The 70068-nt window shown below is 44.6% G+C and overlaps 5 protein-coding genes and 1 long non-coding RNA gene across 9 annotated transcripts in view; 3 read left to right on the forward strand and 3 right to left on the reverse strand.

Annotated features, from left to right (window-relative positions):
- The first annotated feature begins 27715 nt into the window (after nucleotides 1–27715).
- Nucleotides 27716–46392, forward strand: LOC120669863 (chaperone protein dnaJ 1, mitochondrial). 3 transcript variants are annotated; one of them, XM_039949738.1, is made up of 19 exons: nucleotides 27716–27911; nucleotides 34825–34917; nucleotides 35005–35096; nucleotides 39362–39445; nucleotides 39542–39580; nucleotides 39709–39858; nucleotides 39946–39987; nucleotides 40083–40170; nucleotides 40712–40776; nucleotides 40861–40923; nucleotides 40995–41067; nucleotides 41560–41651; nucleotides 42939–43010; nucleotides 43095–43154; nucleotides 43529–43585; nucleotides 43904–43952; nucleotides 44015–44078; nucleotides 45267–45356; nucleotides 45835–46392. In XM_039949738.1, exons 1-19 carry the CDS (start codon nucleotides 27791–27793, stop codon nucleotides 45860–45862), a joined length of 1422 nt encoding a protein of 473 aa, XP_039805672.1. In that variant the 5' UTR covers nucleotides 27716–27790; the 3' UTR covers nucleotides 45863–46392. The 3 variants fall into 3 exon arrangements, with proteins under 3 accessions (XP_039805672.1, XP_039805670.1, XP_039805671.1); XM_039949736.1 differs by having other exon boundaries at nucleotides 27719–27911; nucleotides 45872–46392; XM_039949737.1 differs by lacking the exon at nucleotides 43095–43154 and having other exon boundaries at nucleotides 27722–27911; nucleotides 45872–46392.
- Nucleotides 46393–48040: 1648 nt separating this feature from the next.
- LOC120670279 (GEM-like protein 1) lies at nucleotides 48041–51279 on the reverse strand. The gene is made up of 4 exons (XM_039950364.1): nucleotides 50913–51279; nucleotides 50702–50803; nucleotides 49067–49338; nucleotides 48041–48563 (listed from the first exon to the last, which is right to left on the reverse strand). Exons 1-4 carry the CDS (start codon nucleotides 51217–51219, stop codon nucleotides 48375–48377), a joined length of 870 nt encoding a protein of 289 aa, XP_039806298.1. The 5' UTR covers nucleotides 51220–51279; the 3' UTR covers nucleotides 48041–48374.
- A 5499-nt stretch (nucleotides 51280–56778) lies between these two features.
- Nucleotides 56779–57664, reverse strand: LOC120670985. Its single transcript, XR_005673461.1, has 2 exons — nucleotides 57354–57664; nucleotides 56779–57117 (listed from the first exon to the last, which is right to left on the reverse strand). It is a non-coding gene; the product is annotated as an uncharacterized LOC120670985 (long non-coding RNA).
- Nucleotides 57665–57979: 315 nt separating this feature from the next.
- On the reverse strand, nucleotides 57980–60152 carry LOC120670984 (cyclin-D3-1-like). Its single transcript, XM_039951174.1, has 6 exons — nucleotides 59672–60152; nucleotides 59401–59487; nucleotides 59205–59303; nucleotides 58923–59124; nucleotides 58704–58825; nucleotides 57980–58517 (listed from the first exon to the last, which is right to left on the reverse strand). The coding sequence occupies exons 1-6, from the start codon at nucleotides 59978–59980 to the stop codon at nucleotides 58293–58295; spliced, it is 1044 nt and encodes a 347-aa protein (XP_039807108.1). The 5' UTR covers nucleotides 59981–60152; the 3' UTR covers nucleotides 57980–58292.
- Nucleotides 60153–65171: 5019 nt separating this feature from the next.
- Nucleotides 65172–69103, forward strand: LOC120670954. Of its 2 annotated transcripts, none has more exons than XM_039951147.1 (5): nucleotides 65172–65354; nucleotides 65463–65734; nucleotides 67841–67945; nucleotides 68029–68100; nucleotides 68826–69103. In XM_039951147.1, the coding sequence occupies exons 1-5, from the start codon at nucleotides 65222–65224 to the stop codon at nucleotides 68868–68870; spliced, it is 627 nt and encodes a 208-aa protein (XP_039807081.1). In that variant the 5' UTR covers nucleotides 65172–65221; the 3' UTR covers nucleotides 68871–69103. The 2 variants fall into 2 exon arrangements, with proteins under 2 accessions (XP_039807081.1, XP_039807080.1); XM_039951146.1 differs by having other exon boundaries at nucleotides 68559–68867.
- A 203-nt stretch (nucleotides 69104–69306) lies between these two features.
- The window catches only part of LOC120670133 (pentatricopeptide repeat-containing protein At5g18475-like), a 2425-nt gene continuing 1663 nt past the window's right edge, over nucleotides 69307–70068 (forward strand). The window contains exon 1 of the mRNA XM_039950139.1: nucleotides 69307–70068. This exon is cut by the window's right edge and continues 1663 nt beyond it. Coding sequence (XP_039806073.1) covers nucleotides 69388–70068 — 681 coding nt within the window. The 5' untranslated portion in view covers nucleotides 69307–69387.

The raw sequence follows: 70068 nt of genomic DNA on the forward strand, positions 1-70068 counted from the left end.
CTCGGGGGCTTCTCCATCGCTGTCTTGGGGGCTGAGTCATCTTCAGTTTCCCCACTCACCCCCAGGAGTGTATCATGGAAAAGACAAATTAGCTACTCGATATAAAGGCAAATCCTACAATTACAAGTTTCAAGGAACTTACGTAGGAGCTCTTTTCAGAGCAAGCGCCTTGACGCCAAATTTGCTGGCAGGCATCGTAATCACGGCCTGATTACTCACATCGCCAGCTTTATCTACATTAGAACTGCTCGCCGGACGAGTAGTCCCAGTCCCCTTTGACAGGTCCACTATGGTGGAAGGGACGGTCTGTCCCACCATAGCATCATCCCCAGATGCTGAGGTCCGTGGCACTTTAGTCGCCAGACTTAAAAAGAAAGATTCAATTCAAAACTAGCAAATCGACGACAAAAGTACTCAATTGCAATCAATTAGCCACTTACCGATCGCTAATAGTCTGGGAGGAGACGAAACACTTCCTCGCCACTGACCGAGTACCCCTTGGATGCCCGGTTTGGGTATCAGTACTCGGAGTAGGGCTGAGCTCCCTGTCACTCCTCTCCCCAGGCGCCTCCTCATATGCATAACCAAGGCTGGACATCAGCATTGTTTATATAAAAATCCATATGAACATACTAGAATCTGGTTGACGGATTGAAAAGCGCATGGACAAATAAAAGGGCGAATAAATGCCTAGCGGTGAAGGACTACTCTTAAAACGCTCCACGTCCTCCTACAGAAAGCAGATTCTATCAGATTCACACTAAGTTAAAGTACTCGATTTCTACATATCGACTACTCTTATCAGGTACCTGCTTCGGAGGACTTGCAGCAGAAAACATATCAGGAACAACTGGGATTTTCTTTACATCCCTTAGCAGTCATTGTACTCGACTGAACACCTCCTCATCCGAGATCTCTTCTTTCAAGTACCTTGATGAGTCAGTTGTTCCCTAATATTGGAAACCAAACGTTTCCCGAGACTGCAACGGCTGGATCCTTCTCTTCATCCAGTCGAATACGTCTGCCTCTCCAGTCAAGTTATTTTGCCTAAGAATGGCAATTCGCTCGAGTAGCTCAGAATCTGACTTTCGCCGATTGGTTTCTTATTCTACTCAGGCCATTGGATAGGAGGGCCTGGAGTAATCATCGGGAAGCTTTCCCACTAGTTCTCGACATAGAACCACTTGGGTTTCCATTCGATTACTTTACTGCTAAGACTATAGGGAATATACACTCTATCCTTCCTCTGCCTAAGTTGAAGACCTGTACCACCTACTGCATCTAAAACGTAGGAGTCTGGCTATGGTTACAAGTGGAAAAAGAATCGAAAGAGTTCAAAATGGGGCTCGATGCCCAGAAACGCTTCACACAAATGCACGAAGATTGAAATATGAACCAAGGAATTTGGGGTTAAATGGTGGAGCTGGATCCTGTAATAGCGCAGGAGCCCTGAGAAAAAAAAGAACATGGAAACCCCAATCCCCGTTCCATATAAGGTGCAAAAGCAACAATTTCCCCCATATTTTCATACGGATGATCCTTGCCCAAGGCAGGATGCCATTGGACAATAGATCTGGGAACAAAAAGACTAGCCGAAACTAAAGTTTCTAGGTCAGATGTGGAGCACTTACTTGTGTTCCATCCTTCTCCATGGGTCGGCTCTGCAATCACACCCTTCCCCTTGCTTGCTTTCTTGGGGGCCATTCGAAAATCCACAGAGCGCTTCACGCGCATACACTGACGGAAATCCTAAGGCGGAGTTGAGAAGCAAGGAGGAGCAGGAAATTTTAGATCTGGGGGCTTGAAGGCAAGAACAGATCTAAGCAGTAAAAGTGCATGGCAGCTGGTGGGGTTAAACCTAGATACCGTTTCATTTTATAATGGCGGTGGCAATATTGTAAAACACCCAAAAAGCCAACAATCTGTTGCCAAATCGCGTAGAATATGGGATTTTCTGAGACATTTACTTTTTCTAAAGATTACATCCTCGAAAAAGAAAACACTCACATCCCTAGTCAACTACTCGACTCATCTTTCCTTGACTGGGATTACATTCCAGAATAAGAAAATTATTCGACACAGTACAACTACTCGATATTACAACTCGAGTACTTCTTCCTAACTAACTTTACAGCGACTCGGGTCTGCATGCACACTTCTTGGCTTCCTGAGAAGCCTGCTGCAGCTAGATCGTCCCGAGGCCGTGATAAAGTACAAACTTGTTATTCCCATCAAGGGAATAATGATACTCGTATTCTGGGAGAAAAGTTTCAAGAGTATGGAGGCAGATTACAATAATCACCTCGCAAGTCCTCTTATAGCATCTTGCGGAGAAATTTCTCCTTCTCTCTGAATACGTTGTGACAAGATTAAGTCTCCTTACCAGAGATGTTGGTTCCGGGGCACCCAAAAATAGGCAACCCCAAGGATGTGACACAACAAGACTCAACCAGTCCATAGAGAACCTGCCTCATTGGAAGATGCAAGGACATGATGTCCAGAATGGATCCAATGAGAGCATGGGAGTGGCAGGATGAGGTAGCAGGGACTTTTCTTGTCACTCGCAAGTTCTCTTCTAGCATCTTTTGCTAGAAAGGGCTACACAGACTTTAGGAGGACAAGAGCAAGAACATCAAATGTAAGTCATGGCTGCTACACATTGTTGCTTCTGGCAAAGGCCTCTCTTCCACCTTTTATAGCCGCAAGGGACCTTACTGGAGGACAACCCATGATGATACAGTGACAACACTCACGAACGCATTCATGGACGCATTCAAAGGTGCAATAATGCAGATTCTCCATACAGTAACATCCCATGTGAGCATACAGTAAAGAGCCGGACATCCCGGGTTTTATTTCTGAAGTTATTTCGGGTGCAATCAGTGTGGCGTATCTATTTGTATTATTTTTCTGAGATTTTTTACCCGAAAAAGAGGTCTTTTTGGATATCTGATCTGATGAATCCTGCAAATATTCTGAAGAATAAAATCTGATGCCACGTCTTAGATCCTTAATTCCAAATTATCGCTTGGGGGCAACCCGCAGTATAAGGGATTTTGATTTAAGGCCCGGGGGCTGCGGGATATGTGCATCAGAGAATTATTTTTCAATTATTTTGGAAATAATGAAGGAAAAAGACTGAAGTGACCCTCAGCCTGATTCTGCGATTCAACCTAAGGCTTGGGGGCTACTCCATATGGAGCGCGAGTACTTCGCGCACCATATATGATCAAGATTTCGGGGCTTGAGCACATCGCAGCCTCAAAGCAACTGGAAGTACTTGAAGAACTACTCGACGTATCTGAAGGAAGGGCCAGAAGCAACCAGAAAGACGTTCTGACTACTTGAAGTACTCGAAGACGCCCACCAAGTACTCGATGCCTGCAGGACTCGGCTATGAAGAGCTTGGGGGCTTGTCAGACCCAGGGCAGCGGGACTGCTAATAGGCATAGAATGTTCTAGAGTAAGGGATAGATCATGGATGTACCTTACCTCTCTTGTAACTACCCGACTAGGCATAGAACTAGCTGCAATACAAAGGAAACTACCCGATTGTGTTGTAGTAGGACTCCAACTGTACTCGGCTAGGACTTTTCATGTAACCCTGTCTCCCTGGATATATAAGGGCGGGCAGGGACCCCCTCCAAACAAACATCAACACCTAAGGCAATACAAACCACCACATAGGACGTAGGGCATTACGCAACTCGCAGCCCAAACCTATCTAAATCTTTGTGTTCCTTGCACCTCGAGTTCCAAAGCCGTCGATCCCTACCTACAAACCTTAATACTAAGGGTATTCCTGAGCAGGCTTGGCGGTAAACACCGACATAAGCTCCTGGTTCTCCAAGTACTCGATGCGAGTCTCCCGTTTGCTTTGACCACCGAGAGTGTTACACTAAGGATTTGCTGCCCCGAGTAGTTGACAGGAATCTTTTCCGCTCGCTTGGGCCACCAAGTTCATATGGTGTTTCATTTTCTCTTGGTACCTCGAGTAGTTGATGAGAGTCCCCCGTTTGCTTGGACAACCAAACTAATAAGAGCACAGCTCTAAACCAAACATTTTCCTTCAAAGGAAATCTTTATCAGGCTACGGCCTAACTGCCCTCTTGGGAAGTGTTTTTCCCACTTGGTCAATCCTATGTGATTCAATAGTAACCGGTCAGCATTAAGGTTCTGAATAGAACAAAACTACTCGACCCAACTCAAGTACATTTCGCCTCTTAAAGCAAATGACATGGATACAATACCTTGTATCTACCATAAAGATCGAGTAGGCGCGATGCCGCCAGAACTTACGAAGATCTATCTATGATACTTCCTAAGTATTACTACTCGACAGATCAGATGGTCTTACAACCCTTCCAAAATAAACAAACTACTCGACGATACACAAATTTAAACATTTGTATAAACAGAGGATGTTAGACCCGGGGCAGCGGGACTGCTTATAGGCATAGAATGTTCTAGAGTAAGGGATAGCTCATGGATGTACCTTACCTCTTTTTGTAAGTACCCGAATAGGCGTAGAACTAGCTACAGTATAAGAAAACTACCCGATCGTGTTGTAGTAGGACTCCAACTGTACTCGGCTAGGACTTTCCATGTAATCTTGTCCCCTCGGATATATAAGGGCGGGCAGGGACCCCCTCAAAACAATCATCTACACCTAAGGCAATACAAACCACCACACAGGACGTAGGGTATTACGCAACTCGCGGCCCGAACCTGTCTAAATCTTCGTGTTCCTTGCGCCATCGAGTTCCAGAGCCGTCGATACCTACCTACAAACCCTACTGCTAACGGGATCCCTGAGCAGGCTTGGAAGTAAACAAAGAACAGCTGGCGCGCCAGGTAGGGGACTCGGCGAGTTCATCGGCGAGTTCGATGGCCACTTTCGCTTTCAGCACCATGACGCCTCCCAGAGGCGCCAACTTCATCTTCGGCTCGTGGGTCTAGGTCGCTGATGGTTCAGGCGGCTTCGATAGCCACTTAACCAACTCTCCCACGCCGAAGAGCTCCACGTCGGAAGACTCTAACAAGCTTGCCAGATCTCATGATCATGGCATTATGTTGCTTCCCGACCTTGCCAAGGAGATCGAGTCAAAACTCGAAATCAACTCGAGTTCTACTCGGACTCAGATTGATCTCAAACCGAAACTCACTCGGATTGGGACTCTTATCGCGCAACCCGTCTTTGGTTTGCGCAATTCATCATCTGTTTACAAACAGATGATTAGATCCTCCTATGAAAATAACTTGGATCACCTACTTCACGTCGAAAACCAATCAGCCACCGCTAGCCGGGAGGACCCATTTTTGACGTCTATCCAGATCCAGTCGAGTCACCTCAAGACAACCTGGATTTCATCACCAAGGCGCTGGCTAAGATGCAACTCAAATCTTGCCGAGATCATACTCTCGCAGAGCTACTCGACAACCTGTGAGAAGTCGCCAGCATTGATGATCTCCCGTTTCAACACGGCGTTCCTCTCGAAACCGAGAGGGAAACTGGCTCCGGTGGAACTGTCCTAGCTGATTACGAATCAGACCTAGAAAGCTTCTCTCATGAGCGTTTGGTTCCGGTAATCATCCAGCCCGGAGGTGCTCCAAGCCACCATGATCCAAACGAAGCTTTGGATCAGATCTCAGCAGACAACCTGACCCAAGACGCTCCAGCTGATGAAGACGAAGTCACTCGTACAGCCTGCAGGGAAAGGAATCAACGCAAAGAAGTACGCAGGACTCGTGCGGCCGAACGTGCTCATCTCCCACCACGCAACCTCAACAACGAATTCAATAATGTTGCGGATCCCATCTTCAGAACACCAATCGCCGCAATGACAGAAGCAACCCTGCGACTCATGACAATGCCCCAGAATCCCGAGTTGGAACTAGTCAAAAATCTTACCAAAAACGCTGTTGAACAACTCAAGAGACAGAACCCCCTGTCCTCACTTCACGGTACGCGATCAAGGGCTACCGCAACAGCAATACCGAAAGCAAGTCGTACCCCCGGAGGCCACCAGTGTCAGCAGCAGCAAGAACAGCAGAATTGAAGAAACCTAGAGGATCAGGAAGCTGCGAGTAGTCACCACCCCAGAGGTGGCCAACCACAAGCAAATCAAGCTCCTAGCCCTCAGCCAAACTGCAACAACAACAACCGTGGGAACAACAGGAAAGAGGTAGCCGATTCCATTATAGACGCACGGGACATCATCAACGCAAGACGCAGAGCACAGCTTGCAGATAACTCCGATCGTTTCCCCGCCCTCAGCAGTGTCTTCCACAACGTCGAGTACCCAAAGGATTTCAAGCCGACAAACATCCAGAAGTACGACGGTAAGCAAGATCCTGCTCAATGGTTATGTTTATATTCGACCGCTGTTAGTGTTGTAGGGGCAGACACCAACACCAAGGTCCTCTACTTCCCGATGGCTCTGGAGCCCGCACCCCTCACGTGGTTCAAAAGCTTGGCGCGCGAGTCCATTCACTCATGGGATGACCTCAAGAAGGCCTTCATCGACAACTTCCAAGGGTCGCTACACCGTGTAGCTACTCGACACACCCTGTCCATGTGCAAGCAAGAACAAGGCGAGTCGATCAGATCCTACGTCAAAAGCTTCTTCGACACAAGAGCCACCATTCCCAACATCACCGACGACGACATCATCGACTACTTCCAGAGCGGCATCACCGTCCAATCACTATACCGCGACTTTGGGCGTAATCGGCCCAAAATAGTGGTAGATCTACGTGACATGATGCAGCGCTGGGCAGATGAAGAAGAGCAAGAACGCAGTCGCTTTCCCCGCCGCAACAACGACAACAACGGGAAGCGCCACAACGACTGCGGAGGGCCCAGCAACCAGTGGGATCCTATGCATCAGCGCAAGCCTGATGACACTATCGGCACCATGGATCGCACACCGCGTGGTAAGAAGGGCGACAAACCGCAGGACCAGTTCGATAAGATACTTCACAACAAAAGATGTCCAATCCACCCCAAGAGCAACCACTCGATGTGGGAGTGCACGATCCTGCGCAAATCCTTCCAGCTGGCACCTGCAACTACTCCAAAGAAAGAACAAGACAAAGAAGATGAAGACGACAAGAAAGACCGTGATGGTTTCCAATAGCAGCAAAACGTCGTCAACGTCATATTCGGAGGAGATTCTAACTTCTCCAAGCGAGCTCAGAAGCTCCTACTCAGAGAAATCCTCTCAGTCGAACCAGCAATTCAGAGGCCACTCAAATATAGCGAGGTCCCCATTACCTTCTCCAGGGAAGATCAGTGGACTAGCTTCTCTGAACCTGGAAAGTTCCCGCTAGTACTTGATCCAGTCGTTCAGGGCTCCAAGCTTACTCGAGTACTCATCGACGGCGGAAGTGGGCTCAACCTAATCTTTGCAAGCACACTGGTAAAGATGGGCCTCAACTATATGAGTCTGCTTACTCCAAGCAAGGCTCCGTTCTACGGCATCGTCCCCGGAAATTCCTCTACTCCAATTGGCTCGGTTACCCTCCCAGTCACATTTGGTACAGAACAGAACTTCCGGACATAGTACATCAAATTCGAAGTAGCCGACTTCGAGTCCTCTTATCATGCTATCTTGGGAAGACCTGGACTAGCCAAATTCATGGCAGTGCCACACTATGTCTACCTGCTCCTCAAGATGCCAGGCAACACAGGAGTCCTTTCACTATGGGGAGACCTCCTCAAATCCTTCGAGTGCGACAAGGAAGCAATAGATCATGCTTCTACTATCTGGGTTCCCAGCTCTGTCAGCGAAATACTTGCCGCTGCTAAAGAACTCTCACTCAAGGAGTCGATGCCTTCCAAGAAGCCAAACCAATCATCGGTTAAACCAACCAATGGTGTGGGCACTAAGACTATCCAGCTGCAAGAGGGAGACGACTCCAAAACAGCCATCATCGGAGCAGGACTGGTTGACAAATAGGAACTCGAGCTCGTCAACTTCCTTAGGGCCAACCGAGACGTATTCGTGTGGAAACCAGCTGATATGCCAGGGGTGCCCAAGGAGTTGATCAAGCATGCCTTCAAGTTCGACCCTAAAGCAACACCAAAAAAGCAACGCTTACTGCGGTTTTCACCGGACAAGCGAGAAGCCATCAAGAAAGAGCTGGCAAAACTACTCGCAGCTGGTTTCATCAAGGAAGTCTACCACCCTAATTGGTTGGCCAACCCTGTGCTCGTCCAGAAGAAGAACAACAACGAGTGGAGGATGTGCGTCGACTACACTGATCTAAACAAGCATTGCCCGAAGGATCCTTTCGGGCTACCACGTATTGATCAAGTAATCGACTCGACAGCAGGATGCATCCTGTTATCCTTCCTCGACTGCTACTCAAGGTATCATCAGATCGCCCTAAAAGAGGAAGACCAAATCAAGACGGCCTTCATCACCCCTTACGGGGCATACGCCTACAAGACCATGTCCTTTGGGTTGAAGAACGTCGGCACTACTTACCAGCGTGCGATACAGCTGTGCTTCTCCGACCAGCTACATCGCAATGTTGAAGCCTATGTCAACGACATCGTTGTCAAAACGAAGACCCAGGATCAATTCATTACTGACCTAGAAGAGACCTTCAACAGCCTCCGAAAATTCTGCTGGAAGCTCAACCCAACAAAGTGCGTCTTTGGTGTACCCTCTGGAAAACTACTCGGATTCATCGTCAGTAACCGAGGAATTGAGGCTAATCCAAAGAAGATCAATGCCATCATGGCCATGGACACCCCAACTACCATCAAAGACGTCCAGATGCTTACAGGCTGCATGGCAGCCTTAAATCAATTCTTGTCCAGGCTTGGCGAACGGGGATTACCCTTCTTCAAACTCCTAAAGCGACAAGACAAATTCGAGTGGACTACAGAAGCCGCGGGAGCACTCGAGAATCTCAAACAACATCTCCAGTCACCGCCGATTCTAACAGCTCCACTACCCGGTGAGGAATTACTTCTATACATCGCTGCGACTACCCATGTAGTTAGTACGGCAATAGTAGTCGAACGCTCGGAGGAAGGCCACGCTTACGGTGTTCAGAGACCAGTCTACTTCATCAGCGAAGTACTCTCTGAATCAAAGGTTAGATACCCATCAATTCAGAAACTTCTGTATGGAATTCTAATCACCTCCAGAAAGCTCCGGCACTACTTCGACGAATACAAGATCTCAGTCATAACTGACTTCCCATTGGGGGATATACTCCACAATCGGGATGCCACTAGACGAATCTCAAAGTGGGCAGTTGAACTAGGAGCTTTAGAAATCAACTTCAAGCCAAGAACAGCAATCAAGTCACAGGCACTAGTCGACTTCTTGGCTGAATGGCGGGAAAACCAAATTCCAGCACCCCAGAACATTCCAGAGTATTGGGTGATGTACTTCGACGGCTCACTCAAGATCGATGGAGGCGGCGCAGGAGTTTTGTTCATCTCCCCCAAGGGAGAACAATTGAAGTATGTGTTCCAAATCTTGTTCAAGGTCTCCAATAATGAAGCTGAATACGAGGCATTGCTACACGGCCTCCGACTAGCAGTATCTCTCGGCATCAAGCGACTACTCGTCTACAGCGATTCTCTACTCGTCATTCAACAAGTCAATAAAGAATGGGATGTCAACAAGGATACAATGGACGCATATGTTGCAGAAATAAGAAAGCTCGAAAACAAGTTCTCAGGATTAGAAATCCACCACGTCGATCGCAACAACAACGTGGGAGCTGATATCCTCTCCAAACTTGGGTCCACTCGAGCAGCTGTTCCACCAGGAGTTTTTGTCCATGAACTCCACCACCCATCAGTCAAGGAACAAAGCCAACAAGCCACTGACACGAAGGCCCCGGCCACAGTCAGAGAAGTGCTAATGATTGATGAAGATTGACGAACTCAGTTTATTGATTTCATCAAGGAATTCAAGCTTCCACCACATGTTGATCCTAAAAGTGCTGAAGCTGCCCGCATCACCAGGCGCAGCAAGGGTTTCGTCCGCGTCGGTGACAACCTATACAAGCGCTCTGCTTCAGGCATCCTCATGAAGTGTGTTACCTTTGAAGAAGGCAAAGATATCCTCTGAGAAATACATGAAGGAGTTTGCGGCAATCATGCTGCATCAAGGACACTAGTCGGCAAGGTGTATAGGTCAGGATTCTTCTGGCCAACAGCTGTCTCGGACGCAGAAGACCTGGTCCGACAGTGCCCTGGTTGCCAATTCTTTGGCAAGAAGACTCACGTCCCAGCACACAACCATTAACCATTGCTCCAGGAGGATTCAATCATCTGCTGGTAGCAGTCGACAAGGTCACCAAGTGGATCGAGTACAAGCCCATTGTCAAGATCTCATCAGATAGAGCAGTGGACTTCATCTCCGACATTATCCATCAGTTTGGTTTTCCTCACACCATTATTACATATCTTGGCTCTAACTTCACGTCACAATATTTTTGGGATTTCTGTGACAATTCCTGCATCGAGGTCAAATATGCTTCCGTGGCTCACCCCCGGGCAAACGGTCAAGTTGAGCGCATCAATGGCTTAGTACTCGACGGCTTGAAGAAAAGACTCTACAACACCAACACCAAGAAAGGCGGCAAGTGGATTCAAGAACTACCTCATGTAGTCTGGGGGCTGCGAACCCAGCCTAGCAAAGCAACTGGACAATCTCCTTTCTTCCTTACCTATGGGTCAAAGGCTATACTACCTGCTGATATCATGTGGAAATCTCCAAGAGTAGAAGCCTATCAAGAAGGAGAAGTAGATGAAGCTCGACAACTTGAGTTAGACTCAGTCGAAGAGGCCAGAGTCAACGCTTTAACCCAATCAGCTAGATATCTTCAAGGAGTCAGACGCTATCATGATCGCAATGTCCAGCAAAGATCCTTCAACATTGGAGATCTAGTACTTCGCCGGATTCAAGATGAGACAGGATTGCACAAGTTAAATTCCAGATGGTAAGGTCCCTTCATCGTAACTAAGGTTACAAGACCGGGTTCATACAGAATCACTGATGCAAATGGCAATGAGGTACCGAATTCCTGGAACATCGAGCACTTGCGCAAGTTTTATCCCTGATTCAAGCAACTAGTGGTGTAAGTGGATTTCTTTAATAAAGTGAAGATCCTTATTGGCATATCGACTACATTAAAGGCAATCTGACAGCATCACCAGTTCAGGATAAGCTTACACAGTTTTTCTTCAGAACAACTACACAAGCCGCATCCTTTCCCTTAAAGGGCACAACCTACTCGCCTAGCTCGAGAAGGAGAATGGATACCTTACTAGTTGTCCATCTTGGATAACTCGACGGAGTTCATCTTAACAGGTCAACTATGAGGAACTCCAGCATTGCTGTCAATGCAAAACTACTCGCTCGCTCGAGTACGTTATGGATACTACTACATTTTGTCCATCTTGGGCAACCCAACGGGGTTCGCCCTAACAGGTCAATCTCAGTAGTTACTCCAGTCTACAACTTAGACACCTTACTCGCGTCGCTTGAGTAAGTTTTGGATATCTTTCTGGCATTTACGTCTTGGACAACCCGACGGGGTTCGTACCTAACAGTTTTGCCTTAAGGATTACTCCAGTCCCTGATTAAAGGACACCTTACTTGCCTTGCTCGAGTAAGCCTTGGATATCCCTACGACATTTATGTCTTGGGCAACCCGACGGGGTTCGTACCTAACAGTTTTGTCTTACGGATTACTCCAGTCCTTGGTAAGGACACACTACTCGCCTGATCGAGTAGTTTATGAGTATCTTTTACAAGTTTTTTCTATTTGGATAGTCCAACGGAACTCTTCCTAAATGATTAACTTTAAGGATTACTTCATGCGGGTATTCTACTCGATTGGTCGACTAGTTCATACTTATCCTACGGTATCATATTATGCTTCTGAACACACACCAACAGGATACAACCTATGAACAATGACAAGAGCTAACTGAAGATTATAAGAGTTGTTACAAGCGGTCTACTCTGCCATGTTCTTCAAAATTTCTTCCGCAATCACTTCTGATTCCTTACAATACTCTCGGAATTTCTCATCAGAGCAATTGGGAGCTATTCCTTTAGCTATCGGAGCCAGATTAAACTAAGGCAAGTACGACTTGACAACTCCTATCATGTGGGTTAGATAATTCTTGGAAGTAGCCGTCAAGACATCAAAAATCTTCTGGGGCGCTTCTTCCAAGCGCTCTACCAAGGATTTTCTATTTGACGACCCTCCTTCATCGACCACATCCACAAGAGCTTGAGCTGCTGCAACCAGTCGAGTATGGTCTTCTGGAGAACCTGATGGAAAGGTTTTTCAGTAATTATTATTGACCAAGCAAAATCAAGGAAAAAAGATCGAGTACTTACAAGGTTGGGCAGCCTACACTTGTTCTTGAAGCTTGGAATTTTCTTCCTGCAGCCTTGATTTTTCTTCTTCAAGATTCTTGATCTGGAGCTTCATATTACAAATCTCCAGATGATGCTATTGATTTGCTTCATAGAGCTTATTACGAGCCGCCAGGGACTCATCCAGACGTTTGGCAATCATGGCTCTATGATCCTCCAAGACCTTTCTGTTGTCCACAGTCTTATACAGGGCATGAGACTTTAAGAAATATCGATTGGCTATATCCTGAGACATACAAGGCGAATCTGGTCAGATATCAACAACTACTCGACAAAGACAAATAGTGGCAAAAGACTCACCTTGGTGAATTTAAAGCTCCACTGCATACAATCTGCAAGTTTTTTCATGTTGTCTAGAGACAACAGCGGATCATCAAACAGTTCATTTCCCAGCTCTTCTTGGGCTGACTGAGGCATAGACTAGAATGGTACCAGTCGAACAGAAGGACCTTTTGACCCTTCTGCTCCACTACTCTCAGATCCACCAGCTTTGGAAGCTCCCGCAGCAGCCGCAGGAGTATCAGATGTTTCAGGGCATGGCTCGCTTGGTTTCTCAGCTGTGTCTATACTCGGGCAACTGGCAGTCGGGTTCTCGATCAACCCGATTACAGGAGAATCGGGGGCTGATCGACTAGCTTCTTTCGAACCACTCGACACCCAGTTACGGAAGTCTTGGACTTGATCTTTTTCATGCGCCGAAAGATGTTGGACCCTAGCCAAGCAAAGATTCTGAATAAGAAAGCTAAGGCAAACGGGATACAATCAACAAAAGGTTATATACTTACTGGTCGGCAGTGAGACGAGGAACTTTCCTCTGCAACATTGATTCGGGAGCCACCTTCCGTTTTTTGCTGTCATCAGAATCCGCATTCGCGGAAGTCGGAGGCATACAATACCAGGATTTATAATTCTTCTGTAGAAAGAAGCCAATACTTAGACAGAAGATCGAAAATGGTTGACTACAAGTACTCGACATGGTATCCAAAGCACATACCCAGGCATTCTCGGGAGGATTTTATGCCGAGAAGAGTGTTGGAAGCGTCAAAGACTTGACGAAGTTATCGAGTACTTTGCAGCATCTCTTTATCACTTCAGATTGAGCCAATAGTTCTGAGGACATCCTAGTGGGATTCTGCATACCTTCATATCTAAAGACAGGATGCTTTCGCAGCTGGAGAGGCTGCGTCCGGCGACTGATAAACAAGAAGACCACATGATCTCCAGTGACTCCTTTTTTTCTTAATAATGGCAATCGCACGAAGAATGGCTTTAACTTGCTTGCCACCAGGTCCTCTACTCGACCAGCTCTCCTGGACTTGGGGGGCACCAGCAGTCCTTTCTGGAAGTGGGGATTCAAAGTTCCCAACATGGAACCAGAATTTCTTCCATTCAGCTCCTTGATCCGCCGGATCATAAGCCAAGTACTCGCCTCGGTTCTCAGGGCGGAGTACCAATTCACATCCCCAACGACGGCGGGATTGGCGGCATTAGAGATTGGAACAAGGAAGAAGAAATGTTGGAAAAGATGGAAATGGGGGAGAAGTCCAAGGAATGCCTCACAGAAATGAGTGAAAAATGAAAGATGCAAGATGGATTGGGGAGTGAGATGGTGTAACTAAACTCTCCAAAACTGAAGAAGTCTATAGAAAAATTCTGATACGGGAAGAGTGAGACCACGTTCTACAAAATCACGAAACATAACGGTCTCAAGAGTACCTTCCATGGGGTAATCTTCTCCTTCACCAGCGCGCCATTGGCTTATGCCCTGTTCTTGGAGGAGACCCATATTCTCCAACTCTCGGACCAGTGATTCAGACATCTTGCTTTTACGCCAACCTGTGGACATATTGGCGACAGTTCCCTCCTCAACTTTGGATTTGTTCTTCCTGGGAGCCATCTCAAAGTCACGAGTTTTGGCTCGAGGGCTATAAGAGGGGCTTTTGAATTTTGACTGAGAAGAGGCAAATGCGAAATCTGAGTTTGACGGAGGCCAGGAGTTCAAGGGGTAAAACCCTTGGAAGTTTTCAACCGGCTTTATACGGTCTTCAGGGGCAATTTTGTGAATATTTGGGGATGCTAACGGAATCTTTCTTTCTCGGGGAAATTTTCAATTTTTGCCACGAGTTTACATTGATTCTTAAATCTAAATGGAGGGATTTAAATTCAAGACTCGAGGGCTGCAGAATATATGTATCAGAGATTTATTTTTCAATTTTTTTGAAAAATAAAGGAGAAAAAGACTGAAGTGACCCTCAGCCTGATTCTACGATTCAACCTAAGGCTCGGGGGCTACTCCATATGGAGCGCGAGTACTTCGCGCACCATTATATTATCAAGATTTCGGGGTTTGAGCACCTCACAGCCTCGAAGCAAACAGAAGTACTTGAAGGACTACTCGACGTATCTGAAGGAAAAGTCAGAAGCAAACAGAAGGATGTTCTGACTACTCGAAGAACTCGAAGACGCCCAGCCAAGTACTCGACACCTGCAGGACTCGGGTACGAAGAGCTCGGGGGCTTGTCAGACCCGGGGCAGCGGGACTGCTTATAGGCATAGAATGTTCTAGAGTAAGGGATAGCTCATGGATGTACCTTACCTCTTTTTGTAACTACCCGAATAGGCGTAGAACTAGCTGTAGTACAAGGAAACTACCCGATTGTATTGTAGTAGCACTCCAACTGTACTCGGCTAGGACTTTCCATGTAATCCTGTCCCCCCGGATATATAAGGGCGGGCAGGGACCCCCTCAAAACAATCATCTACACCTAAGGCAATACAAACCACCACACAGGACGTAGGGTATTACGCAACTCGTGGCCCGAACATGTCTAAATCTTCATGTTCCTTGCACCATCGAGTTCCAGAGCCGTCGATCCCTACTTACAAACCCTACTGCTAAGGGTATCCCTGAGCAGGCTTGGCGGTAAACACCAATAGAGGACTTGAGGCATTAAAAGCCAGTCATCTTACAAAGACTCAAGTAAGATCAGGACTTGTTCAAAGTCTCCACTATCTTATCCGCTATGGTGGAGGTTTCATCCAGGTACTGACCAAATTGGTCATCACTGCAATCAGCCTTTGCACCCTCCCCAAGCGGATCATGTGGAGTACGCGGCCAGTAGGACTTCACCAACCCAAGTACATGTCCTACATACTGTCGGGTGGTTGTGGAAACATATCTTTCGAAGCATTCGGGAACTTTCCGAAGCCTCTCAACCAAAGTGAGCGGCTCGTCTTCATTCCCTTCTGGGAGCTCCGCGATGTTAGCCACGGCTTGAGCAGCATCTTTCAATTCCCGTAGCTCCTCAAGTTCCCGCTGCATCAAGTCCCGGGATTCTGACAAGTCCTTGAGCTGTTGGAGGGCTATTGACATCTCCTGATCAGAATCCGCCTTGATCTTCTTGAGTTTCTCAATCTCATCTGTGTTTCGGTACATAAGAATCTTTAGATCTAGTACCAAGCTTTCCTCAATCTTTAATGATTTCGACAACGCTGTGTACTCGATTAAAACAAATACTTATAAATACCAGATGAATTAAAACTAGTCGACTGTAATATAAAAGCAGAGGCTAACCTTTCTTGGTTTTGGAGAGTTTTTATTCTTCTCCTAGAGAGTAGCCTTCTGGAACGAGATTTTTCACTTGCTCTCTCAGAGCAATCAGCTCTGAGTCATCCTGGGACTGGCTGCTCCCCTGTTCTAACACCTCTTGCCAAAAATACAAAGACAAAAGATCAGTATCTACTACTCGATCTAGCAAATACACAAGTACTTGAGTTATTCGACTACTTACTGTCAAAAGCTTGTGAGCAAGCTTCAGTTTCACCTCCTGTGGTAAGACACTTCCCGGTAAAACTAGGGAAGTACTCGCCTGCACCACAAGGGACGTAGATGTATGCGGTGCCTCTTCAATTCTTCCCACAGTATTCCCTGGGTTTTGGGAATCTAAAGAAAAAATTAAATTACAAACCAAACAAAAGGAAAAATAAAGAAATGTACTCCCTCAGAAAGAGGCATAATAAGTTTACCTGTGGGGATTTCCTCAGAAAGCTTCTCGCTTCCTCCCTCTTTTGGAAGCTTTTCGCTTCCTTCCTCCTTCAGGAGCTTCTCATCGCTCCTCTCAGCATCGGGGAGTGGTGAATTCCGCAACATGGAATTCGCCATCTCCTCCGCCTCATGAGCATCCATATCAGGAGTACTCGGGAGCCTCTGCACAATAGGCTCGGGGGCTAAAATAGTTTTAGTTGTCCCTCTTGCCTCCAAGAGCGCATCACGGAAAATACACATTAGAGTCAAAACAGATTCAATGCAAAAAATCAAATCTGCAAACAAGTATTGAAAACTTACGCAGATGCCCTTTTTATGGCAAGTTTTCTCATGCCGAATTTGGGAGGAGGCCTACTGATCAAGGCACTTCCTCCGGCATTCTCGGCATCTTCAGCATCGGAACTACTCGTTGGCGCAGAGCTCCGCGCGTGAGTAGTCCCCGTCCCCTTTGACGAGTCCACTATGGTGGAAGGGACACTCTGTCCCACCGCAGCATCATCCCCAGATGCTGCAGTCCGCGGCATCTTAGCAGCCGGACTTGAGAAAGAAATTCAAAATGAAGAAATGCAAGTCGAAAAACTTCAACAAAAGTACTCGATTGCAACAAATTATTGACTTACCTATTGCTAGTAGATTGCACGGAGCTACGACGCTTCCGCGCCACCGATAGTACCCTTCGGATGATCCGCTTGGGTATCTCTGCTCGGGCTACTACGCTCCCCACCATCATTTCCAGCTCCATCCCCAGCCGCTTCCCCAGCTTCTGCATTATCAGTCTCATCGTCAGAACTAAAGCCTTCGATTTCCTAAGAATCTTCAGAATTCGGCAAAGGCTGGGCATGAGCGCTAGGAACAAGGAAGGAGGGGCAATATATGCCTGGTAAAGGAGGGCTGCTCCTATATATACATTTACATTATCCTGCAAATGGGAAAGGAAGTTGTCAGATATGCTGCATCTACAACAAAAGTACTCAAATGATCAAATCGACTACTTCTCACTTACCTCTTTTGGCGGATTCAATACTGAGAATGTATTAAGGAGGTGAGGTACTCGATCCACCTTCTTGAAGAGTCGTTGCACTCAATGTAGAGCTTCTCCATTAGAGATCTCTTTATCTGAGCACCGCGACAGATCACTTGCCCTTGATATTCGAAGCCAAAATTCACTCGAGCCTAGAGAGGCTGAATTCTACGCTTCATCTAGTCAAAGGCCACAGCCTCTCCAGTTAGCCGATTTTGGTTCAACTTTGCAATTAACTCTAGCAAATATGGAATATGGCTAGTGTCCAGGGGTTTCTTCAACCATTCTGCCCTGATAATCGGCGGTCCAGGGATAATTGTTGGAAGGGTGTTCCCATGGTTTTCGATATAGAATCATCTTAATTTCCAATCAATTACTTTTTTGACAACTCGTAAGGGATGTAAACCTCATCCATTTTCTGTCTAAGTTGAATACCCGCACCACCGACTACATACATCTAGTCTAGTAGAGTTAGGCTGGGGCTTAAGATGGAAGAGGTGGCGAAAAAGCTCGAAATGGGGCTCGATGCCGAAAAAAGCTTCGCACAAGTGCACGAAGACAATTTGATGAACAAATGAATTGGGGGTAAGATGATGAAGCTGGATCCCGTAATAATACAAGAGCCCAAAAAAGAAATCGGAACAAGAGAGCCTGTTAGCAGTCCTTAGCCTAACAGAAAAAATTCGCAAGCGTACGGATACCGATGTAGCTTTCACCCAGGAGTATTCCAGGGTATCGAATTCACGAGGAACGAGAAGTGTACTAAGTACTGATTCATGTTTATCTCGGGGGTATGACGGGAGTGAAGAGGTCCAGATAAGATAGGTAGAGGTAGTCTAACGTCGTACTATTAACTACTCCAGTCAAGAATACTTGACTTATACTCTAGTTGCTTCGGCGACCTAAGCGAAGGGCGCAGACAGGGGTGAGAAGGGGCCCAACATCTTTTTGGCAATCCTACTGCTATGAAAACACCTGAACGTGGTGGACTACAAAGGACAGACAGGGCTGTCACCACCTGCCGCCTACCACTGCGGTTCCGTGAGGTGGAACACAACCCAAGGTAACTAACCAAGTCTAGGTACCACACCTAAACTATCGAGTCACTTACTTCCACCTCACATTAAGGCAAGAAGAAACCCCAAATAAGTAGAACTTGCTACTTACGCAGACAAGGGATCCACAACTAGAGAGATCAAGTATTCAAGTACTAATAAAGTAAAGGAGAGAAAATAATACTGACGAAAGTGGAGGAAATTACTTGAATCGAAGCTTCATTCCTCGGAGGCACAAAGTTGGAGAGGGGCCGACACTCCGGCTCCTCTCAGGACTCTCACCTCGCCTCTCTCCCTATTTTCTAAGATATATGGAGCGCTGCGCTTCACCTTGGACTTGCTCCAATTCACCGTGGCTTGAAGTGAGGCGTGGGCGCTCACTTTTATAGTGCTTCCGAGGCGGTTATCACGAGGTCGCCTACACTTCACACAAGGAGGTCGGCGTCGTAACTTCCACGCGAAGGCTGGGTGCGTGGCGTGAAAAAGTCAAGTTGGCCGGCCTCCCTTAGGCCGGACGGCCTATGATCTCCGTCATTTGTCCACCGCCTTCGAGTGGACGCTCCTGATGCTCTCTGGAGGTCGGTGTAAAAGGCGGTTTCCTCAACCGACATTTCTTGGGCCGGGCGGCCTAGCTATGGAAGCCTTTCGGCCCTCCATTGCACCGACACGCTCCTCAATGGCTAGAGATCACTCCTGGATGGGTAGTTATCTTGTGCTCTGATCATGGCACATAATTCATCTGTTTTGCCTAAGGGTTCAAGCCTTCCAGTTCCAACTCGTGCATTCTGGGAAACTACCCATTGGAATGGCTTGATTTCTCCCTCTGGATGATACTGGTAAAATCTCATGCCAAGATTCCACGGAAAGTATGCCAGTCGGCCGGATTCGGGCCTTCCGGTCCAAACAGTGTCTGTTTTGGGTAAATTATGTTGCATCTGAGATCAAATATGCACCAAAACTTGTGGAACTCATTAGTAATAATAGTTATGGCATGGTTATGGCCTATATTTCATGAAATCAGGTGGAGCGTTGGCGGTGAAAATCACTGATACGACCGCCAACAGAGCCCCAATCCCCGTTCAAAATAAGGGGCAAAAGCAACGATTTCGCCCGTATTTTTATACGGATGATCTTCACCCAAGGCAGTACGCCATTGGATTACTGATTTTGGTGGTAAAAGACCGTCAGAAACAAGTCACTCCAGGTCAAAGTTAGAGCACTTACTTGGGACCCAGCCTTCCTCGTGGGTCAGCTCGGCAACCACTCCCTTCCCCTTGCCTGATTTCTTGGGGGGCATTCGGAAGTTCACAGAACGCTTCACGCGCATGCAATGGCTAAACCCTAATCAAGGATTTGGGAGCAAGAGAGAGCAAGGAGGCGGTTTAGATCTGGAAGCTTTAAGGAGCGCAGTAAATAGATCTAAATAGTAAGAAAGGGAGAATGGCGGCTGGTGGGGTAAAACCTAGTTTACCGTTCTATTTTATAGTAGCGGTGGCAAAATGTTAAATACCTGGAAGTGCAAGATTTAGTTACCGTTTACGATAAAAGCGGGACTTTCTGAGACATTTCTTTTTTCTGAGATTACATTCCGAAAAAAGAAAACACTCACTTTCCTTGACAACTACTCGACTTTACTTCTTTCTTCTGGGATTACATTCCAGAAAAAGGAAAAGTACTCGACATAGTAAAACGACTCGATATTACAACTCAAGTACTTTTTCTAAAGGCTTTACAAATGACTCGGGCCTGCATGCACACTTCTTGGTTTCCTGGGCGAGGCTTGCTGCAGCTAGATCGGCCCGAGGCTGTGACAAAGTACAAACTTGTTATTCCCACTAAGGGAATAATGATACTCGTATTCTGGGAGAAAAGTTTCAAGAGTGAGGAGGCAGATTAGTAATCACCTCGCAAGATTTCTTGTAGCATCTTGCAAAGGAATTTCTCCTTCTCCCTGAATACATTGTGACAAGATTAAGTCTCTTCACCATATATGTCAGTTCTTGGGTCTCCACAATCTGTGAACCCCAAGAGTATGACACAACCAGATGCCACTCGTCCTCAGAGAACCTGTCTCATTGGAATATGCAAGGACATGATGTCCAGCATGGATCCGTTGAGAGAAGCAGAATTGCAGGATGAGGTAGTAGGGACTTCTCTTGTCACTCGCAAGTTCTCTTCTAGCATCTTTTGATGGAAAGCACTACATAAATTTCAGGAGGGCGAGAGCAAGAATACCAAGTGCAAGCCATGGCTTCAAACTGATGGTGCTTCTGGCAAAACCTCTCACCCACCTTTTATAGCCGCGTGGGGCTTCACTGGAGGATAACCCGTGACGCTACAGTGGCAGCATTTATGGGTGTAATAATACAAATTCTCCACACAGTGAATTCCCATGTGAGCATACAGTAAAAAGATAAACATCCCGGGTTTTGTTTCTGAGGATATTTCGGGTGCAATCAGTGTGGCATATCCAATCGTATCATTTTTTGGGATCTTACCCAAAAAAGGGATCTTTTTGGATATCAGATCTGATTAAACCTGTAGATATTCTTAGGAATAAAATCTGATGCCACGTCTTAGATTCTTAATTCTAAATCTTTGCTCGGGGGCTACCCATAAGATATGGGATTTTGATTTAAGACTCGGGGGCTGCGGGATATGTGCATCAGAAATTTATTTTTCAAATTTTTGGAAAATAAAGAAGGAAATAGACTGACGTGACCCTCAGCCTGATTCTGCGATTCAACCTAAGGCTCGGGCGCTACTCCATATGGAGCGCGAGTACTTCGTGCACCATATATGATCAAGATTTCGGGGCTTGAGCACCTCACAGCCTTGGAGCAACCGCAAGTACTTGAAGATTACTTGACGTACCATAAGGAAGGCCTAAAAGTGACCAGGAGGATGTTTAGGCTACTTAAAGTACTCGAAGATGCCACGCCAAGTACTCGATGCCTGCAGGACTCTGCTACGAATAGCTCGGGGGCTTGTCGGACCCGGGGCAGTGGGGCTGCTTATAGGCATATAATGTTTTAGAGTAAGGGATAGCTTATGGATGTACCTTACATGTACCTTACCTTACCCGAATAGGCGTAGAACTAGCTGCAGTACAAAGGAAAACTAACCGACTGTGTTGTAGTAGGACTCCAACTGTACTCGGCTAGGACTTTCCATGTAACCCTGTCCCCCTGGATATATAAGGGCGGGAAGGGACCCCCTCAAAACACATCAACACCTAAGGCAATACAAACAACCACACAAGACATAGGGTATTATGCAACCCGCAGCCCGAACCTGTCTAAATCTTTGTGTTCCTTGCACCATCGAGTTTCAGAGGTGTCGATCCCTACCTACAACCCTACTGCTAAGGGTATCCCTAAGCAGACTTGGCGGTAAAAACCGACAAAAGTGTCATGATAAGACCCATCAAACCTCCCCCTTGACCCTGTACAAAATAGTTGTCAAATTGCAACAAAACATAAGCTTCTCCTAGATAACAAATTAAACAACTCTGTAAAGGGCTTGAAAGCAACCATGCAATTTTCTAAAAAGATTTGTAAAAGGAAATCCAACCATGAAAAATTACCAAGTCATATTGCTCTTGTAAGGAAAATGGCCCCATTAGGCCATTGTTTGTGATTTTGGTGATTGAATAACAACACAATCAATGGGACTAATGAGTTTGTCAAGTGAACATTAATAGATCCTAGGGATGAAGCAAAAAGGCCAAACAAAGCAAAACACGAAGAAAGAACTCAAAGAAATGCTGAGGACGAGTTCTGCAAGAAGCAGTAGCACCGGTTGAACCGGTGACCCAGCACCGGTCTATCCGGTAGGGCTCGGATGCACCGGTGCCTAAGCACCGGAGCAATATGCAGTGCTGGTGCCAGCAAGTCAAGTGGCACCGGATGCACCGATGGTGCCAAGTTGATGCATCGGTGCAAGCACCATGTCATGCACCAGAGAGCATGTCAAGCAACCGAGGAGAAGTTCTTCAGCACCGGTTACACCGGTGGTTCAGTGGAGCAAGCACCGGTGCAATACCGTGGCAGTTGCAAGGGAGAAAAGCAGCACCAGTCTATCCGGTGACACCACGTCAGCTGTCAGAAGGCCAACGGCTAGTGCAGAAGCTTTGAGTGACCGGATACACCGGTGCCCCCTCACCGGTCTATCCGGTGCCCTCGCAGAAAAGTGGTCCACAGCTCTATCGACTTGGAGGTCTATATATGTGCCATCCCCCGGCCATTTGAAGTTTGCTGGAGTTGCTACAAGTCTCAAACACACCCAAGAACATCTCCAAGTCATCCAAGTTCTTATTGATCCTATCCTTAGCCCTTAGCACACATTTGAGAGTGTTAGTGCTAGGTTAGCTCTTTAGAGAGTGAACAAGTAAGGCTTTGTGCCTTTGTGCTATGGTTCCTTGTTGAACCAAAAGAAGATTTCAGTGTGCCGGCACCTTGGAGCTTTGAAGGCTCGCCTGCACGTTATCGACCCTCCGACTTGGTGTGGAGCGGCGATGACAACTTTGTGCGGGGGACGTGGAGATCCCCATCCTTTATGGAGAAGCTCCTTAGTGGAACCCAGAATCAAGGTGACCGTGGTTGAGTCTGCGGGAGAGACTTGATCTCCGAGAAGCGATACTCATAGTGAGTGCTTCAACAACGTGGATGTAGGTGTGCCTTTATGGCTAACCGAACTACGGTATAAACACCCACGTCAACAGTTTGCTTCTCTCTATCCCTCTCTTTAAGCTTCCTCATTTCATACTAGCAATTTGTGTGCCTTTACTTTCATAGAGTAATTTCTTGATAGGAAAGACTATAGGTTGCTAAACTCTTTTCGGATATAGGTTTCACACTAGAACAACCGTAGTTGCACATCTAGATAGCATGTTTTAGTTTAATATTGTGCAAATTAGTTGGAGCCATAGGTTAAGTTTTTAAGTTGCCTAATTCATCATCTCCCCCTCTTAGGCTAGAGCACCCGATCCGGTCTTCCAACTCTCTCTTTGAAGGATCTCGTAATGTTTGCTGTCGGAGTTAGAATAACAAGACATTATTAATTTAGGAGTAACAATGAAAACACATCAATAAGAAAACACACGGATTGTGCCAACTTACTCGCCTTGTATGCATCTCTTATTTCCAGAAACATTCTTTTTTTAGCAGTATTGCCTTTATATTATGTCCATATGGTACTTCTTTGCAAGCTAAAGACATTTTTTTTTCATTTAGATAGAGGTGGGAATGTGAACGATTCAATCAACAAACAAAGCCCTCAAAATCACACAATTTGCATTTTCTTCAATGATAACAGAGCATATTGCTAGAACACGCATTGAAGACCAATCATTCCTGCAACATAGCTTATTAGTTATAAGCGAATCTGACCTCCATGTTCCTTGTTCAATCTATCTGCATAATCTCATTCTGGCTCCAATTGGTTCCAAACTCTTAAAACATATATCATTAAAGGTCATATAATATCAATACTGTTTGTATAAGAATAACATTAGGTTTCCAGTTGCTGAAAGGATTATGGGTGTGATCGATGTCACATCTGTAAATATTTTGTAACGAAGCTACATACGAACAAGTGAATAGTCATAGGTGTAGTGTTTTCTTTAAAGTTAACAACATTACACATGATGATACGAAAGATAGCAAAACAGACGAGAATGGAATGACACTTTCCAAAAAAAGTTAAATTTATGGCATGCTCATCCTACACAAATAAATCATAAGAAAGCCACAAGTATCTCAAGATATTCTGAACTGTAATGATACTTACAGAATGAAAAACCTTCTTGATGTCATCCTGCGATGCATCCTTAGGAACACCAAGAATTTTGTAATAGACTTTTTCAATCGAACACCAGTGACCTGACAAAAGCACCCATAAATGTTAAATTGCCCTTTGTCATTGCAAAATTATTTATGACAAGAAGAGTAGTTTAAAAAGAGCATATTAACTTGTAACATGAAAACTCCTGCACGATATAAATGATGACATCATGAATCAGCCATAGTACTTATCATCAATATACATGTCAGTAGAGCTGCAAGCTGCAGTAATCTAGATGAAAACAAAATCAACAAGGATAAGGAACAAAGAAGTACTGACAAGTAAAAAATAGTACTATAAGATAATAGAGCAACACTTTGGAATTGATTGCTACCAGTAAATGTATATGTTTGATGTAAACGTACATCTGTCAACTGCAGATATCAAAAGTTATCTTGTATCTATAGGATATATAATGTTCTCCAACGATATACACCGAAACACACCCAATATAGGCTAGGAAGTTGTTCCTATCTAAAATATTTTTCAGAAATGCACAAGTATGAATTAGTTATGCTATGCTCGTAATCTATAGTTTGTGTGAGCTAAAATAATCATTTGTATTATATTCAGACTCAAAATAAAATTCTATGTGTTTTTTCTGCATGTATATTTTGAAATAAAATCTAACATTATACACATGATTAAAAAACCGCCCAAATATGACAGAAAAAACAAGAAAATAGCATTGTGCGAGTGAAATTAGTGAGTCAAAACCCTATAAAATGGACGGTTTCTGAGCAATAGTCTACTCTATTCAGTATTTATCCTAAACTCAGCCAAATGATCTACAGTTTTAACAGTGAGCTTCCATCAGAAAAAGCAAAACGTGTCTCAAAACCCAAACCAGCAAGTGATCGAACAAAACACAACAAATGGGAGGAAAATTACGTGCATTCGTTCAAATACATGTGCTCCTCTGCGCAGCCACCTGCAAGCAAAGCCTCAAATGCAGTAAACAACTAGCACTCTGTAAAACCCAGAACAAGAGGGGGAAATAGCTAAGGCAGTAAAATGCAAGCGAGCTCGCGTCACCTCTCCTTAGCGGAGTGCGAGAGACCTGAGGCGTGCCGGAGCCACCCGAATCAATCCATAGGGGGCTAGGCAGCGGCGGCGGCGCGCAATGGAGATAGAGTCCTTTACAGTATACCCTTATGAAAGTTGGTCGTTACCTACGTACCCCTAAAAAGTTCAGTCACATGTGTATACCCTCACCCAAACTTTTGATTACCTCCATACTCTTCCGTCCTTGCTCTGTTAAAAGAAAACGGTAGACGAGACCTGTCAGATGAGATCTACTACTGGAAATGACCATATTGCCCTCTCCATCCATTCATCTCTACACGGTACTCTTCCGGGCATTCGACAAGTCTCTCCTAACCCTAGCCCGCCGCCCGCCGACAGGGCACTGCACGCCGCCCCCGGAAGCCGAGCGCGCCGCCCATCGTCGCCGGAAGCCGAGGGCGCCGCCCGCCGCTGCCGGAAGGCGATCGCGTCGCCCGCCACCGCCGGAATCCGAGGGCGCCGCCTACGCGAGGGGTCACGCGCTGCTGCTTGGACACGCTGTCGCCGGGCGAGCGCGGTCGCACGGCGTCGCGGGGCCTGCGCTCGCCGGGAGCGCAGGGGCCGCACGCGGCCGGTTGCCGCCTACGCGGGGACCCCTGTCCGCCGGACGCACGCAGAAGCCACGATGGGGTCGCGCCGAGCCCTTAGCGGCGCGCGCAGGGGCCGCGCCGAACCCTCAGCGGCGCGCGCGCCGAGCTCTCCAGCCCCACCTTGAGCCCGTAGCTCGCCATGAACGTCATCATCTCGCACTACCAGTACTACCTTGACCTCATGGGGGTTGGCCGTGAGCACTCTGGAGACAATCGCGACTGCGCTGAGCAGGCCCCGTTCAATCCCTCCAGCAAGCCAGATGACCAGCAGCAGCAACATCAACAATCAGGAAGCTAGAATGGACCCATTACCGCGGCCACACGTGTTGTACACCTGTTCTTGCCATTGCCACTGATCAAGCTTCATGCGCTACAGCAAGCTGCTGATTCTTCAGAATGCGTGAAGCCGCTTTGGATTGATGTTGTTTTGTGTGGCTGATCAGTATGTGCTGTCTATGGGAATCGGGAAATTTGTAACCATTGTACCATGGTGTCCATAAATAGTCTGTTTTTGTTTCTTCGATTTTGTAGGATACAACATACACGTGTTAAAGAGGATGGTTAAACTGAACGTAGCAAGGCACTTGTGGTTATGAAAAATGGGGTGGTGCTCTATATATTGTTGTTGTAAATTATATATGCTGAGGCCATATTGTTGATTTTTCTATTGTCAATTAATTGTTTTTTCTTAATTGTTCTATTGTCAATTAATTGTTTTTTCTTAATTGGCACAATATTAAATTTTATATGCTCATAGACTTTTGTCATGCGCTATTTTTCTTTTTTTTTTAATTTCATCATTTTCCTTTTGCTTTTCATAAGATCTGAAATAAAAAAATGACATAAAAATGACATAATCGGGCAAGGTATAGAGGTGCAAACTTTCCAAGGACATGGAGGTAACAAGCAAGGTATACAGGTAAAGAACACAGAAGTAGCAAAATGGTATTTGTCCAAATCCATTTAACACCGTTAGTCTGAATTCCGTCCAAAAGAATACGGAGGTAATCAAAAGTTTGGGCGGGGTAATATGTAAATCTATATCGCTGAAAGATTTCAAGGTCTACGGGAGCCTCTGCTACTCACGAATGGAAGATGACCTGACTGTCACCAAGTAGTAGTGCTTGCGTTTTCTTTACGCGCATGGAGTGGTGGCGTGGTGTGCTCCAGCTCATTCAAAAACAACGTCCCACACGTGGGCCCATCAACACACCGGCACGTCGTCAGTGCCTGCGAAACAAATCGCCTCCAACACCGATGCTGTTACCTCCCATGCATGGCCGTCTCCCGTCTCACTCGGGACGCTCACATGTCCCGCCGCCGGCCCACTGCTACTCGCACGTGCCCCTACAACCCTCGCCAATTCAAACAGTGACCGTTCAATCAAAATTTATTGAATTATAAAATGATCCTCTGTAAAACACCAAATAGGTGAAGCAAACAACAAATGAAATAACAGTGTAAACACTCCCGTCAAAAGTATTGGCACACATCTACGCGTAGCACGGGCAGGTGCGGCGAAGCGCGCCTATCGTCCTAGTACACATGCGACTGAATTTTTTAAAGATAGGTAACGACCAGCTTTACGTAAATGACTTACGGAGATAAGCCTGCCGCCGCCACACAGGGGGGCAGCATGGTCATTTCGTCCCAAGCCCTAGAAAGGTCTTAAACCCCAACGTTCAGCAGAGGCGCCGAATCCCTAACTCCCCGTCCAGTCCCTCGGCACCCGAATTCCGGCGGCGATGGCGGCGGCTGCGGCAAGGTCCGGTTTCCGGCGCAGGTTCTCCATCTCGGCCTTCGCGCCGCCGAAGCCGCCCGCCCCGCGACCCCAGGCCGACCCCTCCCCCAACCTCTTCGTCTCCGGTGCGATTCCTCCTCCTCCCCATCCCTTCTCCCCTTTTCTGGTGACACCTACGGCTTTGGCGGTGGTCTCCTCTGTCGATTTACCTCGAGTATTGAATCGTTGCCGTCGGATGGTGGTCATGCGGCGCCTTGATTTTACGGGTTGGTTAGGTTTGGTAGCTCTGGATCTCGTCGTGGTTAATGTTTAGAAATCGATTGATTTCTAGCTCGCTCCTCGGAAATTGGGGAAAACTAGTGGTTATGCACGTGCCAAGGCACGTGTTTATTTAGTGGTTTTGCACGTTTCCGGTTTCCAGTCACATGTTTAAAACTAATTCTATATCAACTCTATGGAGCTACATAATATACTCCATGGTGTAAGAGTTTCGCCAAGTAGACAAATCAAAAATATATAAATCACAAAATTCAACAAAATAAAATTAATAACAATAATAATATAGCATAAGAACATGTCTCAATCTATTATTTATTGATATGGAAATTTAAAATATGACCAAGCTCCGGCCGGGTGCCCTTGCTCGCCGGGAACGGCATCTTGGGGGAGCTCCCTGACCCTGTGGCGGCGTATGCGTGCGACCTCCGGGAGCTTAAAATCTCGGGCAACGCGCTCGCAGGCGCCTCTCGGTCGCGTTGTGCAAGCTGCCGAGCCCCTCACCATGCTAGGCAAAGAAACCAATTTGCTATTTGAGTTTCCAAGGAACTGAGAAATTAGGCAAAAAAACGGGGACCATCCAACGGGGATGCCAGAGCAGCGGAAGATGCAGCACTCACTGAGGCTGGTGGTGCCGAGGAGCCGGAGCGGGCTGGAGCAGAAGCGGGCGGCAGCATCAGCGGGGTCGAGCTCGATGGCGCGTGCACAGCTCTTCACGCGTCGCTCCCATGCTGGTGGCCCCGCCCCCGCACGGCTGCAACGCCGCCACGCGTTGCTCCCAAGCGACTGCGCCGAGCAGCGTAGCGTCTCGGCCTGCACGCCAGTAGCCTCGCGCGTGCCGCGTCCCGGGCGTTGCATCCTGACCCGCCTGCACGCTGCCTCGCCGGCTGCACCGCTGGCTCCTCCCCTGGCGACGCCGCACGCGCCCGCAACTTCTGCGCGGCGACCATGGGCGAGCCAAGCGGGCGCGCCACCGGAAGGGCAGGGAGCACGGCGAGGAGGCGCGCAGCGCGAGCAGGGCGAGCAGCGAGAGCCCGCCTGCATGCTCCCGGCCATCCTCGCGGAGGGGTCTGCCCATGAATAATCAGATATATGAAACAGTTGCTCATTTCGGAAAGTAATATGCATGGATATCTGAAACAATTACTCATTTTGGCTTTAAAGTATCCACTGTGACTATGACCTTAAGTTCAACATGTATATTGGGCTATTCAGTGGTCACACAGAAGTTGTATGTATACTTGCATTAAAAATTTTAGCTATTACTTGGGTGTGTGGTTGTGTGTTGTAACGGTTCTTGTCCCTTTTTCTTAATATTCTTCTACGTGTTAGAGAAAAAAAATAGCTTTTATTGGTTCTACCATGCTTCTTCAAATAAAATTCCTTGCACATCTTGGTAAAGGCTGGAAACTAGATTAGCCAAGTTTAGCTTCGCTAGGCAGTAGGTAGTTCAGTTTTCTAGCTTTTAGATACAGGTTCCTTGGGGCTTTGAATTAATAAAAAAAGAGTGGTATGTCAACTGAATTAAATACAAGTTGGAAACCAAAATATTCTCTAAACAGCTCGGTCGAGGGTTCTACCATAGATGCATAGACATCATACGTCTTACTGGAAAAATTATTCAATGCTAAGGCCTCACTTTGGAGTTGGGAGAGATGTCTGCATGCCATTGCTATTTTTTTTTTTGGATGCTTCAGTTGATAAGACATCATTCGAAAAAAAAATATCCTCTTTGTAGATGCTTATTAAGAATTGATGTTACATGTGCTCTTAACCATCATAGGATGCAACATGGGAATAAACCAGAAAAAAAATGGAGCCACTGTCCAGTTAACTGAAGAATTTTTGACATGTCACAAGCTAGCATGCATATCTTGTCACATTATTAATATCTCAGCAAAACTTAATGTACTTACTGAAATGATTTGGGAGGAGAGCAATTCGAAGATAAGAGAAAATAAATTATAAGGGAGAATACTTACAGCGTTTAATTAGTTGCTCCTGTGGTAGACACTCCATTCTTTGCTTCAAAGCTTTATTTTCCAGGTCTGGCATAATATTCTGCTGGGTAAGAAATTCCATTTTAGTAGAGATTTCTACCCCTTCTGACTGCATAATCAAACATTGATTTCTTTATGCGGAATAAAACACCAAATTTTATAAGAGAAATGAAATCCATTCATGCAGTAAGCACACCTTTAATGCCTGAGCTCTACCCTCCAGCTCTGCAATATACTGAAGCTTCCAGTTCCAGACATGGGACCTCTGAGCATATTGCCTACAACCAATTGAAAAATACACTTTAATGCATAAAAAGCACACAATCATTGCAATCTATATTCTCCACAAATAAGATTGATTGAACTGCACGAAGTCCTAATTTAAATATTAGTTGTATGATCCCAGATTTAAATTGACAAGTCTATATATTACGATATCTTGCTTTCAGCCAGTGTAAATAAAATCTGTGTTTCAGAATTTAATAAAATCTGCCATAGTAAATTTCTAGCAAAATAATAACTGGCCTAATGCAAAGGAAATTGATCACTGACTGAGTTGGACTTGGCAATTCGAATAATCTTTACTACTGGCGGTAGCTGTACTGACTGAATACTAAGGCCTGCATTGCTGAAAACCTTCTTCGATCTCACCATGCACATGGTGCAATTGGGATCCTATCAGGAGCAGGAAACCTCTACTGCTAAAATATTGCGCAGGTGCCGTTGGGATCCGATCAAGAGCAGGAAACAAAATGCACGAGAAGAAAATCACCTGGTTAATTTTAATTTTCCACGTTACCTCACGCTGGGTGGAAAAAAAATGCCAGCCTACCTCATGTTAAGGGTCGGGGGTGGGTAAACACATCTCACGTTGCCACACTGGGGAGAGATCTAATAGAAGATATTTCTTCCAAATTTTGGATTTAAAATATATAGTAAATATTAAATCTATTACCTCTTAGTAAGTAATATGTTATTAGATCTACGATCCATAGTTACTTGGGATTATCTAGCAAAACCCTATCAATTCACTTAGAATGTGAAAAAAAAAGAATATTATTGCCATTTGCCCTAACAAACCACATAGCAAAGAGTTGTTATATTACTTGTCTGCAATAATGTTCAAGTATGCCCTTTTGTTTTCAATGCTAGGAAACTCTCTTAACTGAGAAAGCTTAACCTGCAAAACCATAGAACAAAAGATTCAGATTATATGTTCCTACTATTTACAGATCACAATAATGTACATTTAGGCAACATACCATGGATAGGCCTGCTACCCTGAAAACCTGAGTATCAAAATGCAACAAGTCTTTAGAAAAAAAATATTTCAGAAAGCAAATTCTTTCAACATGAGGGCTTTTATTATATAGGATTTCATTTGGCTCTATGCTAAAGAGATGAACTTACCTAATGGTGTCAGAAGGTCAGGCTCCTCTCCATCTTCAGCACTCCTGACCCTTTTCTGAAATTGCGAGATACGTCTCACATGGATCTGCAAAAGTAGCAGACCAAGATCCCTTTGATCAACTACAATGGCACAAATTGATCCGATTTGCCCAATCAGAGAAGTGAAGAAACCATAAGAACACATACATTACAAAGATATATTTTTGTAAGCACCTTCTATGATGAGAAATTATGCTGCAGCCATATGTTATGAGCACAACCATGAAAACAACATTATCAAAGATCTCCTGTTCCATGTAGAGTCTAATAAACAAGCATTGTGTAAATTGGCTGGAACAAATAAATGCTTAGATATTATTTCGGTTCCTGGCATAATAATTTCTCAGAATAGTCAATGAAAGAAATTATCTCCATGAATGTACGTGCACAATATATTTCATTCACTGTTTGCAATTGATGTTTTCAATAAACACTCTTTATAATGTTCTGCTATATAGTATCCTAGAAAAATCTCTTTTGGTGTAACTCTGTGTATATCTAAATTATCCAAAATTGTCACAACATGGAGCCTTAACAAATCCAAAGAATATTCACATACCAGCTTGAGGGCTCGCCCCTGGATCCTCCCGAACGCCTCAGGGAGCTGACGCAGCTGGCAATCCACGAGGCGCACGCTCTCCACCGGCTTGCCCTCCTTGGCCTGCTTGAGCACCGCCACCACCTCCTCCTGCACCGGGGCATAAAGACAGTTTTTTTGTTCATTTAGATAGAAGTGGGAATGTGAACGATTCAATCAACAAACAAAGCCCTCAAAATCACACAATTTGCATTTTCTTCAGTGAAAACAGAGCATATTGCTAGAACACGCGTTGAAGACCAATCATTCCTGTAGCATAGCTTATTAGTTACAAGCGAATCTGACCTCCATGTTCCTTGGTCAATCTATCTGCATAATCTCATCCTAGCTCCAGTTGGTTCCAAATTCTTAAAACATATATTATTGAAGGTCATATAATATCAATATTGTTTGTATAAAAATAATATTAGGTTTCCTGTTGCTGAAAGGATTATAGGTGTGATCAATGTCACATCTGCAAACATTTTGTAATGAAGCTACATACGAACAAGTGAATAGTCATAGATGTAGTGCTTTCTTTAAAGTTAACAATATCACATATGATGATACGAAAGATAGCAAAATAGACGAAAATGGAATGGCACTTTGCAAAAAAGTTTAATTTATGACATGCTCATCTTACACAAATAAATCATAAGAAAGCCACAAATATCTCAAGATATTCTGAACTGTAATGATACTTGCAGAATGAAAAACCTTCTTGATGTCATCCTGCGATGCATCCTTAGGAATACCAAGAATTTTGTAATAGTCTTTTTCAATCAAACAACAGTGGCCTGACAAAAGCACCCATAAATGTTAAATTGCCCTTTGTCATTGCAAAAGTATTTATGACAAGAAGAGTAGTTTAAACAAAGCATATTAACCTGTAGCATGAAAACTCCTGCTCGATATAAATGATGACAGCATGAATCGGCCATAGTACTTATCATCAATATACATGGCAGTAGAGCTGCAAGCTGCAGTAATCCAGATGAAAACAAAATTAACAAGGATAAGGAACAAAGAAGTACTGACAAGTAGAAAATGGTAATCTAAGATAATAAAGCAACACTTTGGAATTTATTGCTATCAGTAAATGTATATGTTTGATGTAAACGTACATATGTCAATTGTAGGTATCAAAAGTTATCTTGTATCTGTAGCATATATAGTGTTCCCAACGATATACACCGAAAAACACCCAATATAGGCTAAGAAGTTGTTTCTATCCAAAACATTTTCCAGGAAGCACAAGTATGAATTAGTTATGCTATGCTGTAATCTATAATTTGTATGAGCTAAAATAATTATTTTTATTCTATTCAGACTCAAAATAGAATTTTATGTGTTTTTTCTACATGTACAACAACAACAACATAGCTTTTTTTCCCAAGCAAGTTGGGGTAGGCTAGAGATGAAACCCGAAAGAAATAAGTTCAAGGTTCAGGCACATTGATAGCTAGTCTCCAAGCGCTCCTATCCAAAGCTATCTCTTTAGAGATATTCCAATCCTTAAGGTCTCTCTTAACCGACTCATCCCACGTCAGTTTAGGTCTACCTCTACCCCTCTTTACATTATCGACCCGCTCAAGAACCCCATTTCGCACCGGCGCCTCAGGAGGCCTTCGTTGGACATGTCCAAACCATCTCAGCCGATGCTGGGTAAGTTTCTCCTCAATTGGTGCCACTCCGACCCTATTCCGAATAACTTCGTTCCGGACTCTATCCCTCCTTGTGTGCCCGCAAAACCACCGCAACATCCGCATCTCTGCTACACTCAGTTGCTAGACATGTCGCCTTTTTATAGGCCAACATTCAGCACCGTATAGCATAGCCGGACGAATTGCTGTCCTATAGAATTTGCCTTTTAGCTTTTGTGGCACCCTCTTGTCACAAAGGATGCCAGAAGCTTGCCGCCATTTCATGATTACATGTATACTTTAAAATAAAATCTAACATTATGTACATGATTAAAAAACCACCCAAATATGACAGAAAAAACAAGAAAATAGCATTGCGCGAGTGAAATTAGTGAGTCAAAACCCTATAAAATAGACGGGAGTAGAAGCAAGCGCCACCCACCCACGGCGATGCAGGAGCAGCAGGAAGAGGAGAATCGTGGATGGGAGTAGAAGAAAGGAAGGAAATGTGGGGGGTTAAGGCGTTCAACTGGGATCATTTTGCGGAGTTTAGGATGAATACTGAATAGAGCGGATTATTGCTCAGAAATCCATTTTATAGGGTTTTGACTCACTAATTTCACTCGCGCAATGCTATTTTCTTGTTTTTTCTATCATATTTGGGTAGTTTTTTAATCATGTACAAAACGTTAGATTTTATTTCAAAGTATACATGCAGAAAAAACACATAGAATTCTTTTTTGAGTCTGAATAGAATAAAAATGATTATTTTAGCTCACACAAACTATAGATTACGAGCATAATATAATCAATTCATACTTGTGTGTTTCTGGAAAATGTTTTAGATAGGAACAAATTCTTAACCTATATTGAGTAGGTTTCGGTGTATATCGTTGGGGAACATTATATATGCTACAGATGCAAGATAACTTTTGATACCTGCAGTTGACAGATATACGTTTACATCAAACATATACATTTACTGGTAGCAATCAATTCCAAAGTGTTCTATTATCTTAGTACCATTTTCTACTTGTCAGTACTTCTTTGTTCCTTATCCTTATTGATTTTGTTTTCACCTGGATTACTGCAGCTTGCAGCTCTACTGGCATGTATATTGATGATAAGTACTATGGCCGATTCATGCGGTCATCATTTATATCGAGCAGGAGTTTTCATGCTACAGGTTAATCTCTGTTTAAACTACTCTTCTTGTCATAAATACTTTTGCAATGACAAAGGGCAATTTAACATTTATGGGTGCTTTTGTCAGGTCACTGTTGTTCGATTGAAAAAGACTATTACAAAATTCTTGGTGTTCCTAAGGATGCATCGCAGGATGACATCAAGAAGGCTTTTCATTTTGTAAGTATCATTACAGTTCAGAATATCTTGACCGGAAGACTCTCTCTTGAGTCGTCTCAGCATAGCCGGTCCCAAGCCCGGGTAAAGGAGAAGGGTTGCGTTAGGTTTTGGCAAACCAGCATAAAAATAGCCACTCTAATGGATTTGAAACCCACAAGAAACTCGTTGGGGCCCCTCTTAGCGACGCGCTACATCGGAACCCGGGTGTGGTGATAAATGGGCAAGGGCCGGGTTGCCATCCCCCCAAGGGTGCGTCGTATCGTGACCTGGGTACGATGATAAGTGAGCAAGGGTCGGGTCGTCACCTGAATGGCGCGTTACATCTACGCGCGGGTGTAGTGAAAAATGAGCAAGGGTATTCGCACTTCCCTCGACGGGTGCGAAGGGTAAGGAAGCTAGTCGAGCCAACTAGGATTCGTATAGGTAGCTGGAACGTAGGGTCCCTAACGGGTAAGTTGCGAGAGCTAGTTGATGCAGCAATTAGGAGGCGTGTAAATATTCTATGCGTTCAGGAGACTAAATGGAAGTGCCAGATGGCGAAGGAGGTTGAGGATACTGGCTTCAAGCTTTTGTACACGGGGGCAACTCCAGGTAGGAATGATGTAGGCATCTTGATTTATAGGAGCCTTAAGGATGGAGTCGTAGAGGTTAGAAGGCAAGCCGACCGGATTATCCTAATCCGGTTGATAGTTGGAGATTCGGATTCGAATGTGATCAGTGCCTATGCCCCTCAGTTAGGCCTTAGTGAGAGCACCAAGATGCAGTTCTGGGAAGATCTAGATATCATGGTTAGTACCGTGCCTACCAGCGAGAAACTCTTCATAGGAGATCTCAATGGCCATGTGGGTGCGACTAATGTAGGGTTCGAGCGAGTGCACGGGGGTTTTGGGTATGGTAGCAGGAGTCAAGAGGGGGAGGATGTGTTGAACTTCGCGTTAGCCTATGACTTGTTGATAGCGAATACCGTGTTTAAGAATAGGGAATCCATCTTGTGACGTTTCGTAGTGGACAACACTCGAGCCAGATCGACTTTATCCTTGCTAGGAGAGAGGATAGACATGATTGCTTAGATTGCAAAGTGATACTTGGGGAGTGTGTTGTCCCTCAATACAAGCTTGTGGTGGCGGAATTTCGTCTTCGGGTACGTGTCCACCGGGACAAATGTGATAAGATTGCGAGAACAAAGTGGTGGAAGCTTAGAGGGGAAGCGGCACAAGCGTTTAAGGAAATTATGCTAAGTGAGGGGCCTTGGGAAGGAGAAGACGCAGATGACATGTGGCTAAAGATGGAGACATGTGTTCGGAAGGTGGCCTCAGATGTGTTTGGCGTGAGTAGGGGAGGCAAACAGGAGGGGAAAGACAACTGGTGGTGGAACGACGTGGTGCAAAGGGCTATTAAGGAGGAGTGTTTCAAGCCCCTCCACCTTGACAAGAGTGCAGCCAACATCGAGGGCTATAAATTAGCGAAGAGGGTTGCAAAGTGAGCTGTGAGTGTAGCAAAGGGTAAGGCGTATGATGACCTATATCAGCGGCTATGCACGAAAGAAGGGGATAATGACATTTATAGGATGGCTAGGATCCGCGAGCGGAAGACAAGGAACATCAACCAAATCAAATGCATTAAGGATGGGACCATAGTCACAAAGTTCCTGGGTCGACTGGGTCGAGGAACGGGGTCGAGGGTCGAGGGTCGTCATTTTATAAAATTGTGGTACGAAGGGGGTATACATCTATGGAACGATAAATTATTATGTGGGACGCGACCCTGATTCATCGGGGTCGATATCTTCGGGTCGATAAAGACAAAAACTATATATGTGCTACTAATGAAGAAAATAATCTGCACAAGCATATAAGAAACATATGAAAGAGTACATTTGGACCATGCTACACGTACTCAGCTCATTGTCTAACAAAAACCACACCAATCCACTGTCTTTAACCTCCTTATCCCAATTAAATCTGCTAGCAATGGGACTGCGACCCCTTTCAATCCGGGACACGATCCAACCTTGAATGGGACGCTGACCCTCTTCGACCCCGACCCTCGAATCGGAACGACGTTCCCGGGTCGAGGGACGAGGCATCGACCCCGAATCCTGTGACTATGGATGGGACAGATCGACTGCTAGTGAAGGATGATGAGATCATGGATAGATGGAGAATGTACTTCGATAAGTTGTTTAATGGGGAGAGTGAGGGCCCTACCCTTGAGTTAGATGACTCTTTTGACAATACCAACAGACGTTTTGTGAGGAGAATTCAGGAGGTAGAGATCGGGGAGGCTTTGAAGAGGATGAAGAGAGGTAAAGCGATGGGCCCTGATGGTATCTCCATTGAGGTGTGGAGATGCCTAGGAGATAGAGCAATAGTATGGTTAACTAAGCTTTTTAATCTTATTTTTCGGTCAAACAAGATGACGGAAGAATAGAGGAGAAGTATATTAGTACCTATCTTCAAAAATAAGGGCGGTGTTCAAAGTTGTACTAACTACCGTGGGATTAAGCTGATGAGCCATACGATGAAGCTTTGGGAGAGAGTTATCGAGCATCGCCTAAGAAGAGTGACAAGTGTGACCCAAAACCAATTTGGGTTCATGCCTGGAAGATCAACCATGGAGGCGATTTTCTTAATACGACAATTGATGGAGAGATATAGGGAGCAGAAGAAGGACTTGCACATGGTCTTCATTGACCTTGAGAAGGCATATGACAAAGTACCGAGAAATATCATGTGGTGGGCCTTGGAGAAGCACAAAATCCCAACTAAGTACATTACCCTCATTTAGGATATGTACAAGGATGCGACGTTTGTCCGGACATGTAATGGCACCACCACTGACTTTTCTATTAGCATAGGCCTACACCAGGGGTCAGCATTGAGCCGTTATTTATTTGCTTTAGTGATGGATGAGGTCACAAGGGATATACAAGGTGAGATCCCTTGGTGTATGCTCTTTGCTGATGATGTGGTGCTAGTTGACGAGAGTAGGGCAGGGGTTAATAGGAAGTTAGAGCTGTGGAGACGCACGTTAGAGTCGAAAGGGTTCAGACTTAGTAGGACCAAGATCGAGTACATGATGTGCGATTTCAGCGCGACTAGGCATGAGGGGGGAGACGTTAGTCTAGATGGGCAAGTGGTGGTTCAGAAGGATACTTTTCGGTATTTAGGATCGGTGCTACAAACAGATGACGACATTGATGAAGATGTTAGGCATAGAATTTCAGTTGGCTGGTTGAAATGGCGGCAAGCTTCTGGCATCCTTTGTGACAAGAGGGTGCCACAAAAGTTAAATGGCAAGTTCTATAGGACAGTAATTCGTCCGGCGATGTTATACGGTGCTGAATGTTGGCCTACAAAAAGGCGACATGTCTAGCAACTGAGTGTAGCAGAGATGCGGATGTTGCGGTGTTTTGCGGGCACACAATGAGGGATAGAGTCCGGAACGAAGTTATTCGGGATAGGGTCGGGGTGGCACCAATTGAGGAGAAACTTACCCAGCATCGGCTGAGATGGTTTGGACATGTCCAACGAATGCCTCCTGAGGCGCCGGTGCGTAGTGGGGTTCTTGAGCGGATCGATAATGTAAAAAGGGGTAGAGGTAGACCTAAACTGACGTGGGATGAGTCGGTTAAGAGAGACCTTAAGGATTGGAATATCTCTAAAGAAATAGTTTTGGATAGGAGCGCTTGGAGACTAGCTATCAATGTGCCTGAACCTTGAATTTATTTCTTTCGGGTTTCATCTCTTGCCTACCCCAACTTGCTTGGGAAAAAAAGGCTATGTTGTTGTTGTATTTGTGGCTTTCTTATGATTGATTTGTGTAAGATGAGCATGTGTGATGTTGTTAACTTTAAAGAAAGCACTACACCTATGACTATTCACTTGTTTGTATGTAGCTTCATTACAAAATGTTTGCAGATGTGACATTGATCACACCCATAATCCTTTCAGCAACTGGAAACTTAATGTTATTCTTATACAAAAAGTATTGATATTATATGACCATCAATGATATATGTTTTAAGAATTTGGAACCAACTGGAGCTAGGATGAGATTATGCAGATAGAAAGGAACATGGAGGTTAGATTCACTTGTAACTAATAAGCTATGCTACAGGAATGATTGGTCTTCAATGCGTGTTCTAGCAATATGCTCTGTTATCACTGAAGAAAATGCAAATTGTGTGATTTTGAGGGCTTTGTTTGTTGATTGAGTTGTTAACATTCCCACTTCTATCTAAATGAAAAAAAAATTGTCTTTAGCTTGCAAAGAAGTACCATCCGGACACAAATAAAGGCAATACTGTTACAAAAAGGATGTTTCAGGAAATAAGAGATGCATACGAGGCGAGTAAGTTGGCACAATCTGTGTTTTGCTTATTGATGTGTTTTCATTGTTACTCCTAAATTAACACTGTCTTGTTATTCTAACTCCGACGGCAGACATTACGGGATCCTTCAAAGAGAGAGCAATATGACATGGTAAATTTTCATCGTTGGATTTCCTTTTGCAAATCCTTTTAGAAAATCGCATGGTTGCTTTCAAGCCCTTTACAGAGTTATCTACTTTGTTATCTGGGAGAAGCTTATGTTTTGTTGCAATATGACAGCTATTTTCTAGAGGGCCAAGGGGGAGGTTTGATGGGTCTTATCATGACACATTCTCAGGGTCCAACAATCGGAACCATGACCCTTTCACAGAATTCCACAGACATAATGATGGCCATTTCTCTAGTAAATTCTATAAAATATTTTCTGAGGTAGTTTTCCAGCACGTCAAATATATTTCCTTCCACTTGTCATTTCACTTCATACTATGGAGTTCCACTTACTCTATTGGATCTCAGGTTTTCCAACAAGAGACAAATATGCGTGCAAATGATATTGAGGTTAATTCTGAGGCCTCATTCTCTTTCATTTTAAATTGTTCCTTTTTCTTTATTCATTGTCTGGTTGAACTTATTCTATATCTTGACTTAAATAGGTAGAGTTGAGTCTATCTTTCAGTGAAGCTGCCAACGGGTGCATAAAGAAAGTGTCTTTTAGTGCAAAAAATGTTTGTGATTCATGTGGTGAGTATGCCTTTATGCTGGAACCTTTTGCTCGGTTACATTCATTTAGCGCTCTTGGATTTTGTATAATTGTACGTTGAATTGTTGAATCAAGTTAAATAATTGTGCTTATGCTGTTAGTAGGCACTTATGCATAAATCATCTTTTCTGAAGTGATCCTTAAACTGTCTCATACGTTTTGTTTTGGTGTTTTCCCTGAAAAGGGCGTACTTAGTAAGGGAATTTCCAGGTAGTCTTACCCTTGATTATTTTGCAAGGATTAGTGTGTTGTTAAGCCCAACAACAATGTTTGTCCAATTACGAAGCCCAGCACATCACTTGCCTAATTCTAGCAGATTTATTGCTGTAGTAGATCAGGCTTAAGGTTAATGCTGATGAATACTGACTTGTGGAAGTATGTAATGTTAGAATCAATTAGTAGTTTAATACTATAGAAGGCTAATTTTTCTTCATAATGCTTCCATCTTGTGCATATGATCATCCTGATTTATCCCATGTCCTCTTTGTTTTTTTATTAACCCTGATTTCGTTTTACTGTTAGGTGGGAGAGGTCACTTGGCAAACGCAAGGAAATATGTTTGTCCCTCATGTAATGGTTTAGGAAGAGTAAGTATTTGCTGTTACTTTCAAAGTTTCCATGCAGATATGTATGGTTTATATGTTTTGTGATTGTACTGTTTGTTTATGCAGATCACTACATATCCATTCACAACCACCTGTGGCTTTTGCAGAGGTGCTGGGAAAGTAATTAGGGTAATGATCCTGCAAGTAACATAAAGGAGTTGTGAGTTTTGCCCTATCTAATGCATGATAATTTTTTGCAGGATAACTGCTTGACATGCGAAGGTTCAGGGGTGGTAGATGGTGTGAAAAATGTTGAAGTGAAGCTCCCAGCAGGTGCCTTTTGTCTGTTTGCTTCTTTCTACATTCCTTTCAATTATCCTATAATCTAATGCAGTTACGGAGAATCATATTTGCATTGCTTCAACTGGAAACTTTTCTCCACTGTATTATTTATAGGCAATTAGGCATCTTTTGTGCTGCTAGCACTTACATGCCAAAATCTAGGTGCTTGTACATACTATAGTACTATACTCATGCATGCTACACGTGCATCTGTTTGCCTTAACAGGTTTTTTCAGGAGATATCTAGCACCTTTTGTAGCCACTGCTAGTCTGTTACTCCTTTTTATTCTATTAAAAGGATGGGGTTGCTTCACGATTTGCTGATGCTGTTCTGTCTTCCTCTTTGCATCTATGGCATGCTGCCTGAATAAGTTGTTAGTTACACTGTGCCTGATGTTTTACTATTAATTGAATGTTCAACAGAATAGTTTGCATTGTAATATATTAGCTCCTTGAAGATATTTATGGTTTTCTGCAATGTAGGAATTGATTCTGGTGATACAATTCATGTAAGGGAGGCTGGAGATAGTGGTGGACTTGGCACCCACCATGGAAGTCTATACATCAAAATTCAAGTGAGGATGCATATTCATGCATGGTTCTATTCATACATATATATCAGCCTATAAGTTCATTGAATTCCAATATTCACATATACTCAGGATTTAGTCACCTATCATCGGAGATATATATATGTCATATTGACTTGTTGGTGTCATGTTATCGGATAATACTTTTCCTACCTTAGGTTCAGTATGGTGTGTCACAAACAAAACATATTAGCAAATTCAGTTGGTTGTGCATGTGAACTCTACTTACACCATTTGTCCTTGTGGCATAGGTGTAGGATGTTTTACAGTTATCTATCATGGTTTTACTGGAAATTATGGGTCCACAGAGCTTGTAGCAATTCATATTCTGCTGGAAGTGACGCCTTGAGTTTCAAAAATTGTTAGATGTGCATGATGCTTGCATGCTTAAGTTCAAATGGGCTTTAAAAGCAAAAAAAATGCACCTTTTGGTTTTCATAAAAGGAGCTTTTACAAGACATGCCAGTAAAAGATGAATTGAATGCTCCAGCAGTAGTTCCTGTTCGGAAGGGAAACAAAAAAGGAAAAGTCCTGATTGTCAACCATGCCTGAAACCAGAGTATCTATTTCAAAGTGTCCGTCCAATTTTAGCATATTGTTGACATCAGAACCAATTTCTTCAGAGCTTTCTTCAGCGCACCATGTGTTTTCACCAGTTTTGGCATGATCTCTGTAGTGATAGCGTTCATGAAGTAGCTGGCTTTTGGTGCCTTATCTTGACCTTATGTGCAGTATCTTTGGGATGTCTCTCCCCTTGGGTTGACTTTTTTTGTTCGCTTGTCTCAGCTTTGTCCTAAGCTTGGATGATCCAGCACATTAACTACTATTTAATGTCTCAGAAACACCTCAAATTTTTTTTCATGAGTTCCACTTGGAGCATTGGCTTACCTTGTTTGATCCAAAAATATTATCGGTGAAGGATTTGTGACCAAAATATAATGTACGCCTTGCAGTATAGGATTCCTCATTGTTATGCATGTCATTTGCCGATTTGCCATGATGCTTGATATCTCTGCAATGTGTTATGTTTGATTCTTGCAACCATGTGAGGCTGTCATTGTAACTAACACACTTATTAGGAAAAAATCAGGAAATAGTTTTCTTTATTAATATATGGATTACTGATGAGTTCATAGGTATTCTGTGGTGCTATTACGTATTGCCCAGAGGCTATCAGCTTTGGCATTATGAACTTAATGTTATACAATATTAAGGTTCTCTTGTATCAAACAATTTATCTTCTGATTCTCCTGTCAACTGCGTATACTGTAGGTAGCAAATGATCCAGTGTTTAGGCGAGATGGTGCTGACGTCCATGTTGATAAAAAGATAAGCTTCACACAGGTAAATAGTTTCTGCTCACCTTCTATTTTGATCCTTTCTATTTGAACATTTGAAAGCAATGCTATTTCTCACTGTTGACCTCAGGAACCTTTATATGATCCAATATCAGTTGAAAGCAATGCTATTTCCCAAACAATAAATGATGTAAAGTTCTTTCCTTTTGTATGATTCATGTATCATAATTTATAATTTCTGTTTTAAGACAAATTGAATCTGTTCAGTAAAATATTTCCTGATTTTGATTTTGATTTCATTATAATGTTTTGCTCTGCAATTTGGAATCTTACAGAAAAGCAGTAACCTTTTATGTTCCAGGCACAGATCTAGCAGCAGCAGGCTCAGAAGTGGTAGTTTGTTATAATCTAGGAAATATCATTACCATTATTTTTCGCTATCATAATTTCAAAGTCGTATTTCTGTAACAATTTGTATTTTTTTACATTTCTGTAAAGGATTTGAATTTGTGGTTTTAATCGTTGTTTGCGATGAGTTTGGTGCTGATTTCTATAATCATGCAGGCAATGCTTGGTGGCAAGGTTGAAGTACCTACTTTAAATGGAAAAACAGAAGTGAAGGTAATAATTGATGATGAAGAAGCACATGGTGGTCCCTAAAAAATTGCTAGACACTTCTGTATTATGTTATCTTTCTGTTGTGTTAAGAGTTAGGTAGCGAGCCTTTGTCTATAAATCATACTATTTGCATAGAGCTCATTTCAAATTTGGAATGCCTGGCATACTTGAACTTATTTATACGGAAACATGTCTGCATGCGCTTGTTAACTTCATCTTAGTTTTTTTTTTGGTAACGTATCTGCATATACTTGTTAGATAATATCAATTGCCCCCTCCATATTTTCTTTACCTAATTGACATCTGATGGAATTTATCCAGATACCAAAAGGAGTCCAACCAGGTCATGTTGTAGTTTTAAGGGGAAAAGGTAACTTGAGAAATGTATCACCTGACTTCTAGTAAAGTGCTGCTGATATTAATTTCTATCAGGATTGCCAAATCTTTCGGGATACTTTGGGGATCAATATGTTCGATTTCAAATTCATTTCCCCTCGTAAGTTGCTTCTCCTTTTCTAGACACATTTGTTTTTTTTTTTTTGCCAAAATACAATAGTTTTCCTCCATACACACTAATTGTTATGGTCTTCCAATGCCTTCAACCATGTATTTGCTCTTGAAGTAAAAGTATGTTGATTACTGATTGGTTGCTTGTTAGCTTACATATGTTTGAAACAATCTTTATCATACTCTTCACAAAGTAAATAATGTTTGGCTTTCGTATCAATGAGGTGGAGAAAGACTCGAAAATGTTACAGTTGCAGTGGATATGCTGAACTGTTTGAACAGCCTATGTCAAACCATTCCAAGACAGATGGTTAAACTTGCAGTTGGATTGCTATTTTAATTGGCCCTTGATTGTCTTTTATCATGGTTAGGTTGTCGGTGTTAGGGTTCGGGATTTATCATAACTTTCATCTACATTCATGGGTCTATATATAATCATAAAACGAAGGGAGTCACATAATTCTAATACACCATTTATATGCATCTAATAATTTCATTGAAGTATATGTGGATTGGCCACCTTGCCCAACATATTGAGTCTTTGAGTTCTAGTTGGCTCATTGGTGCATCAGACTCAGCATTGTATTAGAAAATAAGTATTTATTGCACATTTCCTGTTGCAGTCCTCTGTGTACACATTACCCTATTGGGCCTAGTAGTAAAATAAAGCTTGCATTTGCGTCAGTTGTTACTATGGCACTGTTTAGTTTCCAAAAAATTTTACACAATATCCGTCACATCAAATCTTCGGACACATGCATGGAGCATTAAATGCAGTTGAAAAAATAACTAATTATACAGTCTAACTGATTAGCACGAGCTGAATCTTTTAAGACTAATTAATCCATAATTGGACTCTTTTTGTCAAGTAACAACGACATGTGCTACAGTACCAAAATTTAACTTTTTCACCAACTAAACACACCCTATGTATATTATTTGTTTTCTGGGCAGTTTCATCGTCAGTGCTTTGTGTTCAGCTCGGTTTATTCTAAGCAAACATTTGATCATTCAATGCCCTAGTATAGTCATTTGCTTTCTTTTATTTGCTAATCAAAAGTTAATTTATTTGATTAAAGGGCCCTAAAGAAGCATGTTGCAATTTCGTTTGGTTGATAATAAAACATAATTCATTGGTACTTGCTGTTCAGTTTGATTTATGATGCACTTTTTGCAGGGTGGTCACTGAACGTCAACGTGCTCTGCTGGAAGAATTTATATTAGAGGAAGCTACAAAAGAACAGAATACTTCTATAGTAGGAAACTGGTAAGTTCAGCACACAAACAACACACCTTCAATAGTGAAGTGTGTTATTTTCAGTTACACGGTAGATTTCGCGTGTCTCAATTGTTTTCCCTTTTCTATTCTGTTTTATTCTTGCTAAACTTATTTACATCGCTAGTATATAATCTCCGCACAGAGTTGGTAATCTCTCTATGTTAATGTTGCCCATCTTTGATGATAATATATTCAGTTCCTTTCAAGTTTGTATTATTCTTCAGTTTGACCTAGTGAAGTACCACATGCTTGCAACGTCATGAAAAAACTTTTGGCTTATCATTTATTAGTTCTTTCATTTCGTATCAAGTCTAAAGCACATACGAATGTTAAACTTCATTTTAATAGATAGAGCAGCCTGCTGGTAGTTAACTAACTGGTCAGCTTTTGAAAAGCGATGTGTGATCTTTATTGTTTTGCATTATAGCCTGTCTTCTGGTTGTGATAAAGATGAAATTTTAAACAGGCTTTATCAGCAGCTCTCTACTGGTTAATACTTACAGGTGGGAGCTAGTCACAGAAAATATGACGGGGAAAAATGTCATGATCGGAGCTGGCATCCTCCTACTGATTCACCTGATTCTGAGCAGGTGACCTAAGGCTTGGAAGCTGCAATTTTGCTGGGGCAGTGGAGCAACATCATAAATTCTTAGAAGATTTGGCTTCTTCACACAGTAGAACATAGGGTCACGATTCCTTAAAATTCTTTGCACCCATGATGGGGGGGGGGGGGTCCCAGGGGAAGAATAATCATAATAAGATATTTTAGCATCACATAGCTCGGACCATCTGAGATTGTCATTCGAGCATCCTAAATTTGGTTGTGGTTTCTCTTCAGTGGTGTAATATAGATGCTTGACCACAGCAATAGTTTAATGGTTTCAACCATGTTAGGGTGAAACTGGCTGTAACTTCTTTTGCGAATTAACGCATCCCTTTCCCTGGATCATGTTATTCTGTACATATCTCCCCTCTCAGCCCGCCAGGCTGATGTGGGTAAGGCACATTCCCTTTCCCTGGATCATGTTGCTGTTGCTGCTCGGTTCCAGACTTCTCAAGAGTGGAGGTTTGGATTGTTTTTTGGTCAATAGTTTTCTCACCATGTTCAGAATTAGTTGGGACTGATGTACGCGTTTTGGGGTTGAAAGTTGAATTTTTTTTTTTTTGGCAAAATTGGGCGCAGGACACTCCTCAAACGTGGTTTTTGCCGTAGGACACTGAAAAATACGGTCTTTGCCCCAACACACTAAAACTTTGTGGCCATTTGCTCCAACACACCGCCGTGAGCCCTCCGTCCGCATCGCGTCTCGCATCACTGTCGTGCCTCCATCCTCTTCTTCCTGCTGCTCGCGATACCCATGACTGCTGCCGGTGGTGAGGAGCCCATTGGTCGGCTCCCGGCCACCACGCCGCTCCCCAGCCTGACGGACGCGCTCCGCCACCCGCCTCGCCAGCCACCTCCTCACCACGCCGCACCTGCCGCATGCGCTGCTACTCGCGGCGTCCACCTCCACTCGGCCCTCCCGCCGGCCTCAAAGCTCTCCTTCCTCGCAGCCACGCCGCCGGCTACCTTCCCCGCCCCCTCCGCGCGCTCGCCCCTGGCTCCCCGCCGCTCCTCGATGCGGGTGGCTCGAGCGTGGATCGTGGGTGCCTCGGGCGCAGAGTTGGGCGGCGGAGGCCCGCTCCGCCCCTCCTCTCAATTCCCCCTCCTCAGTCCACCATTCTTCAATTCCTTGCGCACACGGCATCCTCCCGAGCCCCTCTACGACCACCCCGCGGCCGAGCTAGTCATCCGCCAGAGACGCTCGTCGCCGGAGATCTAGAGCCACCATGAAGCTGAGTTCGCCATCGCCCGGTGAGCTTTGGCCCTTGACCCTGTTCCTGGCTCTACATAGCACCGATAGGTTCTCCTTAATACACTAAACGTGATGCTTCTCTCGGATCCCGAGTTGAGCCACCCCATCGTCGGGAATGAGAGCGTCCAGATAGCCACGTTGAGCCGCCGCCGCGCCCTGTCTGTTGTCACCGCGTCCGGTCATCTCCGTCGACCAGCCGCCGCGACGTGGACTCCCACCAGACCACCTCGACCTCGTGTGCGCTTTGGTCCTCTCTCCAGTCAGGCACCGGCTGCCGCTGCCCCATCGCGTGGGAAGATGAGGTTGGGGAGGAAGAAGATGACGGGGAGAGGATGAGAGGTGAGCGATGCGGACGGAGGGCTCACGGTGGTGTGTTGGAGCAAATGGCCACGAAGTTTCAGCGTGTTGGGGAAAAGACCATTTTTCAGTGTCCTACGGCAAAAAACACTTTTTATGAGTTTCCTGCGCCCAATTTTACCTTTTTTTTTCTTTGGATGGGGGCATTGCTGCCCCCCTAACTTGATCTTTTGTGTTGAAATTGCTGCTTCCCAGCGAACACTCATTTGTTTTTTCCGCCGCTACCATACTAGCAACGCACTACCCCACAGCGCACCGTCACGGCTGTTGCAACGTGCCGACTGCCTAGTGCCAGGTAAAAATAATCCAGCACGACCCAATTCGGCAGCTTGACCACTGACCAACCGCGCACCGTCACTCACGCTTTACTCATGTGCCGGCACGGCGGTGGGTGCAGAAAATTTTAGGTCCTAGTTTTGCATGACGTACTTATAGCTCAGCCGAAAACACAATCTGAAATAGCATCAGTAGGTGTTTTCTTTTGGCCACCGGTTCCATTCCATTTTCCTAGGCCCTTGACATGCAAGTTCTCAACAAACATTCAACACTGTCACATTTCAATGTCGGTAACTAAGGCACTCAAAATGGACAGGTGCAGTGCTTTCCAGCATATATCTCATGATTACAACACAGGGAGGAATAACAAACAATTCCACTGTGCAAGCTAGTGAGTGTATCGTGTCGAAAGCTTCAGTGCAGAGGATTCGAGACAGGAGACACTCAGAAGCCAAGGAATCCTGGTTCCGAACTGGAGACACCCAATGATGTAACCAAAATCTTCCATTTAATGTCTTTATGGTTGCAACTCACGAGCACTAGCCAGGGCTTCTTGAAGGCTGGCTGCGGCTTTGTCGTACATCAGAAAACCCATGAACCAGAACTCGTGACCTTCAACAGAAACAACCTGAATGTACTTCTCTGCAGGATTTATTTTGCTCACTGAAGGATTAGCTGCTCTTAGCTGGTGAAGAGGAATGACCACCTGTTTCGCAAAGTGAAGAAAACATATTGTTAATGAAAACAATCATCAGCTCTTGAAGTTCTGCCAATGTTGAATACCAAAATGGATCAAGCAGCCACTGAGCCAAAAGGTACAAGCTAGCTAGGGAGTGACAAATGAACATGCATCATCTTTCATCTTTGTAAGTCACAATCATTACTTTAGCGTTCACACCAGTTTCATCCAGGGACAGGCACAATGGTAAGCACATTGTCCTCAGTTCCTTTTGGTTTATATTTTTATTTTTCTTCAGAATGGAGTGGAATGGAAGAGCATCATTACTCTCATCTCCAGAACCAATGCAAAATTCACCAGTAACAAAATAGGTTTATACCTATTCTTACATTATGTTCCATTGAAAATATACAGGAAACAAACTCAATGATCACTAATAGCAATCAAACACACGATTAACTGATGTGCAAAGAGATTATTCATTTCAATAGCAGTACTTAGATGATCCAGAGAAAGTGGATGGCCTTTACCTTGTAGTAACTCCATTCAGTTTTGTTTCCAGCTTTGTAAGAGAGAGGATTGTCACTGCAGAATGCGATCTTAGCTGTAGAAATGTACAAGACTCCCATGACAGGACCTGCTGATGTTGAAAGATAACATGCATAGCATACTTTCAGCTGCTCATCTGGAAGAGCTTCAAACGTCTGCTTAAATATTTTTTCATAGCCTCCTTCTGCTAGAACTTTAGTTCCTTGAGCTAGGCGTCCCATAGCAGCTTCAGTTAAACTAGGTCCAGTCTTGACTGTTAGGAAAAATGGCGTATCATCAGGTAAAGAGCAAACCATCTGACAGAAGACATTAAGTTTATTTTCCACAACTTCATTTAGACTTGTAGGTTGATATAGGATCTTGCAGGTTGGTTATCACTTATCAATTATCTGCTGAATGTCTCACTTCATCATGGTCAATCTTACAAATGTGAAGTAAATAAGGTGGCTGGCTACACAATACACATGCCACTTACAGGACCTTCTATTCTATTAATACTATTATTTTTTAGAACTACAGCTTATGTGGCAAGTGTGAAATGTTTACCCAAGCTTGCAAGTTCTTGAAACTTCAGCTTCAAAAACATAAGTTTTTGCATGGCCTCCTAGAGTGCTAGTTCCATAGAAAATTGGCACAGAAATACATCACTTCTTCTGTGATGTATTTAGCCTATTCGTACCCAAAAGGTAACAGCTAATCTCAGTGTTGTAAGATTTGTCCTAAGGTGCTGCTGTTATTCCTAAGGATTTAGTTCAAGGTGCATGCAAACAGAACTTTACACATGCATTTGTATAAAAACCTGATGTTTTGAAATCTCTAATAATTTTGCTATCATGAACATTCAGTCAGCAGAAACACCACTAACTGGATGAACTGAAGATGAAAAAAAAAATTCTTTCCCTCCACAAATGACTAATAAGCATACTACAAGCCAGATAATATGCTGTGACTAATGAATGTCTGAGGAAGATCAACAAGGTTATTGGTATAGTACAAGTTATCAGGCAACAGTGCTTCAAAGAAGTGTTTTAAATCACTAGTAAACTTATCAAGATACCTTGCCTACAAGGCATAAAGCATAGAAAGCTACACCAAAATGTTCCAAGTATGCATCTTTCCTGGGGCCAAAGGATCAAGTATCCTGCTACCCCTCTCTACAATCCCCAAAATCACTCCGTTCGGCTGTACTATTTTCGGCTGCTCTCGACCTGCTCTAGGCTGTAGCTCTTCCAGCCAAGGCAGCAAAGCAGCAGGGTTGCTGCTGATTGCAGACGTGCTCCAGCCAAGGCAGCAAACCGAGGCGGACGGCGACCGAGTCTGCTATTTTTGGGCAGTTGCCCAGCCGAACAGATGTGTAGGCCAGCCGAACGGCTGCTGTGCCCAGGCAGAAGCAGCCCAGCAGCCGAGAGCAGCTAAAAGTAGTACAGCCGAACAGAGTGAATATATATAGTTCTCGAAAGGGGTGTAGCACAGCTTTCACTTAATGCTTTCCTTTGATCCTTAGAAAGCCCGCGCATCGTACCAATCCGTGCACCTTAAGGAATGAATCTCGTAAACAAACGAAAACAGATGATTCTCCGAAAGAAGAGAAGATTAATGGGGTGCTGAGATCTCACAGTGCTGCCACGTGTCTCGGCTTAGGCTCTCGACCATCTTTGTCGTCTCCCCCCACGACTTCCCCCACCTCGACAGCGTCTCCTTCATCGCTTCCACGGCGCCTGATAATGGCGCAAATCCAGAGCGAAATCAGAAACCAAAACCCTTCCTCTACAGATCATATCTAGCTAGGCTAAGCTCGACGCGCCGCGGCAGCGGGGCGGTTTTTACCCTTGGACGAGGAGGCCGGGGGGCCGCGGGACACGTACTGGCTGGACTCCGCGGCGGCGGCGGCGTGCACGTGCGTCGGCGAGTCCGACGTGAGCTTCTCGCTCCACGTGACGGTCTTGGGCGCCGGAGCGGGCGGCGGATCGGCCGCCTCGGGCGCCGGCGCCGGCGCGGGCGGGGCGGGATCGGAAGCGGGGACGGTGTCGCTGGCACTCGCGGTGGCGGCGGCGGCCTGCGCGGCGGCCGGCTGGGGCGCCGCGGGGGCGGGGGCGTCGACGGCGGGGTGCATCTCGGCGGGCGGCTGCTGCATCTGAGGGATGCGGGGGGCGCGGTGGTGGGGTCCGAGGAAACGGAAGGGGGGAGTGGGGAATGGGGGGGGGGGGGGGGGGGGTTGCGCGTGGGGTTGGCGACTAGCGGTGGTGGGGGGTCAACCCGTTTGCTCTAGGAAAGTCGCAGCTCCCACGCGGCGCTGCAATTGCAACGGGTTCGATTCCGTGGGATCAGCGGTGGTTGGTTCTAGAAGCGGCAGGGGGATAGATATGGCCGGGCCTATAAAACTGGCTCGTGATCGTGCTAGCCAGCTGCAGCTGCTAGCGGTCGGCCCCGTTAGGCTGTGCGCACATTTTCCCTTTTTCATTGATGGTTCATGTGGCTATGATTTTTTTCTTAAGAGGTAAATTTTGCCAAAGGACCTCTAGCTGACTTAGTTAGGGGAACCCAGCGGCACTCCTCAGATCCTGGGTTCGACTCCTCATGGGAGCGAATTTCAAGTTGAGGTTAAAAAAATTCCCTCGCCTGCCTCATGTCCAAAGCACTGTGGAGCCCGGCCTAACTCACAAGGCGACGGGCCCCCGTGTACGGGTGGGCAGGGGTTCGGGGATTTTCTTGGCCTGCTGTGAGAAGGTCATTCTAACTCTCAAAAAATGCCGTGGGGCGGTCTTACCCCCGCAGGTCAATTTTTTTTTTAAGAGGTAAATTTTAAGATATAGTACTACATGACGATGGAGGGAGTACTGCTTTTGCTTGTAAAAATATAGTGGTAGAGAATTCGTGCAGTCTTGATATTTTTTGACTTTGACTATCAGTTTAAGGTAGCATTTGAGTTTGCCTTTGCCATATGGACAATATAATTATATTTCTCATAAAACGTACTTTCGTAGTATGTCAGAAGGTTTAGCTTCAAAAGGAGTACATAACAAGGCTACCTTCACTTACAAAACTACTTGGAGAGGTTTAGCTTTACTTTGGCCTATGTCAAAATTTTCACGACCATTTACAACACTTCATTGTGAGCTGTGGCACGGTAACACCCTTTAGTCCGTAGATCTGATGCATACTGCCCCTGCTGCTCAGTTCTTCTCTTCTCACTGCAATGTGGAGAGGAAACAAATATTCCTGGTTCCAAACCCTAGCAAAATTCACATGCATAGGCACAATCTTGCCTTCTCCAGTCCGCAACTTGTACCAAACTTGACTTCTCCTGTCCGTCGACTATGGTCGTATCACACACAATTCGCAAGCTATCGTCACCACACACACACACACACATAGGAAAAACAAATTTTCTACGCGCGTGTATAGTTACTCCTACCACAAGTCCACAATACAGTGGGTACAGTGATTGGTCGTCGCGTACGTACGCGCAAGATGATCGAGAGGAAACCTTTGCTTCCTCTCGCCCCGAACAGCTTGAGATCTGACGCTTGTTATCATTGCCTCCCGTTGTCCCGCAGCTCCCGCGGGGATCTAGTTCTTTCTCAGTGTCTGCAATCCTGTCGCCTCTTGGCCTTTTGCAGTGGTCCGCGTACAGTTGTCGTCGTACTCCATGAATAAGGTCCATTTACAGGATCAGCTTGCGGTATGTGTTTGGAATCGCTTGCTGATTCCTGCAGGGACTACAGGCCCGGTCGAGCCAAGCTCATTTCGTTGAACTATATATTTCGGACTTTAAAGCAAAAGCAATAAAGTGGAAATGAACAAACTGGAGGACTGGTAGGTAAAATTATTTTCAAGAAGAATGCCTATGTTAAATCGCGGCCACACCTCTAAAAGAAGCACGGGGGCAAAATGACTAGCCACTTGTTATGATAAAAAAATTCATATTATGTTTTTGAGCATGTTATGATATCCCTTGTCATCATGCAAAATTTTAACTTAGGCCATGTTTAGTTCCCAAAAATTTTCTCACAGTACCCATCATATCAAATCTTCGGACACATACATGGAACATTAAATGCAGTTAAAAAATAATTAATTATACAGTTTAACTGTAAACAACGAGACAAATTTTTTAAGCCTAATTAGTTCATAATTAGACATTAATTGCTAAATAAAGTGCTACTGTACCAAAATCTAAAAAATTTCGTGAACTAAACAAGACCTTAAAACTCCGGTCGTGCGAGGAGAATAAAAAGAGACAACTCTTACTGAGAGGTAATAAATTGAACCAATCTTATTAAAGAGACAAATCACACATGGCCTACCACTCAAATCCGCACAAAATTGTCTCAAATAATTAAATCTCATCTACAACCTTAACTAACCCAATGCTAAATACTGCATCCATAGCACCGATGCGTGATACCCGGCAGCAAGCTGGAAGCGCACCGCTGCTGGTTCCATTGCATGATTACTGCGCTGCCTGCAAGATCTGCTGAGCCTCTCAGAAACCGCTACTGCTGCGGCACAAACAGCTCCCCGCAAAAGCCCCCTCCGCTAACTCCACAGGGCGAAACAAAGCCTCGGCGACACCGCGAGGCCATCGGCCGGGCGGCCGGCCGGGTGTGTGTGTGACCACGATCCTGTCACCATGGCCCCGGGGCTTGCCTCTTCCATGACGGATTAGCTTGCTCTCCAGACATCCGAACCCGAGGACACGCAGGTAAACATCAGCAGCAGTAGGATTGTACACGATGCAAGGAGCTCATGGCACAATAGCGGACCACTGGCTGGAGGTTCCCGCCCAGGGTTTGAAACCCTAGATGCGGCTGCTTCAAACTTCAGAGATCTCCTTTAAGGTATCTATTTCAAAAAAAAAAAAAGATTGTACACAGTGCATAGGTCGTTGCTGAGCGCACGCGCGCAGCTGCCAGCAGTGGGCACGGGCGCAGCCTGTATCCACAACGCATCTGGTCATTGCGTTTGTCCTGGTAAGCAATAGCACTGGCCTTGTTTGGTTGCATCTAGCGCAACTAGCGATACAAGAGAATCTTGCATGCATGGAGTATTAAACGAAATTTATTTGCAAAACTTTTTCACAGATGGATGTAACTTTTCGCAACGAATCTAATAACGATAATTAATTGATGATTGGCTACAGTGATGCTACAGTAACCAACCACTAATCATACGGTCAAAGGCCTTATTAAATTCGTTGTGGAGTTAGTTTTTGTAAACAACCTTTATTTAGTATTTTTAATTATTAGTCAAAGTTTGTGCTACTGCCCAAACCAAACAGGCACACTGTCGCCTATCGTCCAGTGATGCTGCTATGTTAAAGTCAATGCCCTTCGTTGTGTTCGCTTGGTTGTGGTTGGTGGGCGGTACTGATCTATTATGAGAGAATAATACTGCTAACTAGCTGATAGCTGGTGGCTGACGCTGATTTAGTATGAGAGAACAGTCCTATAGCTGACAAGCCAAATGAAGAAAAGAAGTGAAAGCGCCCCCCCTTAGAGAAGAACCTGAATTCCTTGTCTTCTGCAGCAGAAGAGCAGATCGAGATGACTTGACAGATGAGAGACCTAGTAGGAATAATCTCTAGCCTGTTTAGATTTCCTAGAACGGATATTCCGGCCTCTCCGCATGAAGGACAAAATGAAGTCTATTTGCAAAACCTCTTTAGGGATAGGTATGATTTTTCACGACGAATCTAATGACGGTAATTAATCAATGATTAGCTACAGTGATGCTACAGTAACCATCATCAAATCATGTGTCAAAAGCCTCATTAAAATCTTCAAGGTTTTTAGCGCAGGATTCTGAAGTTGGTTTTGTAAACTGGCTTTGTTTGACACTGTAATTATCTGTCAAAGTGTTATTATTCACTTGAAAGAACCAAATCAAACAAGGCCAATGTTACTCGACAGATCAGAGTTTCGAATCTGACTTTTTTTTTGTACAGGTCACCGTGTTTTGGATTTGACTGTGGCAGGCTGTTTGCAGCCAAGCAATGGCATCAGGTGGCGGTCCACAGTAACAGAGCTGCAGTAGCAAATGAGTACACTTGGTGACCGTACCGTGTCTGAGCTGTAGTGAGATGGAGTAGCAAAACTGGGGTTTAATTTACTCTGTTCTGCATTCACAGCACAGGCCTAACAGCTTTCTGCTGCACATTTGCCTTTGCAACACTGATGCACAACTGACGAGGGATCATGACTGAATATATCAAGAACATTTCCTTTTTCCTCGCAGAAAAAAAAGAACATCTCCTTTCCTACTGGCCAATCTAGTGTGACAAAGGTTAAGAAGTAGCACCTGGAGAAAGCTCAGATAGTAAAGACTGCAAGACTGCAGATGCACCTTGACTGCACTGTCCATCATACCATCATACTTGTTCATTCATGGTGCTTAATTATTAAAAAAACTAAAAAAAGCTCTGCTCTTCTCACAACAAGAAACAAAAAAGAGAGGACGATTCCTGGTCCAAACTAAGTAGGGGATCAAACGGTCTGCATGTTCTTTACCAATCATAGCCTGAGCAACCATTATCGTTCAACAAGAAAGCCATCGTCGCATCACGAGCCATGTTCGTCAGTCCATCACATGTACGTACGTATACGCAGTACACGCTGGGCCCAGAGACCGGCCGTCGTCTACGTACAGGCTCGAGCAACCTTGCTCCCTCGCCCCGAGCAGCTCGATCGGGATCTGCCGCTCGCCATCGTTAGCGTAGCTGTCGCGGAGATTTCATCTGGCCCTTTCAGAGCTTGCAATCCTCTCGACTCTTTTTTCCTGTCTCCAGTGGTTTCGATTTCGAATGCTCGGATAAGGCAATGGTAAATCCACTACGGGACACACCAATTTCGGCCCCCTTTGGGAGGGCTCCGCCCCCGCCGGCCCGGCTTCATGCTACAGGAAATACACTGTTTCTACTGTTTCCCACTGTAGCAGCAACAGAAAACGGCTCCGGCTCCTCCTTGCTGTGTCTTGTGTCAGAGGGAGCCGCGCGGAGCTGGGTTTTAGCGGCTTCTTGCGGCTTCAAACAGTAGTGAACAGTGCCGGAGCTGGAGCCGCGAGAAGCCCAGCCAAACACGCCCTTCATGTGCCGATCGGCATCGGGGGACACAAGATTTGCCAGAGGATTGCAGCGGCAGGATCCACTGATAACATCGTAATCCGGGGCTTGCGAGCTGCCTGACCAGCCGCGATCCCGTCGTCATGGCCCCGGGGGCCGGGGCAACCATGGCCGCGGCTCCGCCGTGGGCCACGGCGAGGGCAGGGGCCGGCGGCGGCGGGTGGCCGGGATCCATCGCCACCGGTGGCATTGAAGCCTGCGTAGGATGCCAGGGTGGGGCCGCAGCATGGCCACAACTGATTATGGCAAGCACGCTGCACACAGACACAGGCCGATACTGAACAGAGCAACAAGGGCAGGTACCGGAGTGGCAGAACACTTTGCTTGAAGATGCATGCAACCCGGTGGGGGCGATCCGCGATAAAAACTGGTGGATGAATTAAAAGTGCAGGTCAAGCGTTGGTGAAAGATTATGTTACTGACAGGTCAGGATTGTGGATCTAAAACCAGTATTTCTACATGGCTATGTTTGGCTTAGACTGGCAGCGAGTGTACCCAAGAAAAACGGCGTCAGATGGCACTCCACAGTGGCAAAACTGTAGTAGCAAGGAGTATGCTGAGATGAGATCATGGGAATACGATGTTCGAGCCTACAAGAGCTCAACATCTTCCGTTTTTCACATACACTTGGGGAAGGGGTTCATGCCTGAACATCAGGAACACTTGCACTTACTAATACAGAGCGTGGAAATATTTACGAAAGATTGCACAAGCAATTTTCTCTTGGAACGATCACAAATTGCAAGAGTGAAGATGCACCTTGACTGCAATGTCCCACTGATAAAGCATTATGTAACACGACTTCTCTAAAAAAAAAATGTCTCACTGGCTGACTACATTGTATTGCTCTGAGCATTACCATCTTACCAACATGGTGGGGGATGACGACGATGCAGAATGCTTGGACATACACTGCATGAATTAGATCTTGAGCTTCAGCTCGAAAAGGAACAAGGTTACGACAACAACCTATTTTTGTGTGCCCTTGTTTCTCGGGTATTTGAGCAGCAGAACAAAAAATATCAGAACTAGTTTTCTTTCTTTAATGGGGTTTATACTAGATAAGTGAAACAAGCCAAGCCTTGTAGCAGCCTATCATTATATAGTTCTGACAAATTCATTAACTTTTTTAGGGAACCAATACATACCTTTCCTCCTCAATATGTGTTTGTTTTCTTCCTTGTATTTCCATTACCCACATCAAAGCATCCCTCTCCCAGGTTCTCACAAAAGCAAAGAAGTGAGCATGAATACAAAATGCAACAAAACAACTCTCATCTCTACAGCAAATGGAGTTCATGGTTCAATTCCGCTATCTACCTCATACCCTCAACCAATCAGCCAATAACCAATACCATCACCGGACCATCAAATAGTTTTGCACACTCAAGACTCTTGTAAAAAAAAAAGAAGCTAAAACCCCGCTGCAAGTCAATTGGCTTTGGCCATTGGGGTGGAGCATAGTCATAGGATTCGGGGTCGATGCCTCGTCCCACGACCCGGGAACGCCGTTCCGATTCGAGGGTCGGAGTCAAAAAGGGTCAGTGTCCCATTCAAGATTGGATCGCGTCCCGGTTTGAGAGGGGTCGCAGCCCCATTACTAGCAGATTTAATTGGGATAAGAAGGTTAAGGGTGTGGTTTTTGTTAGATAATGAGCCGAGTACGTGTACTATGGTCTAAATGTACTCTTTTTATACATTTCTTATATACTTGTGCAGATTAGTTTCTTCATTAGTAGCACATATATAGTTTTTGTCTTTTTAAAGACGCATCGACCCGAAAATGTCGACCCGGATGAATCAGGGTCACGTTCCACATAATAATTTATCGTTCCACAGAGGTATACCCCCTTCGTACCACAATTTTATAAAGTGGCGACCCTCGACCCCGTTCCTCGACCCGGTCGACCCAGGAACTTTGTGACTATGGGGTGGAGGGGGGGGACACGGTCCGTATTTTCTCTTGCTTCTTTGAATCCTCAAAACATCTAGGGCATACCAATTCTTCCTGAGTGGCTGAATTAGATTGACATGCTTGAAGCAATAGTTGGAGTCTTGGAGAGTGAAGCACCTGGCCATGAGACCAATCATCTGCAAATCCTTCTCCTTTTGCTTGCTGACGGAGCTTCATCGTGTACTAGAGCAATTCCTACACTGACGGCATCATTTTGTTGGCTTTCGCATGCAGTTACATCCAGCACACCTATGGGGCTATGCTGCTTGGGGAAAACTGGAGAGCCAATTGACTTGAGAATAATGTTTTCCATAACAATCTTTTCTTGAATCACTTCATAGCATCCTAATATCCTCTCCTACATGTATGAGTGCATGTAAGCAGATCAGTAAGCATCGAAGTATACTTGAAATCAAGGCATAAGCTAAGAACTTCATGATTGAAATCAAGGCATAAGCTAACAACTCTAATATCCTAATTTTCATAATCCAACAAACCATATTGCATTTCTGGATTGTGAACTCTGGTGACGTATATGCAATACCTTTCTTAATTGTTTGCAACAAGTCATCAAACTCTCAAGTATTGAACTGTCATATTTTCCCAATGCCACAAGAGCCACACTTGCGGCAATCTCTGACGGTCTGAATGCCATGAATTCAGCAGCTGCAGAGCAAAATTTGATCATCTTTAGGAATTGATCACCATCACATTCTACTAAACAAGTGCTAAAGGCTACACACACTTGTACTAAGAATCATACCTTTAGATGTGCTCAAGATAAGTTGAATTGAGCGAGCAAGTATGATTTCAGATACTGCATCACCATCACTGAATTTGTGAAGATAGTAGTCAATAAATGAGCAAGCAGTCACAGCTTGCATCCTCCATCTCAGGGTATTGAGCACCAGATGCTCCATCCTGTGCACAGTCGTAGGATCAAATACATATTCCGCATCGACCACCTATCAAGCCATCGATTTCAACAACTTGAGAAAACACATAATATTTGCAGATGTGTCGCATAATCTATAACTGCACTTGCCTGCAAGTCTAAAGGATTTAGGACAATTGTTTCCTCCATTTTTGCAGCCAAGGACAATACAGCCACTGCTAAGAGTTGTGTCACCCAAGCTTCCCCTAGCTGCAATCAGAAACATTTGCACAATGACTTGGCATTTATCACAGCAAAATCAAGATACCCGGACCCGGACAAGAAGAAATAAATGCAGAGTCCTTACAGCAAAATCGCACAAAGAGAGGAACCGATCTAGGTAGTTCACAGACAAGACAGCCGTCAAAGGTCCGAACTTGTAATGCTCATGTACCTATTCACCATATATTACAAAGAACAGATTCGATCAATCACCAAGCTGAGGACAGGTAAATCAACAAGTACCAAATAAAGAACAGACAGCACAATGAGGCATTAAAGGAGACAACTTTTATCCAGATTCTCCGCATCGCATCCTGAACACCACGATTCAGAGAAATAAGCAGGGAATGAGTCACCTTCCAAATCCAGTCAATGGCGGCGCTCCTGACGGCCACCAAATCCAACCCGCCAGGTTGCTGCAGGAGCCGCTGGGCGTAGCCCTCCATGGGCAGGTGCCCCTCCTCCCTCTCCAGGAGCTCATCGATGAAGCTCTCCGACTGCAGCGGAAAGTCAATCAACAAGCACCCAGAAGAAGCGTCGGCGTGGCGCGACGGCGTTCGAAGAACCCACGAAATGTCCTCGCTCTCCTCCTCAAGGTCGAAAATGGTGGTGCTGTCCTCTGAGCAGAGAAGCATGGATGCAGCAAGGTCGAATCTTGGCATCATTCTATAGTGCCCAAGAACCACGCTGCTTGGCACAAGCTATTGCTTTGTGGTTCTATTTTTATTCTAGACACTATCTGTGTTCTTTTTGCTTGTGTTCTTCCTACGAGTAGACGAGAAGGGGAAGAAGACAGGGGAGGACTAGGAGAGGAGGCCACTGTAGTAGAGATAGAGAGGAGTGGAGAGGGAGAGGCAGGGTTTTGTAGGATCCCTGTGAGAGAGAGAGAGGAGCACTTGTGAATTTTGCCTTGTCAGAGGTCCCTTTCGAGAGCTATTTAGCACAAAGTTTCAAGTGCAAGTGAAAATAGGGGAACACACAGGGGTGGAACACGAAGAAAATTCTGGGGTGTTGTTTCGTTTTGGATTCTTCCGAGGTGAGCCAACGCCCCTTGTTGGCCCGGATCCTCTGCGCGCTCGCGTGGTGTGCGCGTATCTCACGGTTTCTTCATCGCGGTCCGCGGACAGTACGGCCGTGTTGGCGAATTGTCAATGTGATGGTGTATTCCGTACAATCAGAGGACCAGCCTTTGTTAATTGAGCTGCTAAATTAATGAACAATGTTAAAGTTACTGTTTAACTACTGATTTATATCCATTATTTCTTTACTGATTTATATCCTCCGTGTTGTATTCATGAGCAGAGGATCTTTGCTTCATTTTGCATTCCCTCGTCCGTTTCCCCCGGCAAAAGACACTGCACTTCATTGCACCGGGCCGTTGCAACTCGCCAGGGCATTGGTGGAGCTGAGCTGAGGTGTGAGCAGCAGCTAGGCATTGACCCAAATCGTCATGGCACATGGCTACTAGGCAACGAGATGTGCTCGTCTTCATCAGGGATTCAGCAATGCTCTCAAACATCATGCTCATCAAGTCCACTCCTACTCATTGTTCCATAGTAGTGGTACCGAATAGGTGAGGTGATCACCAGAACTGTAGAAACGGAGGGCATATGCGTGAGTTGCAGTAAGAAAAAAAAAGGTTTACAGTATATGGTAGGAGATGTTTTAAAAAAAAACACTGGAAGTGTGGCTTAGTTTAGTTTGCGAATTTTTTTGGGTTCGACTACTATAGCACTTTCGTTTTTATTTGATAATTAGTATCCAATCATAAACTAATTAGGTTTAAAAGATTCATCTCATCATTTACAACTAAACTGTACAATTGATTATTTTAAAATTATATTTAATGCTTCATGCATGTGTTCAAAAAATCTAATGTGATGGAGAATCTTGAAATTTTTTGGAACTAAACATGGCCCGTAAATTGCAAGTGCAGAAGGAGCTAGAAGAAGAAGCTGAGCGGGCAGTTTGGTCATTGCGTCGCGCCGCCGTGTCCGTCTCCATGTGGTGTGGGCGCTCCTGCCCGCGGGCTGCAAAGATCGGCGCACAGGCTTGCCACGGCACGGGCTGCAGCGGCCAGCGGAGCACTCCTGTGCGGAGGACGTGCGTCTCTTTTTCCGCGGCGCGCGCGGTCAAAGTGAGCAGTTCCATGCTTTCCTCTGTTCGCGACGTCATCGGCCTCTTGTCCTCTTGTCACCAGACGGGTGAAGATTGTGAGATCTTTTTGCTTGGACTGTTTTTCTTTTGATTTTAAAGCAGCAGCTTACGCTGTTAATCACGAGCAGAATTACTTACAGTCGCCAGGTAGTCGATGTGACGAGGATCTCGAGAGTAGAAAGTAGTAGAAACCTGACCAGAAGCACGTCCTGAAATGACAGTGCTACCTTCGGTGATTAAAACATTTCGGACAATATATATATATATATATATATATATATATATATGGGGTGTTTAGTTGGTGAAAAAGTTTGAATTTGGCCGATGTAGCACATTTCGTTGTTATTTAATAATTAATGTCTAATCATAGATTAATTAGCATCATTAGATTCATTTCGTAGGAATCAGTTAGACTATGTAATTAGTTATTTTTTTCAACTACATTTAATGCTCCATAAATGTATTCAAAAATTCGATGTGACGGATACTACGCAAACTTTTTTTGGGAATTAAACGCAGCCATAGTTGAAAAGGAAGACGAACAACTTTGTCAAAACTATAGGATGCTGAGAGCAAGTTGTTATTATTGTCCAAACATTGTATTTTTAAAGAAGCAGCAAATTTAGGGCTGCTGTATTTATATACGACCCGTACGGCGTCTCATTTTAGAAAGGAAACACTTTGCAGACAAAATTTTCTTTTTTTCTAGAGTGGAGGGTTTCTGCATGCGAGTACATGTATGCATATGTGCGGTGAGAAAAAAAATGGAAAGGTGTGCGCATGCACACATTTTTTTTAAAAAAATGCCATAGTTCTAAGATCGAGTATCAAAATCAAAGTCATTGCACCATTACGCATTGTTTCAATAAGAGTAAAACAAGATCTCACACCACTATATTTCAATGATATATTTTTATGAGAGAAAATACTTTTAGCATATTCTAATTTGCTTATGACTTTCGCAAAAATTGCTTATGACTTTATAAAATATTGCATCACATGCATGAGTTTAGTTACTTGGATATTGATGTTGATATTGCGAAGGTAGATTGGTTGGTGTAATTAGATGAGGGTAAACAATTTTGTTGTGGTGGGTAAATATTTATTTCCATGATTAATGATAGGCACATTTAGGAGATCAATTAAGTATTTTAACTAATTTATTTTGGTATTTTTCATTTTAAGTAGAGAAATATATGTGTTTTTTTTTCAAAAATATCGTCAAAATATGCAAGTGCAGTCTCTTATTTTGATGGCCTCGTCGAAAGAGACACGTTTTTGCAATCAGAATTTGAATTTGATGGTCAGTTCAAAACTAAAAGTAAAAAATATCTTTAAAGTTTTGAAATTGCTTGCATGTGCCACTCCATTTGAGCAGCATGTCATTGAGAAAAGAGTTCAATGCACAATGTACACTACATAAAAAAAATAAAAGGATCATAGGATTTCACATTATATGGTCTAATTGATGGATTAGATAAGCATGGAAAAGATGCATACAACCATATATATGGACAAAATTACGGCTGATTATAGGGAAGTTATTGACATCTTCAAATGCCTAAAGTTAATACTATTAATGGAGACCAAGTGCTAGTGCTCATCATTTACAATGGACCAGAGCAACAAATAACAAAATAACACTTCCTCTATTTTTTTTACAATACGTGTTTTATTTTATTAGGACAAGACTTTGATCAATTATTATTCCATCATATGTCATTATGTAATAAAAGTTATAATCATAAAAGTATTTTCAAATACTAATATAATGACATAATTTTTTGTTACAAAAGCTATATATTAATAAGTAATTGAGGCATTGTATTTTGAATTCCTTAATTATGTTCATCTACAATATCATTTCGGTTACTTGCCTTTTCTATATGCGTGTATGTTGAGTCGTCGACTGTACCGGACCAATATAATGTGTGCCTGAATTTCAACCATAATAATTACATGTTCAATCAACAAAGACGACTTCATATACATCATGGTTAAATTTCACGCCGTGCATAGAGTCTGAATAATTCACATCACTGAGGTCCTCATCTCATCTGGTGTAGCTAAACACGATGGCGTTGCTGCTCACGGGCAGATTTAGGAGGATGGTGCGGGGGCTCAAAGCGCCCTCCCCCTCTTATCAAGAACTCTAATGAAAGCAAACGGAAGGAGAAGGAGAAGAATGAGAAGAAAGGGAAAACGAGGAAGGAGTGCATCTGTGCATGTAAAGGAAGGAGTAAGCCCTCCATACTCCACATTTGTCTCCGCCATTGTTGATGCTGATCCTCGATGGCTCTGTGTTGTATTTTAACTTTTTTAATTGAATATAAGTAGAGCTCCTATTAGTTGTTTTAGTTACGAAAAATATAAAAATTGGAACGAAGTGCATTGAGCTTGATTAGATTGCAGAATGCGCTCCCTTTTGGGAACAAGAAAGCTGAAACGATAATGGGGAATCTGATACCCATACAAAAGGTGGTGGCACACCCTATTGCAACACTAGAAATCATCCCTTGTCCCCTTTATTTCACTTTTGCGTGGTTTACTGATATTGATATCATGATATGCTATTTCAGTGTATAAAAAAGTTTTTCTGCTTTGGTTTCTTTATTCTCCCTTTGGATTACATTTTCTTACAAGAGTTTGCTCCTTGTCCCACAAATATTTTTCCTTTTTTTAGAAAAAAAAGAAATAGCACTGTCTCTACGCACAATTGCGGCCCTGTTTGGTTTGAAGTAGCATAAGTAGCACAAAAAATTTGACCAATAATTAGGGGTACTAAATAAAGGTAATTTACAAAACTAACTCCACAACCCTGCGCTACTTCGCGAGACGAACCTAATGAGGCTTTGACCGCATGATTAGAGGATGGTTACTGTAGCCAATCATCGATTAATTAATGACATTAGATTCGTCGTGAAAAGTTACACACATCCGTGAAAAGATTTTGCAAATAAACTTCGTTTAATACTCCATGCATGTGAGATTTTTTTCTCGGGAATCGTGTGCGCTACTCGTGCTACGCAAACCAAACAGGGCCTGCGTTCTGACTTTTCTCGCCGATTCTCTCCTGCCTAGGATCCCACGTCGAGGCATGTTTAGTTTGCGAAATTGCGTTCGACTACTGTAGCATTTTCGTTTTTATTTGGTAATTAATGTCTAATTATGAACTAATTAGACTCGAAAGATTCATCTCATTATTTACAGCTAAACTGTGCGATTTGTTATTTTTTAAATTATATTTAATGCTTCATGCATGTGTCAAAAATTCGATATGACGAAAAATTTTGAAATTTTTTGGGACTAAACATGACCTCAATCGCCACCGTTTGGATTGGATGCACTTTGAACTGCAGACGCTACACGCCTACACAGACACAGTCACCGGCAAACCACTGTGCCATGCTCTGCATGTGTATACACTGTAGAGCTCTACTGGAGCTGCATCCTGCAAATAGTCCCAAGCAAAACCGTAGCAGATTAATCGAGCGGTAGGTTCAGAACTGAATCCTTCATTCACTCCTGTTGTCGAATAGTAGGCTGTAAGAAGGCATTCACTCTTGTCGTTTTTTTTTTGTTGAGAGGAAGGCATTCCACTCTTGTCAGACCCGGCATTCCAGCCCAAGAAAGCTAGCCCAATGGAACGAATGGAACGGGCCCCGAAAAAAGGCCCAAAATGTGTACGCGCCGCCCCAAAGAAAGCTCTCAAATCAGAACAGAACAAACACCAGAGCAGGCGCAGCGCCATGGCGTCCCCCGCCTGCACCACCAACGCCGCCGCCGGCACCCGCGCGGGTCACGGCCTCCCCGTCCCGCGCCGCGGGCCGTCTCCATCCTCCGCGCCCGTCGCCCTCCGCCGCTGCAGCCTTCCCACGCGAGGTATCATGGGGCCGGGCGGGGAAACGAACTCGTCGAAATACGCGCCGGTTTCGCCGCCCGCTAGCTTCGAAATTGACGGCCGTTTCTTCCTTCGGTGTGCTCGTACAGGGTTGAGCCTGCGCTGCGCCGGCACGGACTGGTCCGATCCGGCCTTCGTGACCGTCGCGGAGAAGCTCGACGCGGCGGCGGCGGCGAGGAAGGCGCGAGCGCTCGCCGGGGCCGGCGGCGAGGAGGAGAAGGGCCGGGTCGAGGCCTTCAACGGTGTGATCAGTGGCGCGGTCGAGGAGCAGCCGGTGGCGGTGCCGTTCGAGCAGAGCTTGGTGGCCGTGGACAGTGTAGTTGGGAACAACGACGCGCTTAGCCGGGCGCTCGGCAGTAAGGTGAAGTATTTCAATCTTGCAGGCAGGTTGTTTGTTCAATTGCCTACGTTTTATATGGAATTCGGGTGCATGGGCTACGAAATATAGAAATAATGTTCAGTAATTAAACCCATGGGACGACGACGATCTCAAGTGAGGGAACTTAGCTGTCTCAAAAGTGAGAACAAACAGATTCAAGGACTGTAGAATATCATACCCATCTGCTTGTAACATATTGCATCCGTGTAAAAAAAATAGCAGACGGTAGAATTCACATTTCAGAAATGAACATCACTTTTTTTTTTGACACGAGGCAAGCCCCATTTCCATTACTTAAAATGGAAATACAGATTGTTTGGCATAAAGCCCAGAAGAAGGAAAAGGGGTAGCCTAGTAGCGCGATCCGCACCTGATTCGGGCCAGAACGGAGATGTACCTAGGATTCCTAGGCATAAAGAAAGTAACTGCTTACAAAGAGCTGAGCACACAAAAGAAAAACTATTACAGTCCAAAACCAAACGCAGCAACAAGGAAAGGTAAAATGTCCACCACCGGCCGCCAGCAGCTTCTTAATGTCACGTCAACACCCTTCAACCTTCAGCTTTCTGAGTCCGACCGGTCTTCCTCTGGCGCCGGTAGAGGTAGCCGTCTTGGGGCTGAGTCTTGTGTCATCAGTCTGCACGCCACGCTCATCATCACCTTGATTCCATCTAGCAGCTTCCCTTGAATTTCCGAACCATAAAGACCTGACCAATATGACATAAAAGAACAGGTTCGCATTATCACCGCCAAAGGGTTTTTTGTCAAAACAAACTCTATTTCTGCATTCCCTTTCCGACCAGCACACAGCCGCGAGCCCAAAAGTGTGAGCCTGATTTCCCCCGGGGACCCATTTCTTGATCCAAAGTTTATAACTCTGGATATTTCTTGGCACATTAGTGGCTCCAATGCATAGTCTAAGGATTCCCCAGACGACTTTCGCCACAGGGCAATCGAAGAACAGATGATTAGCTGTTTCATTTTGTGTACAGAAATAACATTTTGGGTCACCTACCCATTTCCTTCGAATCATGTTATCTTTGGTAAAAATGGAATTTTGTTATGACAGCCACAAAAAGATCTTGATCTTGTTGGGAATTTTTGCTTTCCAGATATGTTTAAAATTGAAACCATAATCACTTTTTGTTAAATGTTCGTAAATAGAACTTGAAGTGAATTTTCCACTTTTCTCCCAAATCCATTGTACCTTATCTGAACACCGCAAAATATCATTTCGGTTTTGTGGATTTCAGAAATGACACTCTTAGCCAAGAGCTCGGCAGTAAGGTGAAGTATTTCTATCTTACATGGAGGTTGTTGGTCCTATTGCCTCTGAGAGGTAGCATGTGATGATGTGTTTATATGAAATTGGAATGGTTATCTAGTACAATGATAAATGGTTACTAATTCAGAAATTAAGCCCATTGGAAAATCAGCTGATTGATAGCAAACGGATTGAGGAACTGTACCATAACAGCAGATTGTGCGATGCATCACCCAAAAATGCAGCTGCAAAATATTAAATCATTTTGCTGATTTGACATGTGGGGATTACTTTGGCCTGTGGTGTCATTGTGTACTGAAGGACTTTAATCAGCCTTAATAATATTTGGCATGTAGTCCATGCTTAAAAAATACTACAGATATGCTGGACTAAGCTGTTATAAAAATGCTACAACATTTTAGCGAATGGGGAAAAACAATGAAGCTAGGTGGTTCTAATGTGATGAAGGTTGGAATGACAGCTCTTGATGTCCCAGTATGTTATAAAGTTGGTAAACTTTAATTGAAACAGAGGTCAGCAGGGTAATTGCTATAGCTTTTCTATTATTGTTTTTGTTCTTTACAACTTACAATTTGGAAATAAACTTAGTTTTACCAACCAATATAAACATATGGCATGGTACATTGAGTGATTATAACTCTCAACAGTTCCTTTTATTCCAATCGGAACTTTGATCTTAAGGATGCTTCTATATCTGAACGTGCAAGGACTCATTTCCTGTTTTGGTCATATATCATGTGATTCGTCATTTTCATGTTACCTGATTGGTGATGCGTCCTGATGTGCTATTTTTCTTACTCCAGCTGGGCCTCGAGGAGATTTCTACATATGTGATATATGGCACTGGTGCTTTCTTTGCTGGGTGGATCCTGTCAGCGGTTGTTTCAGCACTTGATTCCATTCCCCTGGTCAGCAGTTACCAAGTTTTGCGTAAACACACAATCTTTTGCATGATTGAAGTACTTGTGACTGATTGTGATCATGTCTGCAGCTCCCAAAAATTCTGGAAATCGTGGGCCTTGGGTACACCATTTGGTTCGGCACACGGTATCTCCTTTTCAAGGTATGCGTCTACACGTTTGTAAAACAGGATTCATTGTTAAAATTGCTGGTTGTTGGATCTATTATCAACCACTTATTGGCCTTGTTTGGTTCCGCAAGGATTCTAGCACGCACACTTCCCGAAAAGAGAATCTCGCATGCATGGTGTACTAAATGAAGTCTATTTGCAAAACCTTTTTAGGGATGGGTGTAACTTTTCGCGACGAATCTAATGACGGTAATTAATCGGTTATTTGCTACAGTGATGCTACAGTAACCGTCCTCTAAACGCGCGGTCAAAGGCCTCATTAGATTATTCAGGGTCACTAGCGCGGGGGTTCTGAAGTTGGTTTTGTAAACTGGGTTTGTTTGACACCGTAATTAGGAGTCAAAGTAACACGGGAACAAAACCAAACAAGGCCATTAGTTAACACCGTTTGTATTATGTTGAGGCTTCTGAACTGTCTTCACTATGTGCAGGAAAACAGAGATGAGCTGCTCGTCAAAGTCGAGGATCTCAAGAGTAGAATTGTTGGATCCAGTGATGAATGACAAGTTAGCATGCGATTGGGCTTTAGTGCCGTTTACAGTTTGATAGGCCTTTTCAATCTGAACGCTGAAACAGTACCGGCGGCACCTCTGATGTCCACCTCTGTTTCTCGGCCATGTTTGATGTTCCCGTGCTCACATTCGTCTGAGTTCTGAAATCTGAATGCCTTTACAAGTCGTTGCAGCTGCTTTTTTCAGCTCGCGTTGGAAGATGGATGCAGTGCATCGTGGATTCACAGCTGATTTTATGTCAGATTGCCGTCTCACATGAAAATTATTGGTTACAAAGAGAAATTTTTTCAAGTACTAATCTGTGAAAGAGTCTGTAGCATGATGGTTACAAGAGTCTCAGTAGTACTTAAGGTTTTGCATTCGACTTTTCATAGAAGCGAATATTTCAGGATTTAATAGCGTTGTATTTTTAGTGGTAGGTGACGTTTCCGTCGACAGCAAGGCATCTGTGGTGACTTCAATCTCGAAGATTTGTTAACTCAGTCTTTAAAATATTCATAAAGTTAGCGTTTGCGTACGTGATAAGTCCGTATGGGTTGTAAGTTTTTGTACCGTGTAATAAAAAAATAATATGAGTGTTACACTATCCACTTTGCATTCCAGCGCGAGAGCCGGTAGGCGCCTACGCCCCTCGAATGCGAAAACCGTCGTCATTTCAGCCGCCCACGCGCATCTCGGCACTTCCGTTCGGCTCCTCACCGAGAACGCCGAGACGGGGGCAGACCAACCGCGCCACCGGCGGCCGACCATGAAACTCCCGCCCGCGCCCACCACCAAGCCGGCGCTCCCCTGGATCTCCCCGCTCCAGTACCGCAGCCCCGCCCACGGCGCGCCGCCCTCCCCGCCGCCTCCTCCGCCTCCTCCCGCTCCCTCCCCTCCGCCGCCGCGGTACCTCCACCACCCGGAGCTCGCCCGCCTCATCGCCTCCTCCGCCTCGGCGCAGCGCGCGCTCGACCTCTTCAACGCGGCCTCCTCCCAGCGGGGCTTCTCCCACACTCCGGCCACCTTCTCGGCGCTCCTCGTCCGCCTCGCGCGCGCGCGTCTCCCGCGCGCCGCCGCCGCCGTGCTCCGCCGCGCGGCCTCCGCGCCCTGCCGGTTCCTGGAGCCGCAGCTCCTGCCGCTCGCCCGCCTCCTCCCGCCCGACCACGCGCTCGCGCTGCTCCGCCTCCTGCCCGCGCTGCTCGGCAAGACCCGCGTCTCGCACAAGGCGCTCGCCGTCTGCCTCGACCGCCTCGTCTCCTCCCGCGGCTGCCCTAGCGTCCTCGACGAGCTCCTCGCTGACCTGCGCGATCCCCGCAACAAGTACCTCCCCAGGCCCAACACCTGCGTCTACAACATCCTCATCAAGCACTATGTCAAGAGTGGCGAGCTGGAGACCGCGTTCAAAGTGCTCGACGAAATGCGCGAGCACACCTGTGCTGACGTGAAG

Source organism: Panicum virgatum, chromosome 4N (assembly GCF_016808335.1).
Source record: "Panicum virgatum strain AP13 chromosome 4N, P.virgatum_v5, whole genome shotgun sequence".
NCBI classification, from domain to species: Eukaryota; Viridiplantae; Streptophyta; class Magnoliopsida; order Poales; family Poaceae; genus Panicum; species Panicum virgatum.

What these genes read in the sequence shown, in the direction of transcription:
- LOC120669863 (XM_039949736.1), top strand. Translation starts at nt 27,791, where the DNA reads ATGGCGGCGGCTGCGGCAAGGTCCGGTTTCCGGCGCAGGTTCTCCATC. An exon ending in AAAAGATAAGCTTCACACAG is followed by an intron (nt 43,011 to 43,094) that starts GTAAATAGTTTC and finishes TGTTGACCTCAG; the next exon opens with GAACCTTTATATGATCCAAT. An exon ending in TTTCCCAAACAATAAATGAT is followed by an intron (nt 43,155 to 43,528) that starts GTAAAGTTCTTT and finishes ATAATCATGCAG; the next exon opens with GCAATGCTTGGTGGCAAGGT.
- LOC120670984 (XM_039951174.1), bottom strand. Translation starts at nt 59,980, where the DNA reads ATGATGCCAAGATTCGACCTTGCTGCATCCATGCTTCTCTGCTCAGAG. An exon ending in TCTCTTTGTGCGATTTTGCT is followed by an intron (nt 59,304 to 59,400) that starts GTAAGGACTCTG and finishes TTCTGATTGCAG; the next exon opens with CTAGGGGAAGCTTGGGTGAC. An exon ending in TAAATCCTTTAGACTTGCAG is followed by an intron (nt 59,125 to 59,204) that starts GCAAGTGCAGTT and finishes ATGGCTTGATAG; the next exon opens with GTGGTCGATGCGGAATATGT.
- LOC120670279 (XM_039950364.1), bottom strand. Translation starts at nt 51,219, where the DNA reads ATGCAGCAGCCGCCCGCCGAGATGCACCCCGCCGTCGACGCCCCCGCC. An exon ending in CCGAGACACGTGGCAGCACT is followed by an intron (nt 49,339 to 50,701) that starts GTGAGATCTCAG and finishes TTTTCCTAACAG; the next exon opens with TCAAGACTGGACCTAGTTTA. An exon ending in CTGAATGGAGTTACTACAAG is followed by an intron (nt 48,564 to 49,066) that starts GTAAAGGCCATC and finishes TTTGCGAAACAG; the next exon opens with GTGGTCATTCCTCTTCACCA.
- LOC120670954 (XM_039951146.1), top strand. Translation starts at nt 65,222, where the DNA reads ATGGCGTCCCCCGCCTGCACCACCAACGCCGCCGCCGGCACCCGCGCG. An exon ending in CACTTGATTCCATTCCCCTG is followed by an intron (nt 67,946 to 68,028) that starts GTCAGCAGTTAC and finishes TCATGTCTGCAG; the next exon opens with CTCCCAAAAATTCTGGAAAT. An exon ending in CACGGTATCTCCTTTTCAAG is followed by an intron (nt 68,101 to 68,558) that starts GTATGCGTCTAC and finishes CACTATGTGCAG; the next exon opens with GAAAACAGAGATGAGCTGCT.